At 46.2% G+C, this 71,941-nt stretch overlaps 1 protein-coding gene across 4 annotated transcripts; it reads right to left on the bottom strand.

Moving 5' to 3' along the window:
• Positions 1-44,463: 44,463 nt before the first annotated feature.
• Positions 44,464-70,514, bottom strand: LOC119860938 (interleukin-20 receptor subunit alpha-like). 4 transcript variants are annotated; one of them, XM_038415142.2, is made up of 8 exons: positions 70,128-70,514; positions 67,036-67,164; positions 60,838-60,958; positions 59,500-59,675; positions 52,822-53,000; positions 50,268-50,412; positions 49,206-49,336; positions 44,464-46,046 (listed from the first exon to the last, which is right to left on the bottom strand). In XM_038415142.2, exons 2-8 carry the CDS (start codon positions 67,088-67,090, stop codon positions 45,096-45,098), a joined length of 1,758 nt encoding a protein of 585 aa, XP_038271070.1. In that variant the 5' UTR covers positions 67,091-67,164; positions 70,128-70,514; the 3' UTR covers positions 44,464-45,095. The 4 variants fall into 4 exon arrangements, with proteins under 4 accessions (XP_038271070.1, XP_043348939.1, XP_043348938.1 ...); XM_043493004.1 differs by lacking the exon at positions 70,128-70,514 and adding an exon at positions 67,991-68,126 and having other exon boundaries at positions 60,825-60,958; XM_043493003.1 differs by lacking the exon at positions 70,128-70,514 and adding an exon at positions 67,991-68,126.
• Positions 70,515-71,941: the final 1,427 nt, after the last annotated feature.

The raw sequence follows: 71,941 nt of genomic DNA, 5'->3' as shown, positions 1-71,941 counted from the left end.
GCCAAGTCTAGTTAGTTGAGTTTAACCCTAGAAATTATTTTCACTTTATTTCTCTGGTAACCATTTCTGATTTTAAGGCCTTATACTCACTTAAAACCTATCTCCTTGTAGTTAAATCAACTTGTTTCATTCTTTAATCAAAACTGATCCAGAGTTGTGAACTGTGGGATAACTTCATTTAAAGTGGCAAACTGCTGTATATTTATCCCCTTAGAGGGGCAATGGACCTAATCTATCTGGACTGTCCAGGAGAGGGCTAGACAGTGCAGAACACACATTTGGGAGAAAATCTGGGCCTGGCAGTGTGTTGGGGTCACACTGCAGGTAGTAACCTCGGCTGCTGGGAGCCAGAGTGTGGCAGGTCTGTTGCTGACAGGCTGCTGGGGTCAGAGTTGCTGGACAAGGACTGTACACACAGGCACGCAGAGGGTGACCTCATACTATCTGGCTGGTTGTGGGAGCTACAGCAGCAAGGCACTGTGAGGCACCCCAGGTTGCAGGGCAGGCAGCGACACAGCCCTTCACTGCTCTGGATTGCACCCTACAATGTCATAATGGGACCAGAGGAAATTCTCCTCTCTCAGGGATCAGAGCACAGGACCACAAATGAGGAACGGGAGAGCGGACAGCAGGCGCCAAAGATGCTGGATACTCACCCTTCCAATGGCCAGCTTTTTGAATCGGGCTTATTCCTCCTTCCAGAGCAGAGGGAGCTGAGTTCAGACTCCTGGTCTGCCTGAGCCCAGCAGAACGGGTGTTATCAGGTATGAACCCAACTGCATTGTCTGCCAAGTTAAAATCCGTAGGAACAAAATCTGGGTTAAACAGAGAAACTATGACAAGGTTCCTGGTACTTTAGGACAGTCCTGCTCCTCAGACAGACAGGCACACTGCCAGACAGGCAGAGGAATTTGATATGTTGTGAGGGGTGGTGTTGGAATCATAGATTCATAGATATTAAGGTCAGAAGGGACCATTATGATCATCTAGTCTGACCTCCTGCACAATGCAGGCCACTGAATCTCACCCACCCACTCCTGCAATAAACCTCTCATCTATGTCTGAGCTATTGAAGTCCTCAATTTGTGGTTTAAAGACTTCAAATCCTTCGTCACTCATGACTGTGGGTATATCACATGGCCAGGAAGGACATTTGAGTTCACAGCCTGGTCTCTGTCCCATGCCCCACAGGAAATGCACTCTTGCTTCTGGCAGGGCGAAATACTTTGGGCCACATCTGTAGTGACCACTGTCAGCCAGACTAGGTGAGAAGAGATGTTCCAAAGGGGTGTGGTTATTGCCCTAGAGGGCACCCTATGGCTTTGTCTCTGGCGTTTCTGGGTACCTAGAAATCTAGAGCTTTGGCAGTTAGCTGTGGAGACTTGGCACTCAGGCAGTATTTCCCCCTAGGCTTCCCTCACATCCCTCACTGCCCAAGTATGCAGCGGGGAGCCCTGAGTGGATCCTTCCAAGGGGACAGAGCAGTGCCTGCTCACTCAGGAGCTGTCCATGCGGGGTGGGCAGCAGAAGCTTAAAGAGAAGGCTGGACACAGCTGGTGATACCAAATTTCGAATCCCTCCACATGCTGCTGGATGCCAGTGTCCAGAAGGACCAAGTAGCAGATGGGGCAAAGACACGCAGAGGAGCCACTGGCAACAGCAAAAAGACACTAGTGACTGAGCAATCAAGCTGCTGGATAACTGAGCTCTTTCCCTCACAACAGCCACCTGCAGGCTCACAGTGCTTTGAGGAACAGGAATTTGTATGGCAAAGTAAGGATTACAAGTCTGCATGGCCGCCAAGACATCCCAGATCACTTATTAGAAAGATCAGTGTGTGTCCAGGGCTTTCTAATGCAATATGCATCAGCACTGCTATCGCTCTTCTGTATCCATCCTCTATGGGCCACAGGTGCTGGCACCAGCTGAATCCCAGCAGCTGCTGTAGGGTGAAATTCTGGCCTCATTAAAATCAGCAGCAAAACTCCCATTAATTTCACTGGGGCCAGGATTTTACCCACTGCCTTCAGAGGGAGTTGCAGGTGCTCAGGAACGCTGAGCATTGGGCCTCTTTGTGTTTTTCATAGTTTCCCTTATGGCTTTTGTTCTCTGCCAAAGCGACCTGTACTTCAACATATTCCTTCTAGCTCATCTGATCCTGCCTCTGAAGCAGGCCTGGGGTCTCTCCAGATAATGTTTGTTCAAAGGTTTCCATAGAACATCAGTGGGACCTTGAAGAGGCAGTTTTGAATGAGGCTCACAATTACCACCTCGGTCATTAATGGAACTTACAGTCTGAATCTCTGTGAGGGGAAGCCATTCATGCAACAGATGCCAACGACTGATCTCCACAGGCACTGTTCACCTCAAGTCTCCAACCTGAAATTCTCCCCCCCCCACAAGCCTTCAACAGACCAGTAACAACATCCAGCTCTGACAGCACATTTGTCATGTGTAGATCTCCAAGCACGTCACACGTGATGAGGGGCACGCCATTACCCCTGTCTAGAGAGGCACAGGTAGGTGAAGGGACTTGCCCAAGGTCATGCAGTAGCATAACCGGGAATCGAACCTGGTCTCCTAACGCCCGGTGTGGTGTTCTAGCCTCTAGGCCATATTGCTTTCTACTTGGCTGCTCTGTAAAATACCAAATGACAGAATCCTGATGTCTCTGACTTACACAGTACAAATAATGTTAATTACAAATCCCAAGTCTCACAGCCCTGGTTGGGGCAACTTCCCACTGATACCCCACTGAGAGCTTTGCCTGAGTGCGAACGAACTGATCGAGGGATGCAGGACTGGCCCCATATATGGTGGTCATAGTAAGACATTAGTTACATTAGTTATTAAAAAGGGTGGTAATTTTAGAAAATTGCTTTACACATGAGCTGTGGTTTCCAGATCTCCTGTTTAGAAGCCAGACATGCCTATGTAATCTCCCATTCTCCATCGGGTCATTGTATATTTAATTTTGTCTGGCTACCTATAGGGTAGGGCTCTCATCACAGGAGCATCTGAGCATCTCACCTGAATCACATCTTGTTTAAAAAAACAACAGATCAGTGAGATCAGGTTGCTCATGAATAGACTGGTCTTTAGTAATTTAAAAATAATTCTAGCCCTTATGCAGCATTTTTAATCAGCAAATTTCAAAGCAATTTGCAAAGGTGGTCAGTATCATTAACCCCAAATGGGGAAACTGAGGCACACAGCGGCAGTGACTTGCCCAAGGTCACCCAGCCGGCCAGTAGCAGAGCCAGAAACTGAATGCTGGTCTCATGAGTCCCAGTCCACTGCCCAGTTCATTAGGTCACACTGCCTATTTGATCCTAAGAACTGGGTCTGTTGTCTCTCCTCTAATTTGACCCAGTTATACACAAAACTAGACCAGGTCAGGTTTCAGAGTAGCAGCCGTGTTAGTCTGCATCTGATGAAGTGAGCTGTAGCTCACGAAAGCTTATGCTCAAATAAATTTGTTAGTCTCTAAGGTGCCACAAGTACTCCTTTTCTTTAGACCAGGACAGTCCATCTCACTGGCTGTAGAAAAATTCTGGCATTCTAGCTTCTGGTTCTAATGAACCAAATCAAACCAGGTCTAAGACCAAAGCAGGGAGATGCAGGCAGGTTTGCATGCACTTTCCAGCAGTCGATGCCAAACTAAATGTCAGATTTGGTTTGATTCCAGTTAGAGCTGGACAGAACCTGCCCATTAGGACCAAACTCTGCCTGGCTTATCGGTGCTGCCAGCCAAGTGAAAGAAAGACTCAGTAATGGCTCTTACCTTGCACCCCATCGCTCTCAGGATACATGGGATAGGTGTCCATGTGGCAGGCTGCCAAAAGCACTGCCAGGGTGCACACCAGAACCCGGGGATGCATCTCCTTGACTCCTCTTCTCCTTGGAAACTTGATCAACGTTGTAGGAGCCTGCCAGCCTGATGGAGGGCTAAGAAGGGACCTCTTCTTTTATACATTCCTCGTGTATCAATCTCTGCAAGATCAATATATCATCATTATGATTCTCATCTTCCTAGCTGGCCAGCCATCCATCTGGTGACAGAGCCAGGCATCACTATTGTCATCTGGGTGCCATCCCTTAAATCTCCCCCTATCGTCGCTAGAACAGGTGGTGTTAACAAATGTTTGGACTGAAAAGCCCCACTGTTACCTTGGCCATGCTGAACAGGAGAAGGGGTAGTTCCCCTCTCTGCACCCTGACGTCACGGGCCTGAGAGCCTCACAATGAACATGGCAGGTTTCGGCCAACGCTGAGTGGAAATCTGAGGAGAGACGACAGTGAAACAAAACTGTCATTTGTAGAAAACCTGCAGTTCCTTTTCACAGGACACTGCTTTGCAAACATCACTGTGCCATTTTCCCCAAAAACCCTTCAGATCAGGACTTTCCCAGCCAGGGTTAATGATAAAGGCCCAGATCTGCAAAAAATATTTAGGCACCTATAACTCCCATTGATCCTAACTACCTTTGAAGATCTGGGCCAAAGTACCCCCACTTCGAGACATCCCCTCCTATTGTACTCCTGCTCAGAGATAATGCAGACCCTCTTCCACAGGACACACACTAGAAGTCCCCATTCTCCAACAACCACACAAGTTTAGTGACAGGTTTCAGAGTAGCAGCCATGTTAGTCTGTATTCGCAAAAAGAAAAGGAGTACTTGTGGCACCTTGGAGACTAACAAATAAATTTGTAAGACATTGCTTAAGGGGAAATGGGGCCAGCCACACCTGTGCCTGAATTAATTAGTTGCTTCCAGCCTGAGGAAGCAGGGCTAAGAGGGGTCAGGTGATAGATTAATGGACACCTGGGCTTATCAAAGGACTGAGAGTGTGAGCAGAGTAGAGAGGGAACCACAGGCTGGGTGGCTCATGCCCAAGGCAGGGTCTGTAGGGGAAAGGGAACGTCATGGGAATCAGCCTGGGCCCAGTGTCTAGCCCAGAGCACAGAGAGAGAGAGAGAGAGACTCTCAGATTTAGCCCAGAAAGGGACAGGGCCTAGACGATGGGTTGAAGAAAAGCCCCCAGTGGCAGAGGGACCTTTTTGCTTGTTTGGGACTTTTTAGTTGGATTTTGCTACCCCAGGAAGGGTCTGTTTGCTGTGATGTGGCTGGAAGCTAAGCCACATCTCCAGCACAGATCCATGTGTGCAGTGCCAAGGAGACCAACCTCAGGGAGGGAAACTGAGGCTGACAGTGCCAGCTGCACCATGCTCAGCCAGCAGGGAGCACTATGGGGCAGCCATGACCTGTGAAGGGGGCTAGTGTATATTCCATAGTAACATCACATGTAAAGGCTTGTTAGAAATTGCACTAAGATATTTCCAAAGTAATTGGCAATAAAAGAGATTCTTAGAAATGTTGCTCAAAGGAGGGGTCATGACTCCAAAGAGGGTTGCAAATAGGTGCCAGGGGATCATGACCACCTTGCCTTTCCCATAGTGTATGTGTGTGTAGCGATGGGGGGAGTCTTGGCATAGACTAAGCTTTTGGGGGCCAGGGATTGTCTTTTGTTCTGTCTCTGCCCAGCAACTAGCACATGAATGGGGCTCCTGGGCGCAACGCTCCTACAAACCATAAATAACAGTAGAGGAGAGGAGGGATGTTGGAGGGGCTGTGGTTTGGAAAAGCCTAGGAAGAAAGAAATATTTTGCTTTCCACTTGCTGAGAAGAGCCAAATTAGATACAGCGTGGTTGCAGGACTCAGACATGCATTTGCTATTGCTCCCTCTCCTAAATTGAGGCTCATTTTTCATGCAGCAGCTTGAGGGACTGGACTAGTGATCATTACCTTTGTCTGCACATCATCAGCCAAGGCCTAGATGAGACTGATGAGGCCTAGCACTTATCCATCCTCCACCCAAATGCCAGCCAGCTCAGACTATTCTCCTCTGATGAAATCCATTTCTATTTCCCATTTGTTTCCACTGTCTGGATGTCAGATTTCTTGAGACAGAATGAAATATCCCTGATGGGGACCCATCACTCTTGTCATCAGACCAAACAGGCACGGGGGCCAAGAATTGAGCCAGAGAACAGTCACAAAGGGCCAGGTAAAAAGGTGGTGTGAGTGCAGAGATCGGCGATTATGTCCTATCAGTGCTGTAGCTTTGCTGGTCCCAGTCTAGCCCAGATCTCAGAATCACAGCACAGCTGGCTGGCAGATGGTGCAGGTTGGGATTGATGGTCAGTGACTGAGATTTAGGGGGGGCCAGGACTAGAATAGCACAGAGAGCTGTAGACCAAGAGGAAAGGGTGTTGGTATTGCTTTGTGGAGGCCCAGGACTTGGGGCATGGGTACAGCGTGGGGCACGGGTCACTTGCTGGAGGATTCTCTACACCCTGAAGTCTTTAAACCATGATTTGAGAACTTCAATAGCTCAGACCTAGGTTAGGGGTTTATTACAGGAGTGCGTGGGTGAGATTCTGTGGCCTGCGTTGTGCAGGAGGTCAGACTAGACAATCATAATGGTCCCTTCTGACCTTAAAGTCTATGATTCTATGACTGGCATCTCAGGGCATGCTGCAGATCAGGAATGAGGTAAAATTGAAGGCCTGTGAGTGAGGGAAGCTTGCAAAGATGTTGCCCATACCAGACTTGGCACCAGCTAGTGCTATGGGTCTTGTATTTGCTCTGAAAATTCAGTCACTATTATGGTCAATTCTAGAAGACTTTCTGGGAGGAATGTCCCCTTACCAAGTGGTCCACACGCAGGATGAAAAAGTTTGAGACACATTCTAGGAGAGACCTCTCAGCGTGGCTGGCAGTGAAAGGCTAGCCTCTGCAGGAAGGAGAGCTTTCTGTAGGAAGGAAAGCTGTGCTTCCTCCCATACTGCAACTGACATAACATTCTTGGGACTCTGATCTGGTTGCTCTGCGAAAGGACCCCAAGTAAGTGAGAGCATGGTCCAGGGATTAGAGCATAGGGTAGGGAGTCAGAAGACCAGGGCTGCTAATAGAGCATTTGACTTGGGCATGTCACCTAGCCATTCTGCCTTGATTTCCTCACCTGTGAATTGCTGCTAATATTCTCTTCCTCACAGGGGTGTTGTGAGGTTTCCCTGACCAGTGTTTTAATACCCTGTAATACGGAAGGTAGAGGATATAAAGAAATGTGCTAGGCTCCCTATAAAAGCCAGGTGCAATAAAGACAGCACACTGCTGGCAGAGCTTGTTGTGGGTGATCTCCATGCTTCCGGCAAACTTGATCAAAACTTATCCAACTCCTGTGCCCAGGAGATGGTTCATAGAATATCAGGGTTGGAGGTCATCTAGTCCAACCGCCTGCTCAAAGCAGGGCCAATCTCCTATTTTTGCCCCACATCCCTAAATGGCCCCCTCAGGGGATTGAGCTCACAACCCTGGGTTTAGCAGGCTAATGCTCAAACCATTGAGCTATCCCTCCCCTCTTTGTCAAGGCTGATTCCCCACTCTGGCACTTTGAGTGCAGAAGGTGGGGGCCCGCAAGGATTCTAAAAATTAATACTGGCCACTCCAGGCTTGTATTAAACTCCCAAATGTTACAGCTTCTCTTTGACCTTGGATGGGTAGATGCTGCCACCACCCAAATGCAAAAAAACCAAAACCCCTTTTGAGAACCCAGAAAGGTGCACTTGGGAATTCCTTCCTGTGGGGTACCCTCAAACCCTTTCACCTCCCCTCCAGAGAAGAGCTGAGAAAGAAAAACAAAGGAAATCAGCTGTTGCCACCAGCTAATTAAACAACATATGCACAAACCTCTTAGAGACACAAAGATCCAATCCTGTTCTTAAAAAATCTAAATTTTATTAAAAACAAAAAGAAAGAAAATACATCTGGAACATAGGCTTTTTGCTAAATCAAAAAAACAATTACAACAATTAAGCATCATGGTAGCTCTCTTGAGGTTTAGCTTAAAGATTACAAGCAAAACAAAAGCACCTGGTGTTAGCACAGAAGAGTCCACAAGCCAATAAGATATAAAAGAAATAACCTTAATCGTGTCTTACTAGATCTTCCCTGACTTACTTATGTATCTGGGGTTTCAGATAAGCAATCTCTAGGTATGATCTGATGGTTTTTCATACCTGGCTTAAAGCTTCCTACATCATAGTTCAGCCCTATTCCTGCTCTATGTCTCCTCTCTCTGGAGAACAACAAACAGACAAAGGGAAAATTTTTTCCCAATTTTAAAAAGTTCTAGCCCTCCCATTTGCTCTTTTGGTCAGGTGCCCACTCCCTTCTTTTTACCTGTGGGCTTTTTTAACCCTTTCCAGGTAAAGCAAGTAGAGAACAGCTATCAAGAGGGATTTTATAGATAACTGGCTGGCTGGGTGTCCACAAAAGGGAGCTACCCTCCCTCCCCCATTTATCACAGGCTTGAATGTGCCCTGTGTGGTTGCCTGATTACATCCTCTATTTTATATATTTCTGCTGTTCACGTCGTCTCCCTGGATGAAGAGCAATATATTTGCTAATGGTCTCATGCTCCCACTGCTCCAAATCCTTCAGGTCACTTATATAAGTAATTAATAATAATAGTGCTGAGCACTCCTATAATACTTTCTATCTGTAGATCTTAAATCATGTTACAAAGATGGGTCAGTATCTTTATCCTTATTTCAGAGCTGGGAAAAATCTTTCTCCTCCTGCATGTTTTGCTACCCCTCTCATTTGGATGTCACCTACAAATATGATCACAGTTCAATTTACACCAAAGAGACCAGCAACATAGAGAGACAAAACAGCTACATAGGATGGAGAGATGAGCTTGGGGTATTTGAGTTTAGTTGGTGAAAAAAGGCTTCTGGAAATGGTTATGTACACACACTAAAGTTAGATAAAGACATAAATACTCTTGCAAGATAGCACTTCTGTACTTCTTAGAATTCAGAACGGTAACACACAAGAACCCAAATCAGAGAGAAACAAAGCAGGCTGCTTCCTAAGAAGGAGATACACAATTCACCCCATCACTTGGTCTACATCAGCAGTCTCAAAGTCCTGGTCCACGGGCCATCTGCAGCCAAAGAACCTCCCTACTGTGGCTCGCAGAAACTTTTTAAAAAGTTCTTTCATCCGGCCCTCGTGGCTGCCAGCCGAGGGGGGGGGGTTGGGAGGGGAGAAGACAGGAGAGATTCACATGCCCCACCCCCCAACATTGCTCCATCCTGCTGCACCTGGGACCCTCCCAGGGGTTGCACTCGGCAACGTGTCATTCATAAAACCTTTGAGGTCTGTGTGCTGGTTGACATTCACCTCGGGTAGCTCGTCTCCCTGCAAGCAGTTCCCTGTCCCTGCTGTTGCTGGTGGAGCTGCAGAGGAGAGACCCATGCAGCCATACTGTTGGCTCTGTCTACTGCAAGCGCCACCCGCCTCAGCTCCCATTGGCTGGGGGAGAGGGACAGAGATAGCATCACTAGTCACTAGGCGGAGGCAGCATCATTAGTTGCCAGGTAGAGTCCGCCATTGAGGCCATGTCACTAGTCACTAGACGGCATGAGGCCATCCCCCCGCCCCAAGCTCTGACTCCGTGGCCAATGGGAGCTCCAGGGGACAGCATCTGCACAGAGGCAATGTGCCTGGTGCCTGCAGATAAGATAAGGTGAAGATAAGAAGAAAGGAAAGAGGTTCTTTCTAGCTGTTGGCATTGCAGGTCTGTGTAATGAAATGGGGCCTTGATTTAGTTTTTTACCCACTGTCCCATGTAATGTTGGTAGGTTGTGTAGGAGAGGGCCATCTCAGCAGGAGCACCAGGAGGCACTGGACCTGATGGGAGCATAATCCCAGATACACAGGGAGGGTTAGAACCACCCACTGCCCCATCACCCACCCCACTGCCATGCTCCTTACCCCCTGCATCTTACATGTGGGCAGAGCATGACCTGTGGGCAGACCATGAGCCGCTTTTGTGCCCAAGGAGGCCCAGCCCAGCAAGGTCCTGCTGTCAGCAGAGCGTGGAGTGTGGGAAAGTGGAGCAGGAACTGCCTCGTGGTAGGATGGTCTTGGTGAAGGTGCTTGGTGGTCCCTGAAAGACCAGGTTTCTATTCTTGGTGCTGCCTCTGCCAGTGATGTCCGGTGTGACCTTGGGCAAGGCCTCAATTCCCCAGCTATCACACAGGGATAATAATAACCCATCTCTCTCTCACACACACGGATTACTTGTAAACAGCCTTACGGAGAGACGTCTCGACCTAAAAAAAGGAAAATTGACAATGAACACCGCCAACTCCAAGATGAGTGTACTGTTGATTATTTTGTCACTGAGTACAAACAGACTGCTTCATGCTTGATCTGCAAAGACAAAGTTTCTGTTTTAAAAGACTACAATATCAAATGACATTACACAACGAAACATGCACAGCAATATGATAAATGTCAGGGAGAAGAGAGAGAGAAGATGGTCTTACAATTGAAAAAAGAATTAGCGAAGCAGCAACAGCTTTTTCAGAAAGCGAGAAAAGAGTCAGAGTCAGCAGTTTTGGCAAGTTATGTCATGAGAAAAATGATTGCTAAGTGTGGGAAGCCATTTACTGGTAGTGAATTTATTAAACAATGCTTTATTAAAGTCAGTGAGATCGTATATCCCGATAGGCTGATATTGCTGAAAACATCTCTCCTATCTCCAAATACAGTAACAGAGCATATTCTTGAGCTTTCTAAAGATATCGATGGGCAGCTGGTCAAGAAAAGCACAGCTTTCCGCCCATATTCAATTGCAATTGATGAGAGCACCGATTTGGTTGACAGTGCGCAGCTTGCCATATTTGTGAGAGGCGTTGATGAAAACTTTGCAGTAACTGAAGAACTGCTCAGCTTGTAAACAATACACGGTAGAACAAGAGCCAGTGAAATTTTTCACTGCCTCACAGAAGCACTGGAACAACTCAGTCTACCATGGCACTTGTTCGCAGGCTTAACCACTGACGGGGCTCCAGCAACGATTGGTCAAAAAAACGGATTGGTAGCACTAGTACAAAGAAAGAGGGCTGAGCAAAACATGGAGCAACCAATAGCATTACACTTCATCATTCACCAACAAGCACTGTGCCGTAAATCTTTGAAATCTGACAATGTCATGTCAGTTGTTGTGAAATGTGTGAATTACATTCGCTCCAGGGGCTTGCAGCACAGACAGTTTCGTGCTTTCTTGGAGAAAACTGAATCTAATTATAGTGACTTGCTCTACTTCACTGACGTGCGGTGGCTAAACAGGGGTTCTACTTTAAAGAGATTCTTTGAATTGAAAACAGAGGTGAAAAGATTCATGGGAGAAATTAAAATGCCTGTACCACAATTTGGAGATCACAAATAGATGACAGATCTTGCTTTCTTTGTTGATGTAACTCAAGAGCTGAATATCCTAAACCTGAAGCTGCAAGGTCCAGGCCAGCTGGTGACAGCAGTGTAGGTTAACGTGAGAGCATTCACAACTAAACTAAAATGGTGGAAAAATCAGATTTCTCAGGGGAATCTCACTCATTTCCCAGCATGCAAGTCACTCATTTCCCACATGGAAGTCACTTGTGGAAGAGCTCGGCTCTGAAATACAGTTCAGTGGTTCTGAATACACTAGTAAGCTTGACCTGCTTTTGCAAAAATTTGATCAGCGGTTTGCAGATTTCAGAAAACACAAAGAAAGCTTTGATATGTTTGCTAATCCATTTTCTGTTGATCTGGAAACAGCACCATGGGATTTACAAATGGAACTTATTGATATGCAGTTCAACACATCTTTAAAGACTAAATTCAGAGGAACTGAGGATGTCACAGAGTTCTTCAGACAGCTACCACCATCTTTCCCAAATCTTTGCAAAACCTTCAGAAAAATCACGTCCTTGTTTGGCCGTACTTACATTTGTGAGAAACTTTTTTCCACAATGAATATAAACAAGTCAAAATACCGAACACAACTATCTGATGCACACCTTGCTGCAATCCTGAAGGTTTCAACTGCTCAGTCACTGAGGCCAAACATCAGCAAACTGACAGAAATGAAGCATTGCCAGGTGTCTGGCAAACACTAAAAATTCTCTGGCAGGCGAAGAATTGCATAAAATTGTATGACAGTTTTATTATTTCTAATAAATTCAAAATAAAAAATACAATATAAATGTTTTATTTTCTGAACACCATCTTCAGTGACATTATTGGCCCACTGGAAAGATTTGAGGACTGGCACTGGCCCTAAGGTAAATTGAGTTTGAGACCCCTGGTCTAGATAATAGTTAGTTTTGCCTTGAGTGCAGGGGCTAGACTATAAGACCTCTGGAGTCCTATGATTTTCTAGTCCTATTGATTCTATTATTTTCTAATCTAGCTTTTCTCAGACTCTCAATGACTCTGAATCTCTGATCACACACTTCACCACAGAAGGCCCTAGCCTGAAATGCCCTTCCCTCCTCCCTGCCCCCAGTCGTAAAGTGACAGCTTGCAATCCCAACAGAATCCTCATTGCATAGAGCTACCTTAATATGCTCTGTAGCCAATAGTAGTGGCTTCTCATCTTCCACAGAAATGCAGTGGATGTGGCTGGGGAAAAAGGGTCATAGCAGACCATGCCTATCCCAGCTGCCAAAACAGCCCCCTGGGTGCCATGGGTAGGCAATATAAAATAGAGCTGCCCTGAGGATGCTCTTACTTGTGTCAGAGGGTCAAAGATCGGGGGGGGGGGGGTTGCAAAAATAATTTAATGCAATCTCAATCTTTCAACAAGCATAAAATGGTCTGGGGTCTCCTTTTCTTAGCCCACTGGCTGCAGAGGGATGCAAGAGACACACACAAGAAAGAAAATAAATGTGGTTGATATACTGATTTAGCCACACCCTGTTGACTGCACATGGCCAATGCCCCTTAACCCAGAGGACTAGCCTACCCTGTTTCCCTGATTTCTGTTTTGCCTCTCATACCCACCAGAGGTCGCTAGAGCTCTCCCATCCACAGCTGCAGGGGAGTGGCTCATTAGGGCTTGCTTGAACCAGAGTCAATGCAATGAACTGAAATGCCCATAGTTGTTCTGAGTAAATTGCTCACAAACCGGGTAGAATTAGTGGGGGAAGCAAAAGTGGATGGGAATCTGGGAGGCAGTGACCATGAGTTGGTTGAGTTCAGGATCCTGACGCAGGGAAGAAAGGTAAGCAGCAGGATACGGACCCTGGACTTCAGGAAAGCAGACTTTGACTCCCTCAGGGAACAGATGGCCAGGATCCCCTGGGGGACTAACATGAAAGGGAAGGGAGTCCAGGAGAGCTGGCTGTATTTCAAGGAATCCCTGTTGAGGTTACAGGGACAAACCATCCCGATGAGTCGAAAGAATAGTAAATATGGCAGGCGACCAGCTTGGCTTAATGGTGAAATCCTAGCGGATCTTAAACATAAAAAAGAAGCTTACAAGAAGTGGAAGCTTGGACATATGACCAGGGAAGAGTATAAAAATATTGCTCGGGCATGTAGGAAAGATATCAGGAGGGCCAAATCGCACCTGGAGCTGCAGCTAGCAAGAGATGTCAAGAGTAACAAGAAGGGTTTCTTCAGGTATGTTGGCAACAAGAAGAAAGCCAAGGAAAGTGTGGGCCCCTTACTGAATGAGGGAGGCAAGCTAGTGACAGAGGATGTGGAAAAAGCTAATGTACTCAATGCTTTTTTTGCCTCTGTTTTCACTAACAAGGTCAGCTCCCAGACTGCTGTGCTGGGCAACACAAAATGGGGAAGAGATGGCCAGCCCTCTGTAGAGATAGAGGTGGTTAGGGACTATTTAGAAAAGCTGGACGTGCACAAGTCCATGGGGCCGGACGAATTGCATCCGAGAGTGCTGAAGGAATTGGCGGCTGTGATTGCAGAGCCCTTGGCCATTATCTTTGAAAACTCGTGGCGAACGGGGGAAGTCCCGGATGACTGGAAAAAGGCTAATGTAGTGCCCATCTTTAAAAAAGGGAAGAAGGAGGATCCTGGGAACTACAGGCCGGTCAGCCTCACCTCAGTCCCTGGAAAAATCATGGAGCAGGTCCTCAAAGAATCAATCCTGAAGCACTTAGAGGAGAGGAAAGTGATCAGGAACAGTCAGCATGGATTCACCAAGGGAAGGTCATGCCTGACTAATCTAATCGCCTTTTATGATGAGATTACTGGTTCTGTGGATGAAGGGAAAGCAGTGGATGTATTGTTTCTTGACTTTAGCAAAGCTTTTGACACGGTCTCCCACAGCATTCTTGTCAGCAAGTTAAGGAAGTATGGGCTGGATGAATGCACTATAAGGTGGGTAGAAAGCTGGCTAGATTGTCGGGCTCAACGGGTAGTGATCAATGGCTCCATGTCTAGTTGGCAGCCGGTGTCAAGTGGAGTGCCCCAGGGGTCGGTCCTGGGGCCCGTTTTGTTCAATATCTTCATAAATGATCTGGAGGATGGTGTGGATTGCACTCTCAGCAAATTTGCGGATGATACTAAACTGGGAGGAGTGGTAGATACGCTGGAGGGGAGGGATAGGATACAGAAGGACCTAGACAAATTGGAGGATTGGGCCAAAGAAATCTAATGAGGTTCAATAAGGATAAATGCAGGGTCCTGCACTTAGGATGGAAGAATCCAATGCACCGCTACAGACTAGGGACCGAATGGCTCGGCAGCAGTTCTGCGGAAAAGGACCTAGGGGTGACAGTGGACGAGAAGCTGGATATGAGTCAGCAGTGTGCCCTTGTTGCCAAGAAGGCCAATGGCATTTTGGGTTGTATAAGTAGGGGCATAGCGAGCAGATCGAGGGACGTGATCGTTCCCCTCTATTCGACACTGGTGAGGCCTCATCTGGAGTACTGTGTCCAGTTTTGGGCCCCACACTACAGGAAGGATGTGGATAAATTGGAAAGAGTACAACGAAGGGCAACGAAAATGATTAGGGGTCTAGAGCACATGACTTATGAGGAGAGGCTGAGGGAGCTGGGATTGTTTAGTCTGCAGAAGAGAAGAATGAGGGGGGATTTGATAGCTGCTTTCAACTACCTGAAAGGGGGTTTCAAAGAGGATGGCTCTAGACTGTTCTCAATGGTAGCAGATGACAGAACGAGGAGTAATGGTCTCAAGTTGCAATGGGGGAGGTTTAGATTGGATATTAGGAAAAACTTTTTCACTAAGAGGGTGGTGAAACACTGGAATGCGTTACCTAGGGAGGTGGTAGAATCTCCTTCCTTAGAGGTTTTTAAGGTCAGGCTTGACAAAGCCCTAGCTGGGATGATTTAACTGGGACTTGGTCCTGCTTTGAGCAGGGGGTTGGACTAGATGACCTTCTGGGGTCCCTTCCAACCCTGATATTCTATGATTCTATGATTCTAAATCTCAGACTCACTTCCACAAGCACTGGAGATCACAGGCTGTGACTAGCATTGCCACCTCTGGGATACAAGAAAAGCAGCCACTGGAACCGCTGAGAGGCAGGAAAGCCAGCCACTGGTCAGCCCTCACCCACCAGCAGAAAGGGGCCTCATGCTGATACAGCTAATTATTACTAAAGTGTTTTAGAGAATGATTGTATACACACACACACACACACACACACACACACATTTGTGTGTTATTTTATCATTTGTCTTACCTTATCCTAACCTGGCGCCGCAGTCTGGACCATGGGGTGTGAATAAGGCTACGTTTTAGTCACGGGTATTTGTAGTAAAAGTCATGGACAGGTCATGGGCAGTAAACAAAAATTCGCAGCCCGTGACCTGTTCATGACTTGTACTATATACCCCTAACTAAAACTTGAGCCATGGGTACTCTGGGGGGACGGTCCAGGGGCATCACGAGTGCTGGTGGGGGCAGGCAGCAACGTGCTGCCTGGGACTCCTGCTGCTGCTGGGGGAGGGAGGACGGGTGGTGGCGCATGGCCCGGGACCCCTGCTGCTGCCAGGGGAGGGGGCCCGGGCAGCGGCACGCATCTTGGAACCTCTACTGGTGTTGGTGGGGGGCAGGTGGCAGTGCACGCATGGCCAGGGACCCCTGCTGGTGTTGGTGGGGGTGAGAGTTGGCGGGGCTATCAGACTCCCTACTGGGCTCTGCGTGTTCCTGCAGCTCCTAGGGGTAGGGAAGGCCAGGAGAGCTCCCTGCAATGCCCCCGCCATGAGCTCCAGCTCCTCAGCTCCCATTGGCTGGGAATTGGCGCACGGTGCCCCCTAGCTCCTCTACCTAGGAGCTACAGGGACATGCCAGCTGCTTCTGGGGAGTCTCCACAGAGGTAAGCGCCGCCATGCACCCCAACCCCCTGCCCCAGCCCCAACCCCTTCCTGCACCCAAACTGACCCAGCAGCAGACAGTCATGGAAGTCACGGAAAGTCATGGAATCCATGACTTTCATGACCTGCATGACAGACATGTGAGTTGTAGCACTCTAATGTGAAAAAAACACAGCACATTAAAGCTTTTAACCAGCAAGGCAGTAAAAACCTGGCCAACTTAGCTGTGACCAAGGGAAATATTCTATTTAAAACTTCAGTGGGGACATTTGCAGCAGGGGCTGTATGACAGTTAGCTGGAGACTTTCCATTGTCCTCATGAAAAGACCGTTTGCCAGGCTGGCAAACCAGGAACTTCAGAAGTGGAAACATTATGAAACTGCATCCGCGAAATATTTGTTGTGGCTACTGCCCCTCTCAGCTGCAAAAGCCCAACAGGTCAGGGATTTATTCCATTAATTTATCTATTGTGCTGATGTATCTGAGTGCTTCACAATCTGTAATATATTAACCCTCACAACACCCCTGTGAGCTAGAGAAATGTTTTGTCCTCATTGTATGGGGGTGAGGCACAGAGTGGCTAAGTGACTCGTCCAAGGTCACAGGCAGTCTGGGGCAGAACAGAGACTTGAACACAGGTCTCCTGATTCCTAGACCAGTGCCCGTCCCACTGGACAACCCTTCCTACCAATCAGTACTAAGCAGAGTGATACCGACACGCTACAGCTCTGCGGCTCAGGCTGCCAGCAGCTGGTATTACAGCTGCTGCCTGCACAGCCCAGGGAAGGAGTGGGAGTCAGTGGGTTATTTTAGTCCATCGTGGTTTCATATTTGTTTACAAAGCACCTGAGAACCAACCTAAGGAGAAGACTATCCTCTCAAACGTCTACACCAGCCTGCTCCCCAGCAGATGATTCAATGCAGATACAAAGCATGGGGGTACGTGGGGGTGGCATCAAGGCTGTAGCAGACTGGGGTAGGAAGGCTGCATTACTGATGCCTGCTGAATCATAGAATATCAGAGTTGGAAGGGACCTCAGGAGATCATCTAGTCCAACGAAACCAGCATGTGAATTATGCAGGTCCTAATAATTATCCAGAATTATGCAGCATTGGCAGTACTCAGACCTGGGTGAATGACAGGGCTAATAAACCACAAGGCCTCATGGCTAGAAATGGCGCTAAGGGAGAGTGACTAGGGGCTCCCATTCTAATGAGTGAAGTTTGTTCTTGTTCTTACCCCGCCAGGGCATTTGTTCTTACCCTGCCAGGTCGTGAGATAGCAGGAGTGATTTTATAGACAAGCTCGTTTAGAGCCTTTCTAGAGATTTAAATATTGATTAACTATTTCCTAGTCAGTCACTGCTAGTAAAGCTGCCGCCCCCTGCCTTCCTGGATGTTTTCCTCTTTTCTCCGAGGCCAGTACAATTAGCTTCATGGCACTCAGGCAATTCGGTTTTATCAGAATTAGTATTAGTAATAAAAATACCCTGTACAATATTTCTGAGCTAGCTTTTCTGAGTAGGGTTCACTTCAGCTGTTTTTTCCTGTGTTCTTTGATCTGGCAGCTGCAGGAGTCAACGTGCAGATCACTGAGCAGACAGCAATAGAGAGCCAGACCACGGGGTTTAAGATGAGTCAGAGCGTACACAAGCCTGATTTGTCTCTTCCATTGGTGTTTCAGGAGCTGTGGTCAGAATGAATCACAGCCACCCCAGGGCTGGCTTAAGGGACCCCACTCGCCAGGTCTGAGGCCAGGCTGTAGCCCAAATGTCTACACTGCTATTTTCAGCCCTGCAGTGCAAGCCCCAGTCAGTTGACCTGGACGCTGAGCCTCGGTGCTGGGGTTTTTGCTGTGTAGATGTCCCCTGGGCCTACAGTACTGCAAGCCTCAAGAGACCAAATAACCAGAGTCAGACCCTCAAAATTCATGAACTTGCCCCAAAAATCATGAGGACTATTTATTTTATTTTACTATTAAGTCAAAGGTTTTTGCAGCCTGGCTTTTTAACTCCCTGCTACTCCTCTGCCTGTGTGTGTGGGAGGGGTGGGAGGATTTCAGGCGTCAATCTGTAGTGCACGTCTCTCCCTGACTGCTCAGCTGGAGACTTCACTTACCCTCCCCTCACCCCTAAGCTAGGAGAACTGCTGGCCAGTCCCCATTATTCCCCACACAACAGCAATACTCCTCTGCCTCTTCCTGCCTTTGGCCTTCTCTACCTGGCACCCAACACCACCACTTCCCCGACTCCCCATTTCCCTGCTGCCCGTGGCCCCAGGACCCTCTCTGGGGGGTCACACATGAAGGCAGGGCAGGTCTCTACCCTCAGCCCCAAGGCTCTCACCCAGCACTCTTCCTGCATGCCCAGCCCTGAAAATAGCAGGGTCCCATCATGTCATTAGCAACAGCTTCTCCAGCAGGCACTAAAATCCCATGATGTATGATCAGTTCACAGGAGCTGAAAACACTGCCCCCTGCACCTTTCCTGCTCAGAGGGGACCCGCTTCCTCACGACTGCCTCCCTCAGCCTATCTCCTGCCCCCAACATCCCTCCAAACTTGATTTCCCTCTTTACTCTTGTCTTTCTATATAGTTTTTTAGACCATGGTAATCTCCATAGTAATGAGTGCCCACTAGTAGTGCATTAAGTAATGTCTTGTGCTGTTTGTTCTCCACAGAGGGAGAAGCATGTGGAGTGGGATGTATCATTTTGGGAGTGTTTGGGATGGGGGTTTTTTGTTACATACACCTGTTGCCATGTGTTTCTGTTAGAGAGGACGGTCAAAGAAATACACCTTGTCCTGAGAAGAGAAGGGAAGGAGGCTTGCGATGGTCCTTAGCCCTTGGGGAAGTTCATACAACAGTCTTGGACTGGCCCCCATAGAAAGTTGTGTTTAACACAGAGACGAGATTCACTCCTCTTGCTGGGAGTTCCTTTGGGACAGAGGAACCAAGCTGTTGACCATAGTCTTCATCCTGGAGTTTTAAATAGTCTTTAGGTAGCCATGGAGCACTTTGAAGTTAATGGCCAGGAACTTAAACTTGATATTTAGCATGTGTTCAACTCTGTTGTTTTTATTAGGTTTTCTCTGTAATGTGTTTACCTTAAGAATAAATGTGCTTGCTTAGAAAGCACCGAGTGGTAACTTGTAACTGCAGGCAATACACTATCCATAGCCCTTGGAGAGAAAGCAGCACACAGGCCCTGACCGTTGGGCAGACTGGCTTGCTGGGGATATCACAGCATAAGGCCAGGAGCTGTGCACCCTTAAAGCCCCCTGTCAGAAGGGAGGGGGAAAAGGGCTCTGCCCAGAGACAGGTGATGGCTGGAGACCCAAAACCTGATGGAGCACTCCTGGAGCAGACCATAGACAGGTGCAGTTCCTCTGAAGCTGCAACAACTGGGAACCGATGGGCAGGATTCATTGGGAGGCAAATATGAGTTGCAAAGGACACCAGGAGAGCTAGCTGTATTTTGAAGAAGCCTTATTGAGGGCGCAGGAAGAAAGCATCCCGATGTGCAGAAAGAATAGCAAATATGGCAGGCGACCAGCTTGGCTTAACAGAGAAATCTTCGAAGAGCTTAAACACAAAATGGAAGCTTACAAGAAGTGGAAGTAAGGGAGGAGTATAAAAATATTGGTTGAGCATGCAGAGGTGTAATCAGGAAGGCCAAAGCATAATTGGAGATGCAGCTAGCAAGGAATGTGAAGGATGACAAGAAGGGTTTCTACAGGTATGTTAGCAGCAAGCAGAAGGTCAGGGAAAGTGTGGGACCCTTACTGAACGGGAGAGGCAACCTAGTGATAGATGATGTGGAAAAATCAGAAGTATTCAACGCTTTTTTTGCCTCAGTCTTCACAGACAAGGTCAGCTCCCAGACTGCTGCACTGGGCAACACAGTATGGGGAGGTGGTGAGCAGCCCTCAGTGGTGAAAGAACTGGTTAAGGACTATTTAGAAAAGCTGGACATGCACAAGTCCATACGGCAATGCATCCAAGGATGCTGAGGGAGTTGGCTGATGTGATTGCAGAGCCATTGGCCATTATCTCTGGAAACTCGTGGCGATTGGGGGAGGTCCTGGACAATTGGAAAAAGGCAAATATAGTGCCCATCTTTAAAAAGGGGAAGAAGGAGAATCCGGAGAACTACAGACCGGTCAGCCTCACTTCAGTCCCTGGAAAAATCATGGAGTAGGTCCTTAAGGAATCCATTTTGAAGCACATGGAGGAGAAGAAGGTGATTGGGAACAGTCAACATGGATTCACCAAGGGGAAGTCATGCCTGACCAACCTGATTGCCTTCTATGATGAGATAACTGACTCTGTGGATATGGGGAAAGCGGTGAACGTGATATACCTTGACTTTAGCAAAGCTTTTGATATGGTCTCCCACAGTATTCTTGCCAGCAAGTTAAAGAAGTATGGATTGGATTAATGGATTATAATTGGATAGAAAGCTGGCTAAATTGTCAGGCTCAATGGGTTGATGTCTAGTTGGCAGCCGGTATCAAGTGGAGTGCCCCACAGGTTGGTCCTGTGGCTGGTTTCAACATCTTCATTAATTATCTGGATGATGGGATGCATTGCACCCTCAGCAAGTTTGCAGATGACACTCAGCTAGGGGGAGATGTAGATATGCTGGAGGATAAGGATAGGGTCCAGAGCGACCGAGACAAATTGGAGGATTTAGCCAAAAGAAATCTGATGCGGTTCAACAAGTGGAGAGTCCTGCACTTAGGATGTAAGAATCCCATGCAGTGCTACAGGCCAGGGACCAACTGGCTAAATGGCAGTTCTGCAGAAAAGGACCTGGGGATTACAGTGGATGAGAAGCTGGATATGAATTAACAGTGTGCCCTTGTTGCCAAGAAGCCTAACAGCATATTGGGCTGCATTAGTAGTAGCATTGCCAGCAGATCAAAGGAAGTGATTATTCCCCTCTATTCAGCACTGGTGAGGCCACGTCTGGAGTATTGCATCCAATTTTGGGCCCCCCTGCTACAGAAAGGATGTGGACAAATTGGGGAGAGTCCAGGGGAGGGCAACAAAAATTATTAGGGGGCTAGGACATGACTTACAAGGAGAGGCTGAGGGAACTGGGCTTATTTAGTCTGCAGAAGAGAAGAGTGAGGGGGGATTTGATAGCAGCCTTCAACTACCTGAAGGGGGGGTTCCAAAGAGGATGGAGCTTGGCTGTTCTCAGTGGTGGCAGATGACAGAACAAGGAGCAGTGGTCTCAAGTTGCAGTCGGACAGCTCTTGGTTGGATATTAGGAAACACTCTTTCACTAGGAGGATGGTGAAGCACTGGAATGGGTTACCTAGGGAGGTGGTGGAATCTCCATCCTTAGAGGTTTTTAAGGCCTGGCTTGACAAAGCCCTGGCTGGGATGATCTAGTTGGTGTTGGTCCTGCTTTGAGCAGGGGATTGGACTAGATGACCTCCTGAGGTCTCTTCAAACCCTAATCTTCTATGATTCTATTATTCTAATATGGTAGTAGTGTGTGTGATATCTGTGACAGCGTGAATAAGTGCCAACAGCAGTGACAGCAAGTTCTGTGGAAGGAAAGGCATAGAGACAAGTATCTCAAATCTTTTCAGGAAAAAGAATAGCAACAAGAGAGACAGGAGCAGGAATTAGGAACTGCTGCAGAAAGAGCACCAATTGGAGGTGGTGGCTATGCTGCACTTATCTGATCTGAGGCAGGATGGGGTAGCCCCTCCAGACAAGGAGCAAGGAAAGCTCTCCTTTCCTCCTACAGGGTGTGCTGGTGGCTGAGGAGACAGTACCATGCAGACAGTCTAGCAGTGGTAGCCATGGTGGTCACTGGTTAGAAGTCCAGAGACATGAAGGTTATGTGGAGAAGGCTGCTTGTGCAGGAGGCAGGCCTGGAGCCATAGAAGCTTGGTGCCCAGGACAAAGGCCTGTGGCTCACCCAGGAGAAGAAGGTCAAGGCATACCCCTGGGAGCTGGGAGGAAGGACATGGAGACGGTACCCTACCAGGGCTAGCAGGCAAAGAGATGTGGGTGTGGTGTACCCCAGCACTCTGCCTGTGGCCTGAGTCAATATGGCCACCACAGATGGCTCTGGAATTCTGACTGCGGGAATGTGCAAGCCTGTGTTTTGGGTTGTGTTACTTTAAATCAAATCCAGCTTTTTCTCTGGGAAGGGCAGAGCAGGTGAATCAAACTCCCCCAGTGACTCAAAACATGCAGAGGGAGATGTCAGTCAAAATGCAAACAGAGAAGGGCGGGAGGGGAATTGGATTTCCCACTGCTGGTAACATAGGAACCGAGCTCTGAGACAGCTGGGAAGGAGGGGGAACGATTTGGGGTGAGGGCCAAATCACCCTATCCAATAAATGTGGGAGAGTGGGCAGCAGGGATTGTCACGCATGCACACATACACGGATGCTCACATGCACAGAGGATAGGCAGGACAAGTTCAGATATCAAATGAGAAATCCCCAAAAAATCACAATGTAATCAGGTTTTTTAAAATTTCCTGAATTTGGGGCCAATCTCTTGATTTTTGAACTTCTAGGGTTAGCAATACTGTTAAAGGGGCCTGAAAAATGTGGGAGGCCTGTCATGATCCCAGCCAAAATTCATTTTTATGCTCTCAATACAGACAATTCACAATTGTATGTATACATTTATTACATAATAATCACATTCAATTTTTACTGCATGAAAAAATTCATACCTATTTATTGTTATTGATTTTAAATGCAGAGAGAGATGGGCACCAGAATTTCCACTGAGGCAGGGTGAGCAGAAAATTTAGTTAAATTCCCTAGTTATAGATAATATTTTGTTTAATAAAGCAGTTAGTTTTAAATGCAAAACATGTTTTGATAAATGTTTTATTCTTTTGTATCCAACACATTTAAGAGTTTTATTTAACATTTCTAATTGAATTTCAATTTCCATCCAAATAGATTTTGACACAAAACACAAGTAAAAAGTTAATCATCATCTAGTAAATAAGAAATGCATCACATTTTGTAACATTATACAAAATGTGAAAAATAAGAATCTGAATAAGTGTAAGTTAAGTTATATAATTTCTTAAATAAATGTGTATAGATATAGTGTATACTCCTGGGTAGCAAAAGAAGCATCAAATTTAGTGTTAAGGCTATATTTAGTTGCAAATCATGATATTTTAATGCTTACCAACCAATGAGAATTAACCTTTTGTTAGAAAAATAACTAAAAAGTACAAATACAAAATAATATTAAAATATTTATTTAAATCAAGGTTTCCTACTTGCTGATTAAAATCATTATTAAAACTGGTGATTCAAATGTCTTCAACTTAAATCAATCCACCCTGCAATGAGGTGATAACTAGTTTAGATTTTTAAATTTTAACCTGTTCTTGGCTAACAGTGGTGATTGTCCAACATAACCTAACAAAAGAACTTCCAAAATTCTTCATGAGTAGGATTATTGTCTGATGTATTCTTCCATTTCATACAGTTCTTCTGAGTGCAGAATGTCTTCCTTTTGCCAGACGTGGTTGAAAGCATGCTACAGGAGGACCATTAACCTTGAGTCACCTGCAGGATGTCAGTATGCCAACATGAATTGATGATATTGAAGAAGTAGTTGTTCATAGCACTAAATCCACATTCACTGATGGCAGGTAGTAATTCACACAAATTAAAAGGCTATTTGGCGCATCAAGACATAGTTTCACTACAAAATCTTTGTAAATTCAGGAGGCTTGCAAAATCTCATGAACATACAGCTGAAACTGACAGCAGATTCCTTTATTTCCTTTTCTTCATGCAAACCACTTTGTTCTCCACTTGGCCAGAATACTGGATCTAGAACATTTATACTGGCTATAAGCTCTCTGTCCGTCTCTGGGGCAAATTGTTTCTTTATGTTGATGGAAACTATTGGTAATATTGCATGGCATTTATTGATACATAGTGTGTCTTCTGCTTTCTGTGCTTTGAATAAGTAATCACCTGGTTGTTCTTTCATGGCTTTAAAAATGTCTACTTGCTTAAGTAACAACTTGTGTGCAGTCACAATACTTATGTCAGTCTTCTGTAAATCTCTGCTAGTTCCGTGCATTCTAGATGAGCATCATTCATCATTCCCAAGTCTTTCAAAACTGCATTAGATGTTATCTTCGTCTTAAGGCCATCATACTTGCTTTTCTCTCTGTTGTCTTGAGACATGTCTTGGGGGGCTTCTTCAAAGTGCCTACATGAAGCTGAGTAGGAGTTCCAGGTGGAATTTGTGGTTCTAAATCCAACAGGTGTCAAGAATTTTGCCAATCTTTGGCAATTCAGATCCAGTTTCACTGTCATATCTTTCAAGGGCTCTCTTGTCTTTTGGTGACAGGCTGTAAAGTAAATACAGCGATATTACCAAAAATATGAAGTGGTTGACACCAGAAGTTTCATTGACTGTATCTTCAATAGCCACTCAAGTCAGTGAGCCAAACAATGCCAGGTAATTTATCCCCAACATTATGGAAGCGCCATCAAAACACATTCCTACCCAGATTTCTTGAAGAAGAGATTTCTCTGTACCACAGCTTTCAAAATATGCCAGGAGGTAACCTTTGATATCCTCAACTGTCATTTCACTAAGCTCAACCAAACCAAATTATATAGTAATTGGATTATCTTCATTTCCAAATAGGCCACACATAAATAATCAGCGCAGAAGAGACATTATTGATGGCCATATTCTATGATTGATGGCCATGCTTTCTTTTCATCAAAATAGATAGCTCCTTTCCTTATAGATAGTTCCTTTCCTTTCCTTTCCTTTCCTTTCCTTTCCTTATGTAACTAACAAGTTTCTTTTTTATTTCTAGAGCAATATGACCAATAATGTCTACAGCATCATGTTGCTTTGAAGAACTCTACCTATTTCAATTCCATTCAATTCCTCTTGAATACTACTAGTTTTGGATGATCAGCAAAAGTCAATTTCTTTTTGAAATATAATATGCAGTCCTAAACACTTGGGTAGTTGTTTCTGCATGGCTGGAATTACTAATATTTACTGAAAAGGAGTACTTGTGGCACCTTAGAGACTTAAGGTACCACAAGTACTCCTTTTCTTTTTGTGAATACAGACTAACACGGCTGCTACTCTGAAGCCTAATATTTACTGAGGTTTCTAACTTAATGTCCTGTCTTTTATCATAATTTCTTCTGCTGCAAGGTGTGTTGTGCTACTGGATTTTTTTTCAAAGCTGTTTCTGTCTTAAACACCTACCATTTGAGAAGATGTTATGTATGCGTCAATCCACTTAGCCAAAAGTAATCTCTGAGGGAGCAGAGACTGGGCACAGCATGACCCCATGCGCCAGTTCCAATACTATGCAAATTTGGCCTGTCTACTCCTCTGTCATGCCAGCAGGGAAGGGGTGCCACCATTATACTGCCAGCTCTGGTTACTGCATCCCCATTGGCAGAGGTGTGCCCCAACCCACCCCACCATCAGTAATGGAGAGGTGGTGGGGCCAATGAGTGGTGTTGTGACCTGGTGCATGGGCTCCTGTGTTCTTCCTCATTGACACAGACTCTGGCTCCATCCCAAGCCACCCAGCTCTGGTTACTCCCTCCCCATTGGTAGAGGGGTGCCACTGTTGGGGGGGCCTCACCAGAACCTGGAGTACTCCCAGCCCCCAGACAGTCAGATAGTGGGGAGACAGTACCTGGGGCTGGGTGGTGTGTGGTGAAGACAAAGCCTGTGTTGAAGGGGAAGCAGAACTAACTCACTGAGTGGAGCAGTACAAGGCAGCATCCATCTGGCTCAAACATAAAAAAACAACCCACAGTCTGGGTCTGCAACCCCTGTGAGAGACCTCACTTTAATCACTGCCCATGTCTGGATGAGAATCGGTAGCTCTGTGAGGTGTGAACTCAGAACCGGTAGCTCTGTGAGGCATGAACCCTGAGCCAGTAGCTCAGAAAGGCGTGAACCCAAAGCCAATAGCTCTGAGAGGCGTGAATCCAGAGCCCATAGATCAGAGAGACATGAACCAAGACCTGGTAGCTCTGAGATACATGAACCCATAGCCGGTAGCTCTGAGAGGTGTGGATCCAGAACCGGTAGCTTTGAGAGGTGTGAACCAAGAACCGGTAGCTTTGAGGGGTGTGAACCGAGAGCCGGTAGCTCTGAGAGGCATGAACCCAAAGCTCTGTGTGGTGTGAACCCAAAGCTGATAGCTTTGATCGGTGTGAACTGAGACCTCTCAGAGGTGTGAGTGCTGAGGGGTGTGAACAGCCTTAGCCTCTCAAAGGATATTAATGACACTCAGACATAGTGATGGGTCCGCAAACAGCAGTCCAAGAGAGGACTGTGTGTGTGGCTGGGCCTGGAGATACATTTCAGCTGCTGGGCTAAGTACTGGGGGCCTGCCTCTCTGTGATGGGCAGGTGACCCTGCTGATGTTCCTAGGGGGAGAAGAGGGCTCTGATGGGAGGGATGAAGGCTGCTGCCCCTGCAGATGTGGGGAGGAGGACAATGGCATAGGGTGGCACAGTGAAGCCATGGGACCCCCCACATCATGGTGCAGCGAGGGCCCTGAATTGCCTTACCCCAGCCCTGAGCACAAGTGTCAGCAGAGCTGCTGCCATGTTCAGCAGGACTGGTATTGATGCTCCTTTGCAACGTCTCAGTCCCTGTATCAGCAGTCACATGTGATGATCCCATTCAATCTTGCAGATCTGATGCCTTCTGTAATACACACAGCATCCCTGCAGCACAGACACAGAGCTCTGGGGCAGTTAGACCAGCCTCCTCAGACAGACCCCTGGCCTATAGGTAAATTCGCCATACACTGACATGCTAAGTCCTGGAAGCACACGGCTACTGAGACTGGATATAAAGAAGCCTCCCCTACATCCTCAGCACCCCATTTGAATAAAACCACAGGAACCTTGGCAGCTGCTCTCTGTCTCACAGTGCTAGGCACAACTGTTATTAATCACCAGCACCAGGCATGCCTCATTTTACTGTTGTCGCTAATCTTACAGCTGCTGGAAAATTCTGTGCAGTGCAGTGTGCTTCTAACTGAGCGTAGCATGGATGCAGCTTGAGAAAGTGAGAAAGCCTATACATCTCCTCGGAAACTTTGGCTGTTCAAAGGTTACACTGAAATGTCATCAGCCTTTTGTCTTTTTTCCATTGTTAATGCTTCTGTTGAATAAAGCACACACACCATTAGCTACCTCGTCTATATACTGAGTTTAGGGCTTGGGTAATTCCCCAGCTTTTGTGAGTAATCCCATACGAATTTCCATCAGTGAGAGATCCATGCATGTGCCAGCTTCCCAAATGAGACACATTAGTTGTTAAAGCCCAGAACTGAGCATCAAGGGATCTGTACCCAGTTCTGCTACTGAAACACTGTATGAGCCTGGGCAGGTCATGTAAAATAATCTGTGCTTCAGTTTCCCTAGCTGCAAAATGGGGATAATAATATGGATTTAGCTCACAGGTAACAGGCTGTGGGGATTAATTCTTTAATGTTTGTAAGTTGCTTTGAGCTCCTCATACAGAAGGTGCTAGAGAAATAGATCACATTAGCAAATTTGACATCTCACCTAGCTCTCTCTGCACTAGCTTCTCTGCAAACAGATAATACAGGGAGAAAGAGAGAGTGCCTCTTTCTTGCACTGCCCATCTCTCTCCATCCCCATCTTTTAATATTATTTTTTTCTAACATTCAGCTGGGCACTTAAATAACCCACCAATCAGCAATGATAAACATGGACTCAAGAGTGCAACACAGAGCTGGTGGAAAATTTCTACGTTCTTCTTTGTGAATGAAAAATATCATCAACATTTCAAATTTTAATTTAAAAAAAATACACAGGGAAAAAAATTCAGAAACGTTGGGAAATGTCAGGTTTCAGAGTAGCAGCCGTGTTAGTCTGTATTTGCAAAAGGAAAAGGCGTACTTGTGGCACCTTAGAGACTAACAAATGTATTTGAGCATAAGCTTTCGTGAGCTACAGCTCACTTCATCGGATGCATTCAGTGGAAAATACAGTGGGGAGATTTATATACATAGAGAACATGAAACAATGGGTGTTACCATACATACTGTAACCAGAGTGATCACTTAAGGTGAGCTATTACCAGCAGGAGAGCGGGGTGTGGGGGGGACCTTTTGTAGTGATAATCAAGGTGGGCCATTTCCAGCAGTTAACAAGAACGTCTGAGGAACAGTGGGGGGTGGGGAGGGGGATAAACATGGGGAAATAGTTTTACTTTGTGTAATGACCCATCCACTCCCAGTCTCTATTCAAGCCTAAGTTAATTGTATCCAGTTTGCAAATTAATTCCAATTCAGCAGTCTCTCATTGGAGTCTGTTTTTGAAGTTTTTTTGTTGAAGTATTGCCACTTTTAGGTCTGTAATCGAGTGACCAGAGAGACTGAAGTGTTCTCCAATGTGATATATGTGATATATCTATCATGTGCCAGCAATGCCCCTCTGCCATGTACATTGGTCAAACTGGACAGTCTCTACGTAAAAGAATAAATGGACACAAATCAGATGTCAAGAATTATAACATTCAAAAACCACTTGGAGAACACTTCAATCTTCTGGTCACTCGATTACAGACCTCAAAGTGGCAATTCTTCAACAAAAAAACTTCAAAAACAGACTCCAACGAGAGACTGCTGAATTGGAATTAATTTGCAAACTGGATACAATTAACTTAGGCTTGAATAGAGACTGGGAGTGGATGGGTCATTACACAAAGTAAAACTATTTCCCCATGTTTATCCCCCTCCCCACCCCCCACTGTTCCTCAGACGTTCTTGTTAACTGCTGGAAATGGCCCACCTTGATTATCACGACAAAAGGTCCCCACTCCCCACCACCACCCCGCTCTCCTGCTGGTAATAGCTCACCTTAAGTGATCACTCTGGTTACAATGTGTATGGTAACACCCATTGTTTCATGTTTTCTGTGTATATAAATCTCCCCACTGTATTTTCCACTGAATGCATCCAATGAAGTGAGCTGTAGTTCACGAAAGCTTATGCTCAAATAAATTTGTTAGTCTCTAAGGTGCCACAAGTACTCCTTTTCTTGTTGGGAAATGTGTTTACCCCCATTTTTCACACACCTCTATTAACTACCAAATCTGTGTGTTATAGATCAGCCATTTTGTATCCTGCCAAGATGCCAAGAGTTGACTTTTTTTGTTTTAGTTTTGCTTGCTTGCAACCAGCTATTTTTGCTGCACCTGAATTCAGTTTTAATTCTTAATCTGAGTTGATATCAAGGGTTAGGTATGGTTAGGCAGGGCAGAGACCTGATTGGCTGGATGTTTTAAGTCTGAATTTTAGATAGTACTTTCATCTTGACTTCTAAAGTTGTTGAGTTGCGTCCTGTATTGGTCATATATTTAGCTTTCATTCCCTAATGTGTAATGGAAATGTCCCCATCAGACTCTAAGTCTGCAGCATAAAGTCTATGACAACCCTTGGTGGCTGGTCTCTGTTATGCCATTCATTTTTCTTTCAGTCAGCCTGTCCTCCTCTTCAGGTGAAGATAAATGTCTGGAGACAGCAGCCACCATGCCTATTATTTTGGTTTCTACTTCAGGACTGAAAATACATCTGGTGACAGATTGGGAGATTTAAATCCACTGAGTAACAGTTGCAAACACACCCAAGTGATTTAGAAGCCTGACATCTTGCCTGTTCTAGAAGGTTGTCTCACTTTAATGAGTTATATAGTTAAAGTGGTACAGTCCCCTGGTGTGGATGCAGCTGCACTGGTGAAAAGGTGGACTTTACACTGGTAGAGCTACTCCCATCAAGGCAGGGGAATGAGCTGTGTCAGGATAAGGCACCCACACTACAGCTTGTAACAGTATAACTATTTCATTAGAAAAATGACATCCTAACTGACACAGGAAGGATGCTCCAGTGATTAGATATTCTGGGATGGCTTCCCTGGCTCTGCCACACACATCCTGTGTGACCATGTTCAAAACACTTAGCCTCTCTGTGCCTCAGCTGCCCATTTGTACAATCGAATGAGAGCCCTGCCCTGCCTCACCGGAGTTGCGAGGCTGTTGGAGATTGTGAGGCGCTCTGATACTACCCTGATGGGTTTCAGAGTAGCAGCCGTGTTAGTCTGTATTCGCAAAAAGAAAAGGAGTACTTGTGGCACCTTAGAGACTAACAAATTTATTTGAGCATAAGCTTTCGTGAGCTACAGCTCACTTCATCGGACACAGGCATCCGATGAAGTAAGCTGTAGCTCACAAAAGCTTATGCTCAAATAAATTTGTTAGTTTCTAAGGTGCCACAAGTACTCCTTTTCTTTTTACCCTGATGGGGCAACACATAAGAACCTCAGATCAGTAGTTATACTGGCAGAACGTTGAAGTGCTTAAGTCCCATTGACTCTCATCTCACAGATAAATTATTGTACAATTGTCAAACATAGAGGCCCAGATTCTGATCTCCCTGATACCAGAAGTGCATTAGCTTCAGCATTTCTCCTCGTTTTCACTGGTACAAGTGAGACCAGAATCAGGTACATCTCACACACATCCACCACTTGAGAGAAACCCACAGGTCTGATCATCCATTTGATAACCCAACTAGTCACATTCCACCCTGCTGCAGTTTTACAGGTAACCTCAGAAAGTGCCTGTGCACACTGGCACATTGTGAAAGGCACTCAGTGTTGTACCTGGTGGATCCCCTGGAACCAACCAATCTGAAATTGGAAGATGAAGGTGCAGGACTGAAAATCTGAATGTAGGGACAAGGCTGCCTGAGTAGCTGTCAGGAGCTCCAGTGGGCATGTAGCACATAAAGGCAACTACCAGCTCTCTGCTGAAAAGGAGCCAGAGAATTGTGCTATGTGGTGCACACTCCATGCTGCAACTATAGCCACTTGGGATGGACTCCATCTCCAGGACCTGCTGAACATTCTAATACTCAAACTCATATTAAACCCTTCCTCAGAGGATCTTAGAATGCTGCCCTCAGGATTAATCAAACCTCAGAATAAGCCTGTGGGCTGGATCTATATGGAGGCATAAAGAGGTTACGTGCCTTGCCTAGGCTCACACAGCAAGTCAGTAGCTGAGCCAGACACTGAAGTCACGAGTCCTGATTTGCAATCACTTGCTCTCCAGCAATGTAGCCCACACTCCCTCTCCACCCCAAAGAGATGCCTGAAAGAAACTGGAACAAAGGACTGTAACTACAGGGGGTGTGAGTGATTACTGGACCCGGGCCATAAGCCACAATGTTGGTCTGAAAAGGATTGGGCCCAGACTAGGAAGGAGTCTAATCCGTGAAAAAAGCTTATTGGGACATCTCTGAGAGTGAGATTTACCTGTATTCAGTTTCCTAATGTATTAGGCTTAGACTTGCATGTATTGTTTTATTTTGCTTAGTATCTTACTTTGTTCTGTCTGTTATTACTTGGAACCACTTAAATCCTACTTTTTATATTTAATAAAATCACTTTTGCTTATTAATTAACCCAGAGTAAGTAATTAATACCTGGGGGAGCAAACAGCTATGCATATCTCTCTATCAGTGTTATAGAGGGCGGACAATTTATGAATTTACCCTGTATAAGATTTATACAGAGTAAAATGGATTCATTTGGGGTTTAGACTCCCAGAAACACTGAATACTGGGTGCTGGGAAAGTCACTGTTAACTGAGAAGCCCCTGGGCTAAGCGAAACTTAGTTCCAGTGAATTGCAGAGAGGTGTGGCCCAACCTCTGGGTCTTTGCTGAAGCTGACTGGCGTGTTAAATTCAGCAAGATGGGAGTGGAGGAAAGCCTTCTCTAGCAGGGGGGTTTGTTCTCAGTGATATCCTAGCACATCTAGTGACAGTCTTGAGGGAGTTTCTGTGACCAAACCTGTCCCAATCCCCTCTGATGACTGAACGAAAACCAATGATATTTTAAAAAAAGCTTTTTAATTACTGTCTCACCCAGCACAAGACTTACATTTGGCTTCGGCTCAGGCTGATTTCTAGAGCAGCATGATTAATTCCGAGCAAACTATTTTTCAGAAGTTTTGAGCCTCTCTGATTTCAGCGGGACTTGTGTAAATCACATTGAGCTCAGTAGAGTTACTCCAAATTTACATGGGTGTAACTAAGACCACAACCTGACTTCTTTCCTGCTCATCGACTGTCTGTGGGCAGCTCGTGATTTTCGTCAAATGCATTGGTTATTCCAAGGTTGGTAATGGGTATTGTTGGTGAGTTTAATCATCTCTGAGCAGTTCAGAAAGGTCTTTCCACCATCAGAATGACACTCACAACACTGACACTGCCTTGCATCCTCTCAACCCATACCCATGTTACACCAATAAAATAAAAACCAGCAGGATGTTATTAAAGGGGAAAAGGCAAAATGCCACATTTATTGTGAATACAGAAAGAATCATAGTAAGCAGTTAGTTATAGCTATAACATTCCATTCAATTTCATATTTATTCACACATTCATTCATTCATACACACACACACACAGGTTCTGCAAGGTTGTTATCATAGTTACCAACCTTAGAGTTGCTCATGCCAAGCCACTGGCCAGGTGGCCTGGCCATGAGGAGGGAGCAGGGCCTTGTCAGATGCTCATCTAATGCTCCTGGAAGTTGGTTTGCAAAATCAGACCCCAAAGTTCTCACTTTCTAGAGTCCGTTTTTATAAGAATTTATTCCTATGCCAGTCTATGGGAATTGCTTCATCATGCTGTTGCTGAATCAATCAGCAGATGGCGCATTCCTGATGGCTCCATGCTGCCAGATGTTATCTTGTTCTTTGATTCTCCCATTCTTGAGGCTGTTGGGCAGATTCCAGTCTGCCCTCCGGGGGTCCTCTGGTTGTTTCCACTTGACGCCTTCTTCAGCCGATGGACACTGGATTCTTAGGCTAGCACCTCCCTGATCATTTAGTTATTATCCACACCAAGCATCCATCCACATACATCCTCTATCTTTATTTTAATCACAATTGTTAACAAAGCAAGATAAATACAACAAAAGAGTGGGGAGTCTCTGTGTGCTGTTTCTGTTGTTACAGAGTATTGCTTTGAGTCTCTCTCTGTGTGAGTAGCTGTTACAAAGAATTGCTTTGAGAACAGACTCTGTTTTAGGACGTACTAACTCAATTAGCAGCTTGCAAATTTCACACAGAGAGGGAGAGAAACAGTACAAATAAGAGACCAAGAAGCCTCTTAATTAATGATACCCTGGAATTTAAACTATGAGGAATCAAACTCATTTGTGATTTTAACACAGAACTTCTTTAATATGATCCAACACCTACACCAAGAGAAAAATAATAAAATCTAAAAAACAAGCAGAGGTTTTACCCCAAAGGTAGAAGTACCAGAGATTGCATGAAGTCCACTAGGAACTGCACTGTTGCTATTGATTTTACATGGAAGGTTCCCAGATACTGTGGTGATGGGCAGCAGGCTAAAACCCTTAGATAGGATGGAGAGATTAGATAGAAGTTTGCTGTGAGAATTCAGTATTTGAGAGTTGGAGGAAAAAACCCACAACCTCATTTTGTTAAGATGTGATCAACTGCCACCTTGAGCACGCTAGTTAGAAGTCCTACTTCTTCCTCCTAAACACTATCCTTGCATCTGTCTGTCATACACTCCTAGGGGAAAGCATTATTTATGCCCTCTTTTCAGTTTGGAAAGGATATAGTTCATTGTGTGCCCCACTAAAAACAAACAAGAAACAAAATAAGTGTGAGCTGGAGGTGAGTGGGCAAATAAGCACATGGTATTGTTTCTGAGTAGCAGCCGTGTTAGTCTGAATTCGCAAAAAGAAAAGGAGTACTTGTGGCACCTTAGAGACTAACAAATTTATTAGAGCATAAGCTTTCGTGAGCTACAGCTCACTTTCTGGCTACATGTTCAGTGCACATTAAAGTATAACATGCAGCTTCAAATTTGCTGTCTGTGAACAATCATGCCAGTAACACCTGAGAGAACGATTGCTGGCAGAGTCAACACAAATGGGGCATGTACACGGCCAAAGCAAAGTCACTGACATGTGAGCAAACGCTACCCAGTTTTTTCAGAAGAACTCTGCATCCCAAATCAGGAACGGATTTTCAGAAGTGCTCAGCATGTCAGGTGGCTGTTGGGTGCGGAGCTCTTTAGAAAATCTGGCATCTACTGTGGGTGCTGAACACTTGAAAAACTGGCTCTTTATTCTTGATAATTTGACCCTTTGGGCTTCAGTGGTGCATCCATAAGTGGTGCAAAGGGCGTACGCTGGTGTGTTCTGCAGTACTCATCCAGCTGTAATTATTTCATTCTAATGAGGCAAGAGAGGATGAGATCCACTGAAAGTTTTTCTCGCCTTTTTTTTTTTTTTGGAATAAAATTATTTTAGATCCCAAGTCTATTGCCATCGAAGTTCATAGGAATTTTGTCATTGACTTCAATGGGAGCAAAATGTGGCCCTTAGTTGCCAGTCCATAATGGAAGAAAACAGACATTTACAGGAGAAGGATGAGTATTGTTTGCAGCACAGTCTCCAAAAAGAGTTTCAGAATGACAGCCACAGACAGAGCCATGGCCACCCCCAAATCATAGAGCAGAGTTGGTGAGTGAGAATAACTCTCGCCAGATTTAGCAGCTCAGAAATGACTATGCCTGTGTTGATGAAGGGGAAATGGAACTCAGGGTTTCAGTTTGCTGCTGGAAACTTTTCTCAGAGTGCAGAGAACCGGGGGCTCCCTTTGCCGGCACACACATCAGAGCGGCTTCCTACACATCCGTCCTGAAGTGGATCCCAGCCAACAGCCCCAGTGCTTTCGCTCTACTCAGCCCCTGAGCAAAGGCATTGGAGATGTGGCTACACAGCATGCTCTAAGTGGTGTCCGGGGTAGATCTGTATTCCCAGGCAGAAATAGAACAGTCACCTGCAACATGTTTATTATTTCCCTGGCATTCATTGTGACCTCAGCACCCCTACTCTTCCTGCCCTGGGCCTCACACACTTCTGCTAATGCATCTCAGTCCTGACTTGCAGCATCTTGTTTTCTTGTCATTGTCAGGGCGGGGCAGATACGGCCAATCATGCTGTCCTGAATGGTGACTTTGTGATGTGGACAAATATTGATTGTAATCTCCCCAGGGCAAGGACTACCTTTTTGTTCTGTTTCTGTGTAGTGTCTAGCATAATGAGGCCTTGATCTCGGCCTGGGTTCCTCCAGACACTCCAGCTATACAAAAAACCAAACAATAATAATAGACACTAGATCAGCTAGCCTCAAACGCCTTTCTGTTTGAGAGAGTTAGAGCAGGTGTACGTCTGTGCACAACCAAGCACTTAGTGTGTGTGTTTTAAACTAGCCTCTGTCAGGTCATACAGAAATTCTGGTAAAGGACAGGAAAGAAAGCTTGTTAAATTGCCATCTCACAACTGCAGCTAATAAACCACAACCTGGGGCCTCTGGGAAGGTGCCTCCATCAGCTTTTCATTGTGATTTGTAGATTAGTTCAGGGCTGGGTGTTTCCAGACATGAAGAAATCCTGCTGGGCAAAGGGCATAGAGGCATTTTGTCTCATTTTAGCAAAACTGAGGAGTCCCATCCCCCAAGAAAGATGTTTCTAGGGACACAAAATTGGTTTCCTGCCTGTTAGAAAAAGCTAAAGGATGATATAACACAGCTCCATAGAGATCACATAGGGGCAGATTCCTTACTGGTGGATCCACTAACTTTGATAGAGTAGCACCCAGGGTGAATTTAGCTTGTAGATTCTAATAAGGCTGTTGCTGGACCATTATATCTTAATGTTTAAATCCTGTCCTTTGTTTTGCTGTAACACATTCTTAGGTGCCACTGTAGGCACTTGACTTCTGTAGAGGTTGACTTGAAATGATGAGCTAAAAGGAAAGTGTTTCTCTCCTTCCAAGCTATCTCTGTTTTTCTTCTTACCTCATTTTAAGTTCTATGCCCTGGCAATCTCACTCTGGCAGCGTGGGCTGGGGAAATTTAATTAGATTGGGGAAAATATCATGAGCGTCAATTTTATGTTCAGAGAATGTTGTTCTCTAGGTTTCCTTAAGAAGAAATGAGACAATCAGTCATACTGTTCTACCCCAGCGGGAACAGGGGATAGGCTTCAGGCAGCATGATAGGCAGTGTAGGCTAGTGGATAGGGCACTGCCAGGAGAATTGGGTTCATTCCTGACTTGATCTCTGACCTGTTATATGGCCTTTGATGAGTCCAGCCTGTGTCTCCCTTATTACCCCATGTTGGTCTTGTCTATTTAGAGTGAAGGCTCCTTGGGTCATGGACTGTCTGCTATCGTAATGAGAGAAAGCCTGGAGCACAGGGCCTGCCTGAACCACAGTCAGCAAAGCCAGGCCATGCTAGGAGTCAAAGTCAGGCCCTGTCATAGAGCTCACAAGTTCACTGACCGGTACATGAACTTGGTAAAAAACAGTTAAACGTTGCTAAAACACAGGCACTCCTACGAGGTGCTAGGCACTGAGTATTCATGTAAACACATTCCAGAGGGCTAGCACAGGCACACCCCACCCTAGAGTTCTCAAGTAAGAGCATAAACACAATCCTGGGCGACAGTACAGGAACACACCGACCCCGAGCCACACAAGGATGGGAGGACAGGATAATGACTGGCAGGGGTGAAAGTGAGCTGGTATGGGCTGCTACGGCGTACCGGAAAGAACCCGCACAGGCCCGTACCCAGCCCACATTAAAGTGCTTTAATGTCCCTGCCCCTTTTGCCTCCCCCATCAGCAGCCCTGCTGGTAGGGTCCATCCCGGCAGGGCTGCCGACGGTGAGGCGGGAGGGGGAACGGGCAGCAACATTTAAGTGCTGCCACTGCAGCGCTTTAAGGATGGTCCTTTGCTGCGGCAGCGCTTTAAGGATCCTCAAAGCGCTGCTGCAGCAAAGGAGTGTCCTTAAAGCGCTGTCGCGGCAGCGCTTTAACGTCACTGCCCCTTCCCCCCGTCAGCGGCCCTGCTGGTCGGGTCCGTCCCGGCAGGGCTGCTGACAGGGGAGGCAAAAGGGGCAGGGACATTAAAGCGTTGCCGCGGCCAGGGCTGCTGAAGGGAGGGGGGGTGCAACAATGTTAAAGCGCTGCCGCGCCAAAGGACCCTGCAGCGCTTTAACGCCCCTGGCCCTTTTGCCCCCCTCCTCGGCCGCCGACAGGTGGGGGGGGCAAAGGAAGCAGCTGCCCTGCGCCGGTGATTTAAAAGGGCCCAGGACTCCAAATGCCGCCCGGAGCCCTGGGCCCTTTAAATCACCATGGGAACCCGGGCAATGCAGGCCAGGCGACCTGGAAGGGCAGGGCTGGCTGAGTGATGCTTACCCCTAGCCCCGCCCTTCCGCCCAAGGCCCTACCCCTTCCAGGGGCTGGAGCCAGCCCCAGCCCACGCCCCGAACCGGTAAGTGTCCTGAGTTAGTTTCAACCCTGATGACTGGGGATGTTTTGTTCATACCAGCAGGTTCAAGGTGTAGGGTGGGTAACTAACCATGTCAGGACTGTGATATGTAACTTGTTTGTATCATTGTATAAAAGAGAATCACAGGAGGGGCATGTTTGTCCAGCTGAAGGAGCAGCAGAAATCCTGCTGCTAACTGAGCTGGTCCATTGATCGCAGGCACATGCGTTAGTGTGCCTGTAACACTTACGGGGCTCTAGGACCAGGCCTCAACGTCAATAAATCTGGCTGAGCACCTTCACCAATAAACCGAGTCTGTGGTCTTTCTGGGTAGTACTATCGATGTCTGCAGAGCAAGCTGTCCGCAGAGCAGGCTATCTGCAGGGCTGGTACAGCATACGGCGAGAGCCTACACGCACGCCAACTGACAACATCTGCTACTATGTGTTTGCAAAACCTAGCACAACTGGGCTTCCACTCACTAGCGTCTCTAGGTTCTGCTATAATAACAATTGTTAATATTACTTGGGGCTGGGTTTCCTTAGGTCTAATGCACACAGAGCCCTGACTGTGTTAATTGGAGAAATGCCCGTTTTCTGCTTTATATCTGCATTTAGATCATTTGCCATGTCTTTATCTTAAGGTTATTATTACTTGTTATTGGTATTATTGTATACTCAGGAGGCTCAGTGATGGACCAGGAACCTGTTGTGCTAGGCACTGTAGAAACACTGTATAACAAGAAAGCCTCTGCCACCAAAGAATTGACAATCTAAGCATAAGACAAGAGACAACAGATGGATGCAGACATCCCATGGGGGCCTGGAAGGAAACAATGACAATATTGGTCAGCATGCGGGGCAATGGTCTCAGCAAAACAGAACTTCAAGACCCTTAATGATCTGGGCCCAAGAGCTCTGCCACTCTGAGATGAGGCCTATTGCCTATTACTGCACTCTTCTGCATGACAGAGTTGTCTTTCAAGGGTAAAGCCTATGTGAGCTTTCTCAGGGACTAGCCCAAAGGTATGGAGCTTGCTATGAGGGGAATCTAACAACCATCACAGACATTGCCAGGTTCCGTTCCACCTGCAAAGAGCATGTCTTCAGCCAGCCTCACTCATAAAAGCACAAGAGCACATCAGGCATAATTCAGCATTTCAAAAGTCCTCTCATGGCTTTTACCCAGGGAAAGAGAGAGAACCACATGACAGCTACTAAATGTATCATTAATGTATCTCAGCAAGATGTTCCGATACCACAGTGATGGACAAGATAAGAACCTGAATAAAGTTTCTCTGTTCTGAAAACTGCTCTATAAAGACTTCACAGTCCATTATGCGTCTGTTGATGTTATCTGGTTACGGTCCTATATACACATATTTAATTATGTAGCTTTTTAATATAATTTAAATAAAAAAGCTAACAAGTTTCTGTATAAATAAATCTCCTCCCCACCCCACCCCGCTCCGCACCATTCTATGGTCTTACACAATTAAAGATGTTCAGAGGTTTCCAGTACCTTTATCTGACAAGTTTTCAATCAAGATGGGCTGTTTTTCTAAAAGCTCTGCCTTAGGAATTACTGTGGGGCAGGTCTCTGGTCTGTGTCACACAGGAGGACAGACTAGATGATCCCAGTGGGCCCTTTTGGCCTTGGACTTGCTGAATCTATGAAGCATCCAGCATTGGCAACTGTTGGAAAAAGGATACTGAAGTAGAGGGACCATAGGTCTGGCCAATGTGGCTTTCCCTATGCACTTCTATTCTTCATAATGTACTATATTTCACAGATAATCCACTCTGTACACAGGGGCAGAACCCCTCAACAGAGGCATCACCAGCTACCTAACCAATGGCATTCTTATGTGTGGCTCAGTGCTTATTAATCACTTAAGGTACATCTACACTGCAAAAAAAACCCCACCAGAAAACACACTCTGTGGCAGCAAGTTGCAGAGCCAGGGATGACAGGCTTACACTATGGGGCAAAAAAACCCCCAGCATAGATGTTTCCACTTGGGCTGGAGCCAGGGCTTTGAGATCCTCCGCCCCGACTGGCTGTCAGAGCCCAAGCAGGAATGTCTGTATACTGCTCTTTTTTAACCCCACAGTGCAAGAGTGAGTCAGCTGATGCGTACTTACACACTCAAAAACATAAGAACAGACATATTGGGTCAGATCAATAGTCCATCTAGCCCAGTAGCCTGTCTCTGACAGTGGCCAATGCCAGGTGCTTCAGAGGGATTTAACAGGGCAATTATCGAGTGATCCACTTCATCCTCCAGTCCCAGCTTCTAGCAGTCAGAGGCTTAGTGCAGGGATAGTCAATTATTTTTTGTCAAGGTCCAAATTTCTTGGTCAAAGTATAATCAAGGTTCAGGCTCCAGAGAAAATAATTTTAAAAAATAACAATGACAATAAGTAAATAAAAAGATTTTGGGGCCCATTCAAAAGCATCTCGTGGTGTGAATTTGGCCCACAGTCCATCTATTGACTATTGCTGACTTAGAGACACCCAGAGCATGGAGTTGCATCCCTGACTATCTTGGCTAACAGCCAGTGATAGACGTATCCTCCACGAACTTATCTAATTCTTTTTTGAACCTCATTATAGTTTTGGACTTCCCAACACTCCCCAGCAATGAGTCCCACCGGTTGTGGGAAGAAGTACTTCCTTATGTTTGTTTTAAACTTGCTGCCTATTAAATTTCACTGGGTGAGCCCTGGATCTTTTGTTATGTGAAGGGGTAAATAACATTTCTTTATTCACTTTCTCCATATCATGCATGATTTCATAGACCTCTATCATATCCTTAGTTGCCTCTTTTCCAAACTGAAAACTCCAAGTCTTTTTAATTTCTCCTCATATGGAAGCTGTTCTATACCCCTAAACATTTTTGTTTCTCTTCTCTGTACCTTTTCCAAATTCTAATAAATCTTTTTTGAGATGGGGCCACCAGAATTGCACACAGTGTTCAAGGTGTGGGCATATTGTGGATTTATATAGTGGCATTTAGATATTTTCTGTCTTATTTTCTATCCCTTTCCCAATGGTTCCTAACATTCTGTTTGCTTTTTTGACTGTTTCTGCACACTGAATGGATTTTTTCAGAGAACTATCCATGATGACACCAAGGTCTCCTTCTTGAGTGGTAACAGCTAATTTAGAATCCATCATTTTGTATGTGTAGTTGGGATTATGTTTTCCAATGTGCATCACTCCACATTTATCAACACTAAATTTCATCTGCCGTATCCTTGTCCAGTCACCCAGTTCTGTAAGATTCCTTTTTAACTCTTCACAATCTGCTTTGGATTTAACTATCTTGATTAATTTAATATCCTCTGCAAACTTTGCCATATCAATGTTTACTCCTTTTTCCACATCATTTATGAATATGTTGAACAGCACTGGTTCCAGTACAGATACTTGGGGAACCCTGTTATTTACCTCTTTCCATTCTGAAAACTGACCATTTATTCCTACCCTTTGTTTCTTATCTTTTAACCAGTTACTGATCAATGAGAGGCCCTCCCCTCTTATCCCATGACTGCTTACTTTGCTAAAGAACCTTTGGTGAGGGACCTTGTCAAAGGCTTTCTGAAAATTCAAGTTCACTATATCCACTTGTCCACGTTTGCTGATCCCTTCAAGGAATTTGAATAGATTGATGAGGCATGATTTTCCTTTACAAAGGCCATGTTGACTCTTCCCTAACAAATTATGTTAATCTGTGTGTTTGATAATTCTGTTGTTTACTATAATTTCAATCTATTTGCCTGATACTGAAGTTAGGCTTATCAGCCTGTAGTTGCCAGGATTGCCTCTGAAGCACTTTTTTAAAAATGGGATCACATTAGCTTCTGCCAGTAATCTAGTATGGAGGCTGATTTAAACAGTAGGTTACATACCACAGTTAGTAGTTCTGCAATTTCACATTTGAGTTCCTTCAGAACTTGGGTGAATCCCATTTGGTCCTGGTGACTTAGTACTGTTTAATTTATTAGTTTGTTCCCAAACCTCCTCTAATGACACCACAATCTGGGACAGTTCCTCTGATTTGTCACATAAAAAGAGTAGTTCTGATATGGGAATCTCCCTTACATCCTCTGCAGTGAGGACCAATGCAAATAATTCATTTAGCTTCTTGGCAACAGGCTTGTTTTCCTTGAGTGATCCTTTAGCATCTCAGTTGTCCAGTGGCCCTACTGATTGTCTGGCAGGCTTCCTGCTTCTGATGTACTAAACAAAAATGCTGTTAGTTTTTGTTTCTTTTGCTAGTTGCTCTTTGAATATTTTTTGGCCTGACTAATTATAGTTTTAAACTTGACTTGCCAGGATTTATGCTGCTTTCTCTTTTCCTCAGTAGGATTTGACTTCCAATTTTAAAAGATGTCTTTCTGTATCGCTCTTTTACTCTGTTGTTTAGCCATAGTGGCATTTTTTTTTTGGTTCTCATATTTTTTTTGTTTTATTTGAGGTATATGTCATAAATATAAAAGGAAGGGTAACCACCTTTCTGTATACAGTGCTATGAAATCCCTCCTGGCCAGAGGCAAAACCCTTTCACCTGTAAAGGGTTAAGAAGCTAAGGTAACCTAGCTGACACCTGACCCAAAATGACCAATGAGAGGACAAGATACTTTCAAATCTGGACGGGGGGAACAAAGGGTTGGTCTGTCTGTGTGATGCTTTTGCCGGGAACAGATCAGGAATGCAGCCTTACAACTCCTGTTAAGTTAGTAAAAGTTATCTAGCTAGAAATGCGTTAGATTTCCTTTTGTTTAATGGCTGGTAAAATAAGGTGTGCTGGATGGAATGTATATTCCTGTTTTTGTGTCTTTTTGTAACTTAAGGTTTTGCCTAGAGAGATTCTCTGTGTTTTGAATCTGATTACCCTGTAAAGTATTTAACATCCTGATTTTACAGAGGTGATTCTTTTACCTTTTCTTTAATTAAAATTCTTCTTTTAAGAACCTGATTGATTTTTCATTGTTCTTAAGATCCAAGGGTTTGGGTCTGTGTTCACCTGTACAAACTAGTGAGGATTCTTATCAAGCCTTCCCCAGGAAAGGGGGTATAGGGCTGGGGAGGATATTTGGGGGGAAGACGTCTTCAAGTGGGCTCTTTCTCTGTTCTTTGTTTAAAACGCTTGGTGGTGGCAGCATACAGTTCAAGGACAAGGCAAAGTTTGTACCTTGAGAAAGTTTTTAACCTAAGCTGGTAAGAATAAGCTTAGGGGGTCTTTCATGCAGGTCCCCACATCTGTACCCTAGAGTTCAGGTCGGGAAGGGATCCTTGACAATACACATTTAGTTTGAGCTTCTTTATGTTTTTAAAGTGTCCGTGCAGCTTGCAAGCATTTCACTCTAGTGACTGTTCCTTTTATTTTCCATTTAAATAGCTTCCTCACTATTGTGTAGTTCCCCTTTTTGAAGTTAAATGCTATTGTGGTAGGTTTCTTTGGTATTTTCCCCCGTATCTGGATGACTTCTTTTCACATCCCCCTATTCACTGCTGCCGGGGGTGGGGGGTTTCAGTGCAGATGTAGCCTTAGGAAACCATGACACCACGGGGATCGGATTTTCAATGGGGTCTAAAGGAAATGGGTGCCTGATTCCTTTAGGTCTCTTTGAGACTCTCACCTTAGGAGATCGTGCCTAGCATGTGTCCCAAGTGCAATTCACTTCCAGAAGATGGGCCCCATGTCTCGCACTTGCTGATGGAAGTGCTGTAAAAACCTGGCAAGGGAAGGTCAAGTACTTGATGATTTCATCTTCTGTTTCTGATGTTGAGTCAGGAAGGACCCATTTGGGTAGCCCCCTTTTCCTTGGTTCGAGATCTCACATGCTAGAAAAATTACACTGTGCTGCGATATGTTCTTCAGATGAAGCAACTAACCACAGATTTCAGAACGAAATGAGGCCTGGTATCAATGCTATGGGAATCAGTGGAAAAGGACATTCCAACCACATAGCCAGGTGCCATTTGTACATCTGTGAACAAAGGGTTTTTAGAGAGAAAGGGGCAGACGGAGCAGAAGAGAAAGCCAGAGAGCAGAATGATGAATCAATTAGTATAGCATCTTGAGAATGCCCCTGTGCCTAAGGCTAAGATGGTGTTTTCACCCAAAGCCCCTACAGAGGGTTATGGAGAAGGAGTGTGCTTTTGTCACCTCAAATATTGGGGAAGAGTCATGCATCAGTCACCAAACTCTCATCAAAACAAGGGTGTTAACAAAAATGCAGGACAGCCAGGATTTTTCTCCTTTTCCCCTGTTTTCTGATACCATTTCTACCCTACCCACTTCTTCCACAGAGCCTTCTTGGATTTTCCCCGACCAGCCTGGAGTTGGCAGGTATCTCCTTACTATGCTCCAGGGCTTACAATCTATCAATGTTCATATTGCATATAACATGGGTGAAATCTGACTTCAATGGAGCAAGGATTTCACTCCATGTATCTAATTTGGAGTGCAACCTCAGAAGCAGATCAGATAGTCAGCAAAAGATGATAACAGAACCAATTACTTTAACCTAAAATAACTCCAAAATTATGGAGGAGGGAAGGGAATAAAAACCAACCAACCGTTATTATAAAACAGCTACTGAAACAACTATCTTTTCACAGGTGATGGCAACACATAAAGCAGGTTCTGAAAAGCAAGTGGCTCCCTTTCCCCATAGGGAAACCCCCAATTTTCCTAGTATATTTCTCATACATTTGCTGCAGCATATTATAGCTTTGTGTAATGTATGCAAAGCTGGACTGATCTTGCGTGACATAGAAGACAGAGCGCGAAAGAGAGACATTTCCATAATAAATTAGTGTTCTAAGAAAGAGATATTTACAATGTACATTCAATGTTTCCAGCTTCACATCAGATATATACATATACTAGAGAGAAAGTCACCCCCTCAGTTTGTCTGTCACTAAAGCTGTATGAGAAATGTGATTCAATCAGGTCTCAGGAACCACTCAGAGCCTTTCCCTTGTTTTTGCTTTGTGTGGGTTTCACATACCTTATGTTTTCCTTAAGTTTCAGGTTCAGATAGACCCACAAACTCAATCTGAAACACAGTCAAAACCATGAGTCTCCACTGGTTTCTATTGCAGGTGGGCCTGAACCAAAAGGCTGTATCTAAATTTACAGGTCAAACTATGTATTGGCCACATGGCCAAGTCCAATCACCCTGGCAGTGAACTTCCAACTGAGGGGCTGCTGTTCAGGGATGAAGGTTCCTGGATTTGGAGCGAGGGTTTTGGTTTCGGCCCAATTCCAGAGTCTGATCTCACTGGTTTTATGTATATAACACTTCAGTAGAGTCAATCTTCATTTACAGCACTACAAGTGAGTCCAGAATCAGATCTCCTGCTCGTGGATAAACATATGGGAAATCTCCCTGTACACTAATGTCTTCTTCCCAGCTCCAGTATCATTAGCTACAGGACAAGCACTTGAGGGTGTAATTCATAGCTAGAGAAAGTTGTGATCTTAGTGTCATCAGCCTTTGGGTACAGCTCCCCACTGGGGTCATCGCTAAGCTCTGTGTGCTTTGGGAGGCCATGCTGCTCTTGGCTCATAGGTAGGTACTCCTGCTGCTCTACATCACTCTGACCCAACCTTGATAAGTCTGCTTTGTGGTCCTTCATTGTCTTATCAGCAGTGTGACTATACAAGTGCCTGGGAAAAGGAGCAAGGCGGTCTTGTGTTTCTCCATTGACAAACCTTTTGGAGTGGTTTGTTTGCTGCAGTTTCACGGAGCTGAGAGGAATATCAACCCAGTCCATGAGTGGCCACCCTCTCCTCTTGCCATCAGTGTTCTTTTTAAGGTCCCTGAGGCTGAAGGTTGGTGGTGAAAGACTGCAGGTTTCTGATACTAAAGATGAGTACTTGCAATACACCTGGAGGTGCAGAGGAATCTGAATCTCTGAGCAAGTCCGGAAGCCCCTGTCACTCATATAACCATCTCTGGCCAGTCCTGCTGACACTGGAGATAGCTGCTCAGAAAACACCAACTGGCCCATAGGAAGCTGGACCTCCAGTGCAGTCCTGTAGTTCACCTCACCTGTATATCCATCCTTCATCTCTCCTGATGATGACAAGGGGGCTTCAGAGTCTACAGTGCCAGCAAACTCCAGCTGGCCCGAGGAACTGGAAGAGACCATGTTTTCACAGTAGTCTGGACCAAACCCATTGGCACAATAACCTTCCTCCTCCCAGGCCTGGCAGCCTTCTGGAAGTAGCTGGATTTGGAGTCTTTCTTGCTCCACTGGGAAGTTATCATTGAAGGCAAGCCCAGCCACCGAGATCAGAGTGACAGAGGCACCCTCGAGGTCATGGGCAAGTGACTTGTTCCAGAGATTCACATGTAGCTCTTCATTCAGAATAGCCTGCCAAAAATGAACAACACATCAATACAAAGCAATAACAGAGACTCACATATGATGGCAATGAGCACCACAGACATGCTCATCAACACATGAATAAACTACAGTACCTCCAACTGTAGAGAAGGGAACGATCCCGTGAGGGACTGCTCAGTGAAATCATAAACCACAAGAGAAGTGGAGTGGTTTGTTTGCTAAAGTGATTTGGAGTGGTTTGTTTGCTAAAGTGATTCTCTCATGGTTGGCACCAGTAACTGCCACAGCAATTCATTCCCATTCCCCTTTTCCTAGTTAGTACAAATGTATCAGTTTCAGCTAAAAAGACTCTACTTTCCAGCAGACACAAATGACTGCAACAATAACTTCCAGTACATAAACTGGCAGGGAACAGGAAAACAATCTGACACTGCCCTCTGTCAGGGACTGTCTCAAAATGAGGCATGGATGAACCTGTCCTCCTGCCTAGTCATTTACACCACTCTTGTCACTAACATAAACGTAAGAACGGCCATACTGGGTCATACCAATGGTCCATCTAGCCCAGTCTCCTGTCTTCTGACAGTGGCCAGTGCCAGGTGCTTCAGAGGGAGTGTTCAGAACAGGGCAATTTTCAAGTGATCCATCCCCTGTCATCCAGCATGGATGCAGTTTGAGGAGGAGGTTGGGGGGGTATTGCCCCCCCCAACTGCAAGCCTCGGGGCAGGTGTGGAATTTGCCCCCCACTCCAGATCCTGTTGTCCTGGCTGGAGCTGCCCCCCTTCCCGCAATATAGACATCCAACTAGACCTATATCGAGTTCCAGCTTCTGGCAGTCCGAGGCTAACACACACCAAGAGCATGGGGTTGCATTCCTGCTCATCCTGGCTAATAGCCACTGATGGATCTATCCTCCATGAATTTACTAGTTCTTTTTTTGAACCCATTATAGTCTTGGCCTTCACAATATCCCCTGGCATTGAGTTCTACAGGTTGACTGTGCATTGTGAAGAAGTACTTCCTTTTGTTTGTTATAAACCTGCTGCCTATTAATTTCATTGGGTGACCCCTGGTTCTTCTGTTATGTGAAGGGGGGAATAACACGTTCTTATTCACTTTCTCCACACCAGTCATGATTTTATAGACCTCTATCATATCCCCCCTTAGTCATCTCTTTTCTGAGATGAAAAGTCCCAGTCTTACTAATCTCTCCTCATATGGAAGCTGTTCCATACCTAATCATTTTTGTTGCCATTCTCTCTACCTTTTCCAATTCTAATTTTTTTTTTGAAGGGGCAACCAGAACTGCATGAGGTATTCAAGGTGGGGGCGTACCATGGATTTATATAGAGGCATTATAATATTTTCTGTCTTATTATCTACCCCTTTCTTAATGGTTCCTAACATTCTATTAGCTTTTTTGACTGCTGCTGCACATTGAGTGGATGTTTTCAGAGAACTATCTGCAATGACTCCAAAATCTCCTTCTTGAGTGGTAACAGCTAATTTAGAGCCCATCATTTTAGATGTATAGTTGGGATTCTGTTTTCCAATGTGCATTACTTTGCATTTATCAACATTGAATGTCATCTGCCATTTTGTTGGCTATGGTGAGTGATAAACAAAAGCAATAGTATTTTTCAATTCACTTCATACAAGTACTGTAGTGCAATCTCTATCATGAAAGTGCAATTTACATATGTTTAACGTAAGTTGTTAGCACTAGGGCTGTCAATTAATCACAGTTAACTCAAGCAATTAACTCAATTAAAAAAATTAATTGTGATTAATCACAATTTTAATCACACTGTTAAACAATAATAGAATACCAATTGAAATTTAGTATAAATATTTTGGATGTTTTTCTACATTTTCAAATATATTGATTTCAATTACAGCACAGAATACAAAGTGTAGAGTGCTCACTTTATGTAATTACTTTTATTACAAATTTTTGCACTGTAAAAAAACAAAAGATAGTGCAATCTTCAAACCAAAGCATGAAGAGGCATACAAATGTTTAGCATATCTGGCACGTAAGTACATTACAGTGCCAGCTACAACAGTGCCATGTGAATGCCTGTTCTCACTTTCAGGTGACATTGTAAATAAGTATCAGGCAGCATTACCTCCTGTAAATGTAAACAAACTTGTTTGTTTTAGCAATTGTCTGAACAAGAAGTACGACTGAGTGGACTTGTAGGCTCTAAAGTTTTACATTGTTTTGTTATTGAGTGCAGTTATGTAACAAAAAAAATCTACATTTGCAAATTGCACTTTCACGATAAAGAGATTGCACTACAGTACTTGTATGAGGTGAATTGAAAAAATAGTATTTCTTTTGTTTATTTTTTTACAGTGAAAATATTTGTAATCAAGAATAATAATATAAAGTGAGCACTGTACTCTTTGTATTCTGTGTTGCAATTGAAATCAATATATATTTGAAAATGTAGAAAAACCATTCAAAATATTTATAGTAAATTTCAGTTGGTATTCTATTATTATTTAACAGTGTGATTAAAACTGTGATTAATTGCGATTAACTTTTTAAAATGAATTAGTTTGTTTTGAGTTAGTCGCATGAGTTAACTGTGATTAATTGACAGCCCTACTTAGGAAATATCTCAGCTTCACCTTCTTTGTTATTCTCCATTCTTCCCCTCTTGAATTGGCTCGTTAGCACTGATCCCCCACTTCGTAAGGCAACTCCCATCTTTTCATATGCTGTGTATTTATACCTCCCTACTGTATGTTCCACTCCGTGCATCTGATGAATTGGGTTTTAGCCCACGAAAGCTTATGCCCAAATAAATTTGTTAGTCTCTAAGGCGCCACAAGGAATCCTCGTTGTTTTTGCTGATACAGACTAACACATCTACCACTCTGAAACCTCTTCCCCTCGTGTCTCCTTCCCGAAGCTCCCTCCAGTGCTCTCCGTTAAGTATGGCATTCACTCAGTGATTCCCTAGTCAATCACTGTTCATCCCTACCACACGTATCTGTGTAAACGCAGAGCCCAGCAGAGCGAATGAAGAGCTGCCAGTTCCAGAGCAGGAGGCATGCTCTGTAAGAATTAGAGGGCTTGGGATGTCCAGCCAGTGCACAGCCTAACTGCTGCATGGCCTCAGCAGTAACAATAAAGTGCCATTTACTGATGCTTGACAGGAGTCATTTCTCACTCACCAGTGTTTTGGGGAAGGGCATTTTTGATACGCTTGAATACATGTAGAGCTTGAGGAAATAGAAGCCAACGGCGCTCAGCAGAAGCAGCAGGAGGAGGGCAACCAGAGCAAGAACAAGGTCCCAAAGGAAATCTGAAAAGAATTAAGAACAGTTCAAGCAGGGGGGAGAGAGAAATGCTCACACTGACTCACCTTTCGGGGCCTGATCACCTGGACTGCTACATGCCACATGGAGGTCTTAGCAGTGTGAGTTACCCCCATCATTTACACCAAAGGAGGTGCTACCTGCGCCCTCTCGTCAGCCAGCTGGGGCATGGTCAGTGACTGAAAGGGTGTCCTTGCTGCACCACCGGGGCCGGTGGAGGGGTGGGGGGCGGGCTGTGAAGAATGAGGGGAGAGGGAGAACTGCACTCCCCCTCCTCCTCATTATTTTAACTCTGGACTTGTGCCAGTCCACTGGTGTCCAGGTTCTCTGAGAAGATGTAGCAAAGTAGCACCTCCAACCCCATCTCCAACAAGGGCAACTGGTCCAAAGCAGCTCTAGTGGCTGAGTCATAGGCAAGTCCTTCATGAGAGCTGTGCTCCTCTTGGTGCCTGCAAGTCACTCTTGCATCACGCACACTTTGCTTTCCTTTGCGGAGGCTACCGGAACACACCCACAGCTGGGTCTTGTTCAATGGCCGGACATGCTACAGGATGGGTGGGAGGACATTAGCACCTGAGTGCTCTTTGCAATCCAGGTAAGAGGGGCACAACATGCCATCTGTAGTTAACTCCTTATCATCTCTAAGTGGCTACCCTCAGAAACAACATGGTTTGGAATGCATAGCAAAACTCCAGCCATGTTATACCATGGGAGCAATGACTCTCTATGCTCATGTGGCTCTGCAGATTTGCCAAATTCAATCACACAGCTTATCAGGTTACCCTCCTCTCACAGACTCTCCTCTCTGTCTCTGTTGTCCTTGATGGCCATGGCCCGGACCAATCAATCCATCCCCAGATCTAAACCAGAAGCCTGAACAGGGAATACAGCAGTGGCACTGCCTTGGAGCTGTCTTACCTGCTGGACTGTCTGGAGTCTTGATACATTGCACAGACACCTTGCTTTGCTGTCTGACCACACGGGCTGTGACACAGTAATTGGTGTTTGGTTTCAGGAACTCAAATGTGTGCGAAGTTATCTTGCCCTCTGGCTGAAGGGACACCTTAAGGAGAGAGGGAAACATTGCCACGATAGCACTTGCCTAACAACTGCACCATGGAGCAAAAATTCACTCATGTTGCCCTTGTGAGGTGTCTATGCTTCCTGACTCCTGAGGGATATGACACATCCTTCAGCAGAAAGCTACTGTCATTTTTAAAACAGAGGGATTGCCAAAATAGATCAGACCAGGGAGTCCATCTAATCCGATATCCAGGGACTAGTACCAGATGCTTCTAAAGAAGGTCTAAAACAGGGGTCGGCAAACTATGGCCCGCGAGCCTCACCACGCAGCTCAGCCCTGCTCCGATGCTCCGGCCGGGGCACTGGCTTGGGGGCCGCACCTTGAGGCTTGGTCCTGCTCCGATGCTCCGGCCGGGGCGCTGGGTCGGGGACTGCACCATGTGGCTTGGCCCCACTCTGGCACTCTGGCCTGGGCACTGGGTCAGGGGCCACACCACATGGCTCAGTCCCCTCCGGCGCACTGGCTGAGACCGCACCGTGCATCTCCTGGAAGCTATGGCATGGCCCCGCTCCAGCTCCTATGCACTCCAATGGGAGCTGCAGGGATGGTGCCTGCGGATGGGGCAGCGTGCAGAGGCGCCTGGCCACGCCTCTGCATAGGAGCCAGAGAAGGGATATGCCACTGCTTCTGGGAACCGCGTGAGGTAAGCGCTGCTCAGAGCCTGCACCCCCTGAACCTCTCCCCATGCCCCAACCCTCTGCCCCAGCCCTGATCCCCCTCCGCTCTCCAAACCCCTCACTCCCAGCCTGGAGCACACTCCTGCACCCCAAACATCTCATTCCCAGCCCCACCCCAGAGCCCACACCCCCAGCTGGAACCTGCACCCCTTCCCGCACACCTGCCCCAGCCCAGATCCCCCTTCCACCCTCTGAACCCCTCGGTCCCAGCCCAGAGCACCCTCCTACACCCCAAACTCCTGATCCCCAGAGCCCGCATCACCTCCCGCCCCAATTTTGTGACATTCATGGCCCGCCATACAATTTCTAGTCCTTGATGTGCCCCTCCCCGGTCTAAAACCTCCCCAATGGACAAAAGGGCAAAAAGGCAAAAAGTTTGCCCACCCCTGGTCTAAAACCTCCCCAATGGATAATTCCACAATAACATGGCTGTGGGATCAGTTTCTTCCTAAGAAGAGGTAGTTAGTGGCTGGTTTATGCAGGTTAATATCCATGTGCATTTTTATCTTAGCTAATGTAATTTCAGTCATTTTTCTTATCCATGAATACAGTAGCACAATGTCTAATGCTTTCTGGAATGCTGTCGAGTTGTTAGCTTCAGTATCTTGTGGCAAGGAATCCAATATGTTCATTATGCAAAAAAGCCTTTTTTTATGTAAGTTTGAAACTTGCTGCCTTTTCATTCCACTTAGTGTCCCCTTTGCATTAGGAGAAAGAGAAAATAGAAGTGTCTGATTTACCAGTCCCTCCCATTCATTATTCTATATATCTCTGTCACATCCCCACTTCCATGACTCTTCTCTGACTTAACTACTCCTGCTCTGTCAGTCTCTCTTCATTGCCTTTCTCTGGACCTTTCCTGACTGCATTTTGCCCTCTGCAGCTACCTGTCAGCTAGTTCCAGTGCAGATTATGTTACACCATCACTCAGGGGTCTTTAATCACCTCTAATAAGTACTTTCCGTACCTAATCCATAGTTCAGTTTCCATAGTTCAGTCCATTTCTGTTCTTGATGTCTTCCCTTTTACACATGCCAACTAATGGCTTCTAAGGCATTCCACTCTCTCTGCCCTTCACTTACAAGAGTTCCCTCTCCATCTCCTGATTAGGGATGGGTGAACTAGTTTGGAAAAATAAGAAACCACCCCTATCCTCAAGCCTTTGCTAGAACCCAGTCCTAGAAACAAACTCAATCCCTTTTAAAATGTTCGTAGGAGTAGTTTCTTGCCCATCTCCAAATATCTGTGTCCCAGAACTAGAGGTACCAAACCACCACCAGGAAGGGTGCCAGCAGGCTCTAGTCCACCAGGAAAGCAAACACCTGCTCGGGGTGGCACAATTCCAGGGGCGGCATTCCGGCCATCCTTTTTTTTTTTCTTCCCCTTGGACAGTTGCACTCTCAGAGCTTGGGACGGCAAATTTTTTGCTTAGGATGGCCCTGGTTGCCAGCTGGGATCAGAAGTTGAAGGACCAGTAATCCTGATCCCGTAAGATTTCCAACCAAATTTTGCTGACACAGGAAGCTCAAATAAGCATCCAAACTTTGACATTCTTCTATCCAAACCAAACCAAACCCAAACCCAACCCCTGCCCCTTGTGAGGTTCACCCAGCACAATATCTGATATCACCCACCACTCTGCCCAACCTCACATCATACAGAAATGTGTAACCTCCTCTTCTCCTCCTGTCACCCTGTGAATATTGCTTACGTTGTTGATGTTAACACCCTTTTCGGAAAGGCTGACCCGGTACTTCCAGTTCGGTAGCACTTTCTGGACTGACTTGTAAGTGCCATTTCTCCTGCGGTAAGGGGTGAGTGGCATGGACAGATTTACGGTCAGATTCTCATTCACCAATATAAGAGTTAGGTTAGGGGGACCCACAATTGCTGTGAAAATCAAAGAGAAAAGGCACAACTGTCAGGCTACTTGTTTCCTTAGAACCAATCACCTTCTTTTTGTAGATTCCTGTCCTAGAATTTGACAACTTCATCCACTGTCATGGTAGGTCTGGCAGTAGTGCTGCCTAGTGGTGACATATGCCACATCTGGAAGTTACAGAAACTATCGCAAATTTTCAGTTGGCTACCGCCCATTAGCACCTGTTTCCTGCTAACCTGCTCTGTGCTTCTCAGATTACGCTCATCTCAGGCCTCATTAAGCCTATTGCTGCCTCTAGGCAGCCTAAAGTCCAAGGAATTTAAGTCTCCAAGGAATTTTTGAATATTCCACTGGAACTCTGTTGCTCAGTGGTCACCAACTGCTCAATCGCAATCGACTGGTCAATCCAAGAGGATCTCCCAGTCGAATGTGATCTCTGGCAGTGCAATGGGGCTGCCGCTAAGGCAGACTCCCTGCCTACCCTGGCCCCACGCTGCTCCCAGAAGCGGTAAGCGCAGCCCCGCAGCCCCGGAGGCGGGGGGGCAGGGGTCTCTCTCCTCGTGCTGCTCCTGCCTGCAAGCACCGCCCCCACAGCTCCCATTGGCTGGGAGAGCTGCGGGGGCGGTGCTTGCAGAGAGGAGAGGTGCACAGAGCCACATGCCCCTGCCACGCCCCCCCATGGGCCACACCTTCCAGGAGTGGTGTGGGGCCAGAGTAGGCAGGGAGCCTGCCTTAGCCTTGCTGCGCCTGCCCCCGACCTGGAGCCACCGGAAATAAGTGCTGCCCAGCAGAAGGCTGCATACCAACCTCCAGCCCTGAGCCTTCTCCCCGAGCCAGTATCCCATACCCTCTCCTGCACCCCAAGTCCCACTCTGAACCCCCTCCCAGAGCCAGCACCCCAAACCCCCTCCTGCACCCCAAGCGCCAGCCCTGACCCCTCTCCCAGAGCTAGTACCCTGTATCCCCTCCTGTAACCAACACTCTGCCCCAGATCCTCCTCCTGCACCCAAACTCCCTCCTAGAGCTTGCATCCCTCACCCCCTCCTGCACTCCAGCACCCTGCCCAGGCTCAGCCCAGAGCCCCCTCCCATACTGCGAACCCCTCGGCCCCAGCCCAGAGCCTGCACCATATCCTGAATCCCAACCCCCTGCCCCAGCCTGGTGAAAGTGAGGGAGGGTGGGGGAGAGCGAGCGACGGAGAGTGGAGGGATGGAGTAAGCGAGGCGGGGCTTGGGGAAGGGGCAGGGCCTCAGGGAAGGGGCGGGGTAGATTCTGGGTTGCCCTTAGATTCCAAAAGTGATCTTGGGCGTAAAAAGGTTCCAGACCTCTGCTCATGGCCTTGCTGGGCAGAAGGATTAAGCGCATTTTATCTCAAGAGCCAGATGGGCTGGCTTTTCCCAGCAGGAATCTACAACTCAGACTTGGAGTTATAGTATGAATTAAATCTTCAAGTAGAGCCAAAGCTCAAACTCTGGCTGCACATAGACACCTGAGATGGGACTTGGTCTTCAAGACTGCTCAATCTTGAAGAGACACCCAGCTCCTGGGATGACAGGATTTCAGTAGAGTAGCTTAGGAAATAATTTTTTCCCCAGTGTATCATTTCAATGAAATTGATTTTTTTCCCCATTTTCATTGAAATTTTTCTACATTTTTTTCAGATTTTGGTAGGAAAACTGATAATCCCACACTAGAAATGTTTGCAAAAAACTGTCAGTTCATCAAAAAGCTATTTTCAATTGGACTAACCCTAACTCTAGCCTTTTGCAATAGAAAACTTTAAATTGTGTCTAGAATTCCATCTTTGTGTTCATTCACTGTGTCAGTCACAAATCCTCAGCCTTGGAGCAACAGGGGAATTTATTCAGCATCTCCATTACCCCTCCAATGAATTCCAGCCTTGTCCTGAGCAAACACTCCTAAGGGGGAAATCCAATCCCTGAATCTATTCTGTGCTATTCTGTTCCATCCTACCTAGGACTTAATACTGTTATCCCATCCTGGGCTATTCCACAAATCACATGGAAGGACTGTGTGGCCAGCAGAAGATCCAGTCTCTATGGCTCCCTCACTGCTCTTAGCTTTGGTTTGATCTGGATAGTTCAACCCAGCACCGTTGAAAGGGGAGCGAATCTAGCTCTCCATCTCGCACTCCCTTGCACCACTGTCAAAGCTCAGTAGGAGTTTCAGTCAGTAACAGAATCCTTTAACTGGGTTATTTTCAGCCAGTGTGTTTCAGTCCGTTTATTCCAGCTCTTTTTCCCCATTAAGTCATGAGTTTTACAATGAAACAAGAAGTTCCCAAAGCAACTACACTTTTGTTTCACTTGAACATCAGAGACACTCAGAGTACAACAGCAGAAAGCTTGGAACAAAGGAAAGAGGCATTAACTCGGTTAATAGTGGCACCAACCACTTTTAATCCCCAATCCCTTTGCCATTCCTTCCCAAACAGTGATGCATCTGTCCTCAGTTAATCAGCCCTATTCAATATGCAGCCTTTACACACACACTACACACACCAACCAACATGCAACAGTGTGAGCGTGCTCAGTGCAAATATACAGCAAGAATGGCAACTGCAGTTCTAACCACTGTGTTTCAGCTTTTGCTAATGTCTTAACCAAAACCAACCAATGGGAACATAATGCGGGTCATGGAAACTGCACACTCAAACTGCCACTGGAGAGATTAAAAATACAGGAATTTTTTTAAATGCTAAGAAATGGCTCTAGTCCAGAGATGTCCCGAATTCTGCTTGGCAGTTTTCTCTAAAACATTTTCCGCTAACATTTTACCATAACACTTCCCTTTCACTGAGATTCACAAGTTCACAATTTTTATAGGGATTTGTGCCCAGGATTTATTAATTATTATTGGTATTACTACAGTGCTCAGATTCTCTATTCTGGGATTGGGGCCTCATTATTCTAGGCACTGTTGTAACACTGACAGATCCAGGTAGGCGGGATCAAACCTGTGACCTCTATAGCTTAGTGCATGAGCCTCTACAGCATGAGCTAAAAGCCAACTGGCTCTTAGCTAAGGCTGTAGAGCAGACTCATTCATCTCTTTCTCTCTCTCTAAATGGGCTCGATGCCACTAGAATGGACGGAACACCACACCCTGGAGGTGTGTGGGTTACACTGTACATAATGGAAAATTGGTCTGAGCCCCGAACAGGTTACAATCTAAGTCAGTCAAGGATTTGTAGGAAGATTGGCCATATCTAATTCTGTCTTGACTGGACACAGAAAAGAAACTGCAGGTTGCCCAATCTTCTTCTCCAGCTAGATTCCAAGGGCATCATGCTCTATTGCCGGGATTCCTATGCCCTTTCCTTTAAAGATAGTTGAAGCCATAAATTTCAACCTTATGCTCTTCAAGAGCTCTTTTTACCGCCCCAGATAGTTTCCTGTTCCAACTCTGTCTAGAAAATACAGAGGCACTTCTCCACACAAACATGGCACCTGGCACCAAAGGGTGGCATCCGCTTCCACACAGCTTAAGAGAGCCTTCTGGATGACCTGCCAGCATTCACAAATCCTGAAGTCACTTTTGAGGCCCACAAAAGGCCATGTTGTTGCAACGCTGTGTCACAGGATGACATTTTCCCTGCATCCAGCCATGATGATGTCAACATGATGATACAACAAACCATCATGTTTCACTGCAATGTGCCTCACTACGTCATGACAACAGCTGAGTTTTTCTACTGTCAAACAAAATCCCTCAAGTGGCAACTCCAGACTCTCACTCCCATGTTAAATTTGCTCAGATTAAAAGGTAAAAATTAGAGTATTATGGCTGCTAACTCTACATATTCACCTAGTATCTGAAAACCAAGGTGTCTCCATCTACTTGATATACTATCACCTACAAAACTTCTGAAATCAGAATTTAGCTGTCTGGGATTACAGGATTGGTAATTTGCAGTGTTGTTAGCTGTGCCGTTCCAGGATATTGGAGAGACAAAGTGAGTGAGGTAACATCTCTTATTGGACCAGCTTCTGTTGGCAAAAGAGACAAGCTTCCGAACTACACAGAGCTCATCTTCTTCAGGACCTGAACACAAGCTCTACAGAACTCAAAAAGCTTGTCTCTCTCACCAACAGAAGTTGGTCCAATAAAAGACGTCACCTCGTCCACCTTGTCTCTCTAGGATTGGAAATGGCTTGCACCCTGTCTCATCCAGGTTGCTGTTTTCAAATCAGGATCAGGTTAACAGTGGGTGACAGGGGTTATCGTTTGATAGTTGATGAACAGCCCATGTGATATGAGGAGGTAGTCTCAGTCCAGGTCCTAATGGTGGGACATACGTCAACCATGTAAATCCACCATTCCAAACAGCAATATCAGCAAATGGCCAAGGAATGAATGGGCGTGGAACTGAACTAACCTTTCACCCTTCAATGGGCTCCCTACAGGTTACAGTGAAGGCACAGTTCTCTACCTCTAATTTACTTCTCTTCAGTCAGAGAATGAAGCCATGCAAGGTGAATCCATGTTCAAAAATGCCCCAATTCACCTCTGGCTGGCCCTAAAATGCACCTAGAGGAACACCTGAGATATGTGCCTTCCCTGAGAGAGCTGGCACAACAGAATGGCTACAAACAGGAAAGCACCTGGCGAGACTGGCTGGAGTAACCAGCTCTCCCAGAATTGACAGTGAGATATGAGCAGGTTATGATCTCAGAGAGGATTACAAACAACAAAAGGCAGTTACAAGGAAGAATCAGAAAAAAAAACCTCCTCCCCCAGCCTCCCCTGCTGTGACTCAAACAACCTGCTATGCACAAACCCTCCTCGTTCACTCCTCCACAGTTATATCCTTGTGGTGTGTGGGAGAGGCTCTGGGACACAGAAGTATGGCTTGGAAGACACTTGGTCCTTCTCTCTGTCAGGAACTCTGCATAGTTCTGCTAGCAGCTAGCTCCTTTCTGGCAGGATGACTCTGCATGGACTCCTAGGTCTACCCCTGCCGAGCAGCTGGTTTTTGTGTCCCTGTCTGTCTAGCTGTCTCCTCTGGTCACCACTGGGGCATCTCAGCACTTTCAGTCACACTCAAAATGTGAATCTGCATTAGCTTAGAGAGAGGCACCCCCATCTTTCCAGAGAAAATGTTCCCTGTCTTGGACTCTCACCCCTCCCCTCCCCAGGATCTCATGGGATTCATCAAGGACAAGACACCGATCCAGCAAGAAGCTTCTCCCACCCAGCCTTCTCCTCCCCATTTGCCCAAGCTCCCTCCTTCTCCACCCTGTCTCTGATTCAGAGGGGTATTTTTCACTATCCACCTTTAATCTGTAAACCTGCCCCCTTGACTCCATCTCCTTCTCACTTCTCAAGCTCCTACTCTCAGCCCTTCTTTCTCCCTCTATTTTCAATCTCTTGCGTGCAGGCCTTCAACATGTCCTCATTTCACCTGCCCTCCTCTGACCACTCCATCCACTATCACTACTACCCCATCATCCCCTTGCATAACTTCAAAGAATGTAAGGCCAGCAGGGACCATTACATGATCCAATCTGACCTCCTGAATAGCACAGGCCATTAAATTCCACGCAAACACACTGTATTGAGTTCAACAACTTCAGTCAAACCAAAGTCTTTCAGTCCTCAGGAGACTAAACCATTGTGAGGCCAGGCACCAGGAGAAAACAAGATGTCACCAGTGCCTGAGGCCCTTCCATGGCAGGGAGTTGATCAGGTGAGACATGGCCCCATGCTGCAGAGGAAGGCAAAAAACCCCAAGGTCCTTGCCAGTAGGACCAAGGGCAAAATTCTTTCCTGACCCCTAGTCTAATGATAAGTTAGATCTTGAGTATGTGAACAAGACACACCAGCCAGGCATCTAAGACAGAGGATTCTCTGTACCACCTTGGAGCACTGGTCCACCCCAACCAGTATCCTGTCTCTAGCCATGACTGATCTCTGATGCTTCAGAGGAAGGTGGGGAAAAAATAACCACCGGAACACAACTGTGCATCAAAGAAAAAAATTCCTTCCCAACCCCTGCAGGCAACCAGCTGAAGCCCTGAAACATGAGATTAGATTGTAATGATTGTCGAAGTGTTATGAGCAATTAGACAATCCTCTTCTCTGCATGGCCCATGAAAGAATGGTATGAACAGGGAGATTCACAGATTCCAAGGCCAGGTGTGATTGTGACCACCACCACCATCCAGCCCAACCTCCCCACCCTGAACATACACACAGAGGCCTCAAAATTTCTCCCAAAAGTTGGATTTCATCTTTCCTGTACTCCCCTATTCAAAACACTGCGACCTAAATCACTATCCTTTTCCACCCTGGTAGATCATTCCTACCTTCTCAGAATCCCGTTGCCTTCCCCATCAGTGTTGACCATCCCATTATCCCTTCCCATCTTGCTCCCACAGTGAGCACAGGAACCCATCTCCAGGAACTCAAACCCATGGGGAATCTTCCTGCACACAGTCACTGCTATGCCCCTCCTCCTGCCCTTGGGCTCCCAAAGGTCCTTACTGTCTCTGTACGGTTGCAGTTCATTGGAAATGGCCCATTCAGACACCCAGGCTCCATCCATGGCTCTCACTCTGGCCCAATACATTTTGTGTATGTCTTCGAAGTACAGTTTGCATGTGTGCGATGATCTGGTGTTGTTCCTCCAACAGGTGTCCACTTTGGTCCAGTTAGAAGAACTGCACATGGAAGCAGCCACAGTAATGCAACAAGAAGGAGCCATCAGCACCCCTTACCCACCACCTCCTCCCAGCTCCACTTAATCCCCCCTCAGACAGGGAGACTCCAGAAGGAAAGTCCTTGCTCAGGTGAGTCAGGTAGGAATCTTGTGGACTGAAGAGGGAGCAGCCAAGACTGATCCTCTGCTCCACCTCCACCCCATCCACTCCATCTTGGCCCGTGGAAAGGTCAGAAAATATGCTTATATTTTTACTTAATTAAAAAACAACCCCTCTGGCTGCCATAGTGCCCTCCACTTCCTGCTCAGTTCTTCCCTTTCTGGTGGGAGGTTCACATGTCTGCTGTTGGTTGGGCTGCTTGGGCCAGATTGGACTTGGGCAAAATGTTTCAGACAAATAGTTCATTCACTGAAAAATGAAGTTCCAGTCAACTTGAAATTATTTTCCAAATTGGACACAAACTATCTGAATGGTTTCTGCCCAAAGTTTGTTATTCAGGACTCAGACGCCATTCAGAAAATGGCTGCTGGTGGTGCCCTCCTTATAAACTTCAGCCCTGTGGTTAGGACACTCACCTGGGATATGGGAGACCCAGGTTTAATTCCTCCTTCTCCACCTCAGGCAGTGGGATTTGAACTTGGGTGTCCAGGAGAATGCTCTAACGACTGGGCTCTGGGATAATCTGGGGCAAGTCTCTCCTGTTGAAGCTATTCCACTTTGTATAAATAATTATTCATTGGAGGACAGACTTGAATCTGGGGACATCCCAGTGCATACCCTACACATTATAAGAAGGGCACCACCACGCTCCAGGTTGTGAATCTAGCCCTTTAAAAATGTTTTAGAAAATACATTTTGGGTCAAATGAAACATGTCTCATTTGACCCAAAATGGATTTTTTTTTCTATTTTTAGAAAATGATCGCAATCCTGGATTCGGTTTGGATTTAACTGAATTCTTGTTTGATTTTTCAAAACTGCCATGGAACCTAAAAATCAGTTATTCACCCAGGTAAAAGAGGGAAGCCAGGCAAGGGTCCAGAATGGTGGATAACCTGACCGTTAAGAAACTAGAACCCTAGAATGCAGAGAGATTAAAGATGGGCCTAGGAATACACAAAACTGGCTGGAGAAGAGTCAGTCTGCTCACCACTGTAACATACCGCTGGTAACTTTGAACCTCGTATTGGGTGCCATTGCCTGAGCCAGAACCGGGCTCCCAAACCAAGAGAATATGGAAATTTTCACATGTTAGCCTCACATTCTGTGGAGGAGACAGCATCCCTTGAAATGAAAACAAAGGAAAGCAGATCAATACATTATAACCCTATGAGAAGAGAGTGCTGCTTTCCTATTGGTCAGCTGCAGCATATGAAGGATGCCCAAAGTATAACATTTCAGCATCTAAGGAGGTCACTGCAGCATGTGGATTTATCCTGCACAATTGTCTTATTTCCTCGGCAACAACAGTACTTAGCATTAGTTCTGCTCTTGGTTTTACCCATGCAATCTGAGCCCTGGTCTACACTATGAGTTTAGGTCGAATTTAGCAGCGTTAGATCAATTTAACCCTGCACCCGTTCACATAACAAAGCCATTTTTGTCGACTTAATGGGCTCTTAAAATCAATTTCTGTACTTCTCCCCCGCGAGGGGATTAGTGCTGAAATCAACATTGCCAGGTCGAATTTGGGTTAGTGTGGACGCAATTCCATGGCATTGGCCTCTGGAAGCTATCCCACAGTACTCCATTGTGACCGTTCTGGCCAGCACTTTGAACTTGGATGCACTGGCCAGGTAGACAGGAAAAGCCCCTCAAACTTTTGAATTTCATTTCCTGTTTGGCCACCGTGGCAAGCTGATCAGCACAGGTGACCGTGCAGATCTCATCAGCAGATGTGACCATGGAATCTCAGAATCGCAAAAGAGCTCCAGCATGGACCGAACAAGAGATACTGGATCTGATCGCTGTATGGGGAGATGAATCCGTGCTATCAGAATTCCGTTCCAAAAGATGAAATGCCAAAATATTTGAAAAAATCTCCAAGGGCATAAAGGACAGAGGCTATCACAGGGACCCAAAGCAGTGCCGCATGAAACTTAAGGAGCTTACGCAAGCCTACCAAAAAACCCAAGAGGCAAATGCCCACTCAGGGTCAGAGCCCCAGACGTGCCGCTTCTATGATGGGCTGCATGCAATTCTAGATGTGCCCCTACAACTACCCCACCCCTGTATGTGGACTCCTGCAAGGGAGTCTCACGCAACAGGGATGAGGATTTTGGGGATGAGGAAGATGAGGAGGAGGGGGAGGTTGAAGATAACGCACACCAGGCAAACGGAGATACCGTTCTCCCCGACAGCCAGGAACTGTTTATCACCCTGGAGACAGTACCCTCCCAACCCGGGCTCCCAGACCTTGTAGGCGGAGAAGGCAGCTCTGGTGAGTGTACCTTTTTAAATATAATACACGGTTTAAAAGCAAGCATGTTTAATGATTAATTTGCCTAGAAGACTTGGGATGCATTCACGGCCAGTACAGCTACTGGAAAAGTCTGTTAACGTGTCTGGGGATGGGGCAGAAATCCTCCAGGGACATCTCAATGAAGCTCTCCTGGAGGTACTCCCAAAGCCTTTGCAAAAGGTTTCTTGGGAGGGCAGCTTTATTGCGTTCTCCATGGTAGGACACTTTACCACGGCAGACCAGTAGCACGTAGTCTGGAATCATTGCATAAGAAAGCATGGCAGCGTGTGGTCCCGGTGTTTTCTGTCATTTAAGCAACATCCGTTCTTTATCTCTCTGTGTTATCCTCAGGAGAGTGATGTCATTCATGGTCACCTGGTTGAAATAGGGGAATTTTATTCAGAGGCCATTCAGAGGTGGCCGTTCCTGCTGGGCTGTTTGCCTGTGGCTGAAAAGAAATCATCCCTGCTATTAGCCACATGGTGGGGGGATGGGTGAAGCGATCATCCCAGAGAATTGGGTGTGATGGGGGGTTAGTTGGGTTTGTACTGCACGTTAAATCGAAAACATCAGCCCCTCCTTTTAAAAGGCCAATATGTCTTTTTCAGTTTTAATCTCCCTTTTTTCCTCCCACCGCTGCAAATGTTTCAATGCTGCCACTAGTATCTCCGTCCCAGAGGCTAGCATAGATAAGAAGGTGAAAAAAATGCACTCGTGATGAAATGTTCTCTGAGCTCATGCAGCTCTCCCAGAATGAAAGAGCCCAGCAGAATGTGTGGAGGCAGACAATGTCAGAGTCCAGGAAAGCACAAAATGAACATGAGGACAGGAGGGACGCGCAAGAGGACAGATGGTTGGAGCAACAGGAGAGGTGGCGGCAGCGTGATGAGAGGAGACAGGATACAATGCTGAGGCTACTGGAGGATCAAACTGATATGCTCCGGCTTATGGTTGAGGTGCGGGAAAGGCACAGACCACCACTGCAGCCCCTGTGTAACCAACTGCCCTCTTCCCCAAGTTCCATAGCCTCCTCACCCAGACACCCAAGAACATGGGGCGGGGGGAGGCCCTCCAGTCACCCAACCACTCCACTCCAGAGGACTGCCCAAGCAACAGAATGCTGGCATTCAATAAGTTTTGAAGTGCAGTGTGACCTTGTCCTTCCCTCCTCCCCTACCCCACCCCACCCGGTGCTTCCCTCCTCCCGCACCTCTCCCAGGCTACCTTGGCAGTTATCCCCCTATTTGTGTGACGAATTAATAAAAAATTCATGAATTTAAAACAACAATGACTTTATTGCCTCTGCAAGCGGTGACCGAAGGGGGGAGGGGAGAGCAGTTGGCTTACAGGAAAGTAGAGTGAACCAAGGGGGCAGGTTTTCATCAAGGAGAAACAAACAGAACAGTCACACCGTAGCCTGGTCAGCCATGAAACTGGTTTTCAAAGCTTCTCTGATGTGCAGCACACCCTGCTGTGCTCTTCTAACCGCCCTGGTGTCTGGCTGCTCGTAATCAGCAGCCAGACGATTTGCCTCAACCTCCCACCCCACCATAAATGTCTTCCCCTTACTCTCACAGATATTGTGGAGCACACAGCAAGCCGTAATAACAATGGGAATATTGGTTTCGCTGAGGTCTAAGCGAGTCAGTAGACTGCGCCAGCGACCCTTTAAATGTCCAAATGCACATTTTACCACCATTTGCACTTGCTCAGCCTATAGTTGAACAGCTCCTGACTACTGTCCAGGCTGCCTGTGTACGGCTTCATGAGCCATGGCATTAAGGGGTAGGTTGGGTCCCCAAGGATATCTATAGGCATTTCAACATTCCCAGCAGTTATTTTCTGGTCTGGAAAGTAAGTCCCTTGCTGAAGCTGTTCATACAGACCAGAGTTCCTGAAGATACAAGCGTCATGTACCTTTCCTGGCCATCCCACGTTGATGTTGGTGAAACATCCCTTGTGATCCACCAGTGCTAGCAGCACCACTGAAAAGTACCCCTTTCGGTTTATGTACTGGCTGCCTTGGTGCTCCGGTCCAAAGATAGGGATATGTGTTCCATTTATCACCCCACCACAGTTAGGGAATCCCATTGCAGCAAAGCCATCCACTATGACCTGCACATTTCCCAGAGTGACTACCCTTGATAGCAGCAGCTCAGTGACTTTGTTGGCTGCTTGCATCACAGAAGCCGCCACAGTAGATTTGCCCACTCCAAATTGATTCCCAACTGACTGGTATCTGTCTGGCGTTGCAAGCTTCCAGAGGGCTATCACCAGTTGCTTGTGAACTGTGAGGGCTGCGCTCATTTTGGTATTCTTGCACTTCAGGGCAGGGGAAAGCAAATCAGAAAGTTCCATGAAAGTGCCCTTACGCATATGAAAGTTTCGCAGCCACTGGGAATCATCCCAGATCTGCAACACTATATGGTCCCACCAGTCTGTGCTTGTTTCACGGGCCCAGAATCGGTGTTCCATGGCATGAGCCTGCCCCATTGTCACCCGATGGCCAAATTGCTGGGGGCCATGCTTTGAGAGAACTCTGTGTCAATGTCCTCATCACTCTCGTCACCGCGCTGCCATCGCCTCCTCGCCTGCTTTTGCAGGTTCTGGTTCTGCATATACTGCATGATAATGCACAAGGTGTTTACAATGCTCATAACTGCTGTGGTTATCTGAGCGGGCTCCATGCTTGCCATGGTATGGCATCTGCAGGAGAGCAGAGTGGCAGCGGAAGCGGTTGTTCAATGACGATGGTTTGCAGACCTACTGCACTGTCTGCTGCGAGGACACAACAGCTGAGTGGGCTGCACGCTTGCCATGGTATGGGTGAGACAAGAGCAGCCGAGCAGAGCTGCAGCGGAAGCAGCCCTGCGAGACCACCAGGAGAGCAGGAGAGTAGAGTGGCAGCGGAAGCGGTGGCTGATGACCTGCGAGGTGGATTCATGAGAGCAGGAGAGCAGAGTTGCAGTGGAAGCGGGATTCCATGAGAGACAACATGGAGAAATTGGCTATCGAGAGAAGAGCAGGAGAGCAGAATGGCAACGGAAGTGGTGGTTCGATGACAACGGTTAGCAGTCCTACTGCACTGTCTGCTGAAAGCAGTATGGCGCCTGAACTGTAAAAAGGCGTGAAACGATTGTCTGCCATTGCTTTCATGGAGGGAGGGGCGACTGATGACATGTACCCGAAACCACTCATGACAATATTTTTGCCCCATCAGGCATTGGGAGCTTAACCCAGAATTCCAATGGGTGGCGGAGACTGCAGGAACTGTGGGATAGCTACCCATAGTGCAATGCTCTGAAAGTCGACGCTAGCCTCGGTACTGTGGACGCACTCCGCCAACTTAATGCGCTTAGTGGGGACACACACAATTGACTGTATAAAATCCCTTTCTAAAAATCGACTTTTATAAATTCGACCTAATTTCGGTTCAAGCCGAAGTTCAAGCAGCCTGATATTCTATTGTACCCAAGCGCACACAGACTGATTAGACAAACCTGCAGTGTTCAGACCAGTCTTAGGCTATGGCTACACTATGCAACTTTTAGCGACATGGCTGTGCTGCTACAGCTGTGTTGCTAAAAGGTGCACAGTGTAGCTGCTGTTTGTTGGCAGGAGAGAGCTCTCTTGCAGACAAAAAACTTCCACCCCCCATGAGCGGCAGCGGCTTTGTCAGTAGGAGAGCACTCCTGCCACAAAGTGCTGTTCACAGTGGCACTTTTCGTCAGTATAACTTTTGTTGTTCGGGGGGGGGAAGGTTTTAACACCCCTGAACGACAAAAATTTTGCCAACGAAGTGCCAGTGTAAACAACATCTCAATCTAGAGCAGTGTCCCTGCTTCCTGGCCTCGCTTTGCTGGCCTGCACGATGAACTAGAAGTGCGTGGGTGGGGGAACCTAGTGCACAGTCTGCCTAGAATTAGAGCTGTTTGAAAAATGCTATACGTTTTGTGTTAAAAAAATAGATCAAAGTATAAAACATGCATTTCGTTTGAATTTTTTTGCAGAACTTTTAATTTTTTCCAGCAAAATTAAAACCTGAAAACCAAAAAAAGTTGTAGGTTTTCTTTTTTCCTCTTTTTAAAAAAGACCTCCTTTATCTTTATCTTTTTCTACCATTGGAAAAAAGTGGGAAAAATAGGAGAGAAAGGAAAGTAAAACCCCTAAAATGAAAAAAATGATTTTTTGATTTGGTTTTAGTTTTGTGGCCAAAAAACCTGCAAAATTTCAACCAATCAAAAATTTCAATCCAAAGGAAATGTGTGTTGGTCAAAAAGTTATTTTGCACATGAAAAAAAATCCAGTTTGACAAAAAAAATTCTGTCATCTCTTTATGGAGGTGGGAAAAGATTTCACTGTGTACACATCATGCATATAGGCACACCCTATAATGTATATAATCCATATGTACACAGAGGACTCTATTGTTATTCAGTTTCTCCTTTCTGCTTCCCACACAGGTGCTTAATTATAAGTTTCAAACTGCCCATGTACCTTGATGTTTGGGTTCTTTATCTCGTCAGCCACACGCTTTCACCAAAGCATTTTTTTTCTAATAAATTCTCAATAGCTTATCAGTAACAAGGCTCTAAGCTATGCAGAGTTTTGAATGACTTGTCCTGTTAGGATATTAACAAGGCAGGCTGTCAGAAATCTTTTACTTTGCTTATAGCAAAGGTCGGCCTTTACTTGGACTCTTCAGTAGCAAAGCCACTGCACCGTTCACTGAGCTTTTACTTTTAGGTTTTCCAGGTATTTGACAGAGAGAGATCCAATGGGGCCAACACTGCACAGTTGTCCCAAGGCTACATAAACATTTTTGCCTAGGATTGTGAATCCTTTAGTGCCCCATAGCCACCCTCTTCTTGCCAGGTCACAGTGTCACAAGGGAGCTTACCCAGTAGGAGAGTCTGACGAAAGAGGAGCAGAAGCACACTCAGTACAACACGCATGGTCCTGCACTGCTACCGGCACAGCCACATCCATCTGTCCCTGTGTCCTCGGTGAGTGTCCTGGAGCCAGTCATCTGCAGGAAGGAATGGAGAGAGAAGAGCACAACACTCACTGGGTTACTCATGCCAAATGCAAATATCTGAGAGAACTGGAAACCAGGATTAGTGAAACACAGCCAGAAAAGAGCAAGACGGCTGGGGAAGGCATGCCCATGTCACGTGACTCTGTGTCTGTGGTTGCCACCTACCCCCTGCAGGCACAGGGCTCACAAACCAACAAGCCATGGCGAGGAAGCAACCACTGGTAATGAGTGACTCACCGACTGGCTTGTCTTTGGCCATGAGTCACACACACAGGTCTGCAGCGAGCGCCCTTGCTGCTGTGTGTCACCCAGAGGCAAGCTAGCCTTCAAGCCACACGGGCCCAGGGATAGCTGATGTGAGGCCAGACACATTCCAGCTCTCATCTTTGTGATTTGCTACATGGAGCCTGCTCCTGTCTGCCTAGAGCTGCCTATAGGACAGAAAGTGCATCCTAGGGAAGAGACGGGCAGTGTGGAGTCTAGGCTGCTGCTGAGTCAGGTGTGAGGTAGCATGACAACCCTCAACAAACTTCTCCAGGTGGCCTGCAAATAGTTATAGCAGAGGGGAATTCCCAAGCAGCTCAGGGTTGAGCAGAGCTAAGGTTGTCCCATACATAACAACGTTACGAACCAAAGGTTTCTCTCTCAGGACCTGCCAAAGCTAGAAATAGGGGTTGGAGAGTGGAGTGCAGCGAGGAAAATACTGTTGTATGCAGTTGGAGCTCTGGCTGCTGAGCTGGATCCCTGCAGCAGAGAGGAGCCTTAGGCAGCCACATTCCCCATGATTTAGCATGCTGGGGGCTGAAGCACTAATCACCATTGCTACAAACTCAGCAGAACCAGTCCTGTGACGGGGATGCGAGTCTGCAGTGAGCTGGGCATGTGCTGGGGAAATTGCTTCCTCCTTGCTGAAGTGCTGGTTCAAAGGCAGAGCAGAGCTAAGGGGAGGGGAATAAAGAGATGAGACCACCAGCCCTGTGCTGGCTTCATGACACATCCCCTGGTGCAGCGACACACTTTGGAAAAGGGATTAGGCTGTTTACACCACACAGTGCATTGTCACACCGAATATTTTGGCCAGCTGGGGCCAGGTTAAGAGATAGTTTTTGCTTCAGCCCATCTAGCTCAGTACGAAGGCCTCCATAGCTACCACCACAGCAGATGCAGTAGCAAGCACTTCCTTCTGCCTGGAGGCCAGAGAATAGAGCCTCCTGCAGGGCTGAATCCCTTCGAAAAAGGAAAAGCTAAGCTTTCAGAGGCTCACCAACAGGAAGTGGAAACTGCTGTGCTAGAGCTTTGTTCTGAGGGACAAGTGCACTATGTGACGGCAGGCAGGAGTTCCCGCTTCCCTTTGCTCTTTGCAGCAGGGAAAGAATTGGAATTTTGGGGAGGTGAATCTGCTGTAGGGGAAAATGAGCACCCAGTCTCAAAGTGACAGCACTGGGGAGGGCGAGCCCAATCTGTATGGAAGGCTACTAGATGAGGGAGTCCACTGGCCTCAGCTTAGCTGGTGCAGCAGATACTCTCATGAATGCCATGATGTGTTAGTGAAACCCACACGGCCATGACTGGGCTATTAGAATCATGGTTTCTTTGCTTTGTCAATCAGTGGCCATTTCTGCAGCATCCCAGACTTTGTGTTTATTTAACCACAAGGAAGACACGTTGTCCCTCAGCTCAAACCAGCATCCTGTCTCCAACAGGGGACAATATTAGCTGCTTCAGAGGAATGTGTAAGAATCTCCATTGTGTAGTTATGAAGTATCCCACCTCTAGGGAAAGTTTCTGCCTAAACATGGTAATTAAAAGTTACCTGATGCCCTGAAGCTTGAGCGTTTCTATCCCTTTGCAGTTTTTATCCTAGCTAGAGTAACTGCGGCTGTTTATCCATATACGTCTCCTCCTTTTTGGAACCCTGCTAGGCCCTTGTTCTCAATGATATCTTGTGCCAATGAATTCCATAGGACAATTGTGAATTATGCTAACAAAAATTCATCTTACAATTTTAAATGTGTTGCCTTTTAAATTTCATGCAGTGGCCCCCAACCCATCCCATCCCATCCCATCCCCAAGCCTTTGTTCTATTCTGAGATGGGGTCAATCGAAGCAGCCAAGTTTTCTTCTCTGTTGTAATTTCTCTCTCTGGTTGTCCTGTTCCAAAGTTGGGAGCCAGCACAGTGACACACACAAACGTACCCTATGGCAGGGGGTCCCAAACTATGGGCCGCGACCCAGTCTCAAGTGGTCCACTGGCACAAGTTGCACAACTTCATTCTCCAGTCAAGCTCTTAGTAAATCTTTAACTCCATGGGACTTGTGTAATCTTGTTCAGTTTTAGACAAATTGTGTTTTCCCTGAACACCATATTTTGCTCTCAACATTTTTTTAAAGTGTAGTTTTACTAAAATTATTTCATTTAAAAGATCTTGAAACATTTCTTCGAGTGCATATTGTTAGGGATTTCTGTCATTACAATTGTTCGCATGCAATGAAAACAAAACGTATTGATTTACAGTGTTATAGTTCATATGTAATAATTAAATTAAAATTTTCCACAGGAAGTGTTACTAGTGGGCCACAATTCCTATTGCAGCTGCATAGGTGGACCTCAGGGAAAAAAGTTTGGGAACCCCTGCCCTACGGCATGGGTGGGCTCATTTGTTTCACACATGCAGCTGTGCCATACGGATGCTGGAACAATTTTTATAGTGGGGTGCTGAGAGCCATTGAACCAAAGTATCAACCCTGCATATAATGGAAACTATTTCAAGCCAGGGGTTGTGGCAGCACCTCCCCCCCCCCCGCACTCCTAGTTCTAGCACCTATGCCCCTGCAGTATGCACTACACACATTTCCCCAGGTCTTTGGAGAACAAAAACAGCTCTGTCAAAGCAGGACCTGAGTTACTGGCAGGACAGTCCTTTACATCTGGCTCCCTCCCTCCCCTCACATACCTGAGGACAGATCCTTCTCTGTCTCATCTGCCTCTCTTCCAAGCGAGCAGCCCCCACGGCTGGGCTCTGAGGCTTTGGGCAACAACTTGCCACAACTACACCCTGAGTGACTTTTGCGGTTCATGTTCTTTTCCTGGTTTCGTCTCTCTTCTTTTCTTCCTTCCTTGTTGATGGTTTCATGCACGGCTCAGGCGGACAGAGTGCTGATTCTCTCCACACCATTGCCTCCCTCTTCTGGGTCAGCAGTGCCCTCAGCAGGTGGTGAAACAATACAGCCTAGCCTAACATTCTTTGTTGTATTTGTCAAATCCAATGATGGCTGCCAGTTTCACTTGCTAATCTGACACACCTCTCAACAGCACTGTAAGGTCAAAGCAAATATTTATGGCACATGCAGAAGGCTACAGCACAGCAAATCCTCAGTCTATTAACTCTTTAATACTGACTAACACTCGAGCATGCTTGAATGTGTCCAAGCAGGCATTCATTTGGAAATGCATCTTCATTCTAAAGGTCAAACAACATTTTTTTATTTTATTAAATTTGTGTGTTTAACAAGATAGAGAGTTTTCAGTTGAACCAGTGAAGAGTTTACAATACATTGCTCGTGATTCCTGGCCAAAATCATTCTAAGAGCTGTCCAACATTTTTTGGCCTTAAAATTTGCTGTATGGTGTTGCTGTCCTGTTCCATCCCAGAGATGGCTGTGTCATGGACTCACAGGTCGTGCCCATTCTTGGCCCCGTTCGGTCCCTGGAGGGAACCCCCTTCACTGTGACAGCCCCTCTTGGGAGTCCACTCTCTCTCAGGGGTTAAGCCCCTCCGCCTCCTGGAACCACACCACTCTGAGCCTTAGCATGCATGTCTCTCACTGTGGGCCCCCTCAGGGAGTCCACTCACTCTGGACCCCTGGGGCCTCCACTCCCAGAGGGAATAATGCAACCCTGATCTCTAGATTGGCGTGACTCTCAGCCAACTTAAAACAGGAGGGTTTATTGAGCATCTGAACCCAGCATAGGAAACTCTCAGGGCCCTCAGATCTGGCCTCCCTCAGCACAGTACATCTATGTCTCTCCTGCATCCAGGTAGGCTCTGCCTGCTCTCTCTCTCTCTCCAGAACCGAAACCCTGCACTTTCCAGCAGGGCATCTGATATCAGGGGCCCTAACAGCTCCTCCCCTGTCCTTTGTCTTCCATCCCAGGTAAACAGGTTGCTGGGGCCCTCTCTTCCATCCTTTGTTCCCCTCTGGCTCCAACCGGTTGGTCAGGTCACCAGGGTCCTCTCTCCTCATCCCTTTGTCCTCCCACTGGCCAGAACCAGCTGACTGCCAAGCTTGGGGTGGGCCTCTTTGTCACCAGTTGTTAGGGTTCTCTATAGCCAGGCCATTGTCCTGGGGCCCAGCTGCTAGGCAAGGTCACATCTGGTCCTCTACAACAACAAACCCTCTCCCACCACCTTGTTAAATGTGCAGCACACCAGGAAGCTGAGGCACACACATGATATTCATGTAAAACATTACAAAAATCCCCAACTTTGTCACAGGCAGCATTTCAGCAATACTGAGGAATCCCTGTATATTCACAGGGCTCAGCTATCCCTTTGTGAGGCTAAGCCATGCTGTGGAGGGAAGGAGGTAGTCTACCAGCCCAGTGGAGGTGGTCAGCAAGCATTATAGCTTAGCAAGGCATAACACTGTCTGATCACTGAGGGCAGTGTGCTGGGATGTGCCTATTGCTACACTTGACCAACAAGTCTGGCCAGCACTACCCATGGAGAAAGGATCCTATCTGCACCCACATCCCACCCAGGCATGG

The sequence above is a fragment of the Dermochelys coriacea genome, chromosome 9 (genome assembly GCF_009764565.3).
Source record: "Dermochelys coriacea isolate rDerCor1 chromosome 9, rDerCor1.pri.v4, whole genome shotgun sequence".
Classification (NCBI taxonomy): domain Eukaryota; kingdom Metazoa; phylum Chordata; order Testudines; family Dermochelyidae; genus Dermochelys; species Dermochelys coriacea.
The sequence above is the reverse complement of the archived record's forward strand: the minus strand, read 5'-3'. Positions and strand labels throughout refer to the sequence as shown.

Excerpts from the sequence above, each read along its gene's own strand:
- LOC119860938 (XM_038415142.2), bottom strand. The coding sequence starts at position 67,090 with ATGCGTGTTGTACTGAGTGTGCTTCTGCTCCTCTTTCGTCAGACTCTC. Across the intron at positions 60,959-67,035 it reads TCGTCAGACTCTCCTACTGG|GGATGCTGTCTCCTCCACAG; the intron begins GTAAGCTCCCTT and ends TTTCATTTCAAG. Across the intron at positions 49,337-50,267 it reads GACTCCAGACAGTCCAGCAG|ATTTCCTTTGGGACCTTGTT; the intron begins GTAAGACAGCTC and ends AATTCTTTTCAG.